Here is a 66,797-nt window from a genome sequence, read left to right on the forward strand (position 1 = left end):
AGTTTGTATTGTGTGTGAGAAGCCAGCACGTGGATATGTTCCATCCCCAGTTCATCAGACTTTACATAATGAAGTATTGATTTGCCAGGCGTTTGATGCTACACTATGTGCCCAAATGCTTGTGGCCACCCCTTTTAATCAGTGTATACAACTTTAAGGTGCTCTCATTGTTGGCACAGATATGCAAATGCACAAACAACTTTCACAGCTTGCCTAGTTTCTGTAGAAAAGAAATGCCAATAGAATAGGACTCTCTTGAGCAGACAAACATGAACCTGTTGACACCATGCCTAATTTCAAAAGTAGGCTATAGGGGTATAAAACCCCCCAGCATTGAGCTGTGGAGTGGTGGAACTAATGTTCTCTGTAATGAGGGTGGTCCATTGATGAGTTGGGGATGAGGTGGGGTGGTGATCATACAACACCCTGCCCTCACTAATGTTCTTGTTGCTGAATGCAATCAAATCATCACAGCAATGCCCCAAAATCTAGTACATAATCTAGTATAAGGTCTTTCCTGGAGAGATAGGATAAACTCTTAATAAACCCTTGATTTCAGAAATAATAAATGAGCAGGTGTCCAAATACTTTTATCCATGTAGTGTAACTGTAAATAATACTAGACTCCCATGAGAAGAACTTTTGAAATGTTTTAAATCTTTACTTAATGTATCATCAAGTTATTTTCACGTTTTTCGCTGAATGACATTATTTGAATATTTTAGTTATTTTTTATATTCCATCTGAATGTCTCAAATGGACCAATAGAAACGCTGCAAAATGACTTTGAATAAGTCACTGAAATTCAATGTTAAGAAGGTTTATTCCTGCTCTTGTATGGTATTGCAATAGCTATGGTAATGGTGTGCTATGGTTATCTGCTGAGTATCTGATAAGTAGTGTGTTCAAGTCGAGATACTCTGGAATCAGTTGCTAATGAGACAGCGAGCCTCCCTCTGTTTGATTAGATTGTAATGAGGGAGTGGTGGCAGAAAGAGGCAAATGGGGCCACTCTGCTGAAAAACGCTGGCCTGATATCACACACACTCTTTAAGTGTTTTCTAAAGACTAGGTTGAGAGCCAAAAGTGCAGTCAGTTCATACCCACCCCACCCCTTACACCCCCCACCTCAAAAAATCCTCTCAGTCCCAGTTAGCCAGCTGTTTATCAAAGCCAGATGTGTCAAGCAGGAAGCTGGAGGAAATCGAGCGTGACATTGCCCGCTCTCCTCTCGCAAGGCACCATGGAACAGTGGGGGAAGACACCCAACCCCCCCCCACCCCCCTCCACACACACACACACACACACACACACACACACACACACACACACTCTCCCCACACTCCCCACCTCTCTCTGTGAGTCCCAGACACCCTGGCCTGTCTCAGGCAGCTCTGTGACCCAGGGGGGTTGGCATAAAAGAGATTGATGTAGTATGGAACACTGTTAAAGTAACAAGAATAGCATCCATTCCCCACTCCATTCAGTCCATATGTGGAAATGGAGCTTCCAAAACAACCCATTCAGTGTGTTTGTTATGTCACAAAAAACAGCTATGTCCACCCGTTCAGCCATAGTAGTTTGGTCCCTTCTATTACTAAAACTACTATAGTGAAGTTATAGGGAGAGTTTTCAAACTGATTTTTTTCAGACAGTTAGATCAGACGTCATTTACTGGTTTCATTTGCATATGTCAGTGTTAAAAGCACAATAACAGAAACCACATCGGATCAAGGTTGGAAAAGTCCATAAGTATTTGTCCTTCAATAGGTTTTAATGGTCCTGTCTTTTCTATACTTTAATTTGAGACATTAATGAAGGGATCTCTTGATTGTACACTTTGAAAACAGTATGCCAACCTCCTTGAGGGTGTTCTTGTTTTTTTCTAATCAAGGAAGAAATTCTGCATCTCCTAGTCTCCCCTGGTTTTCCATGCTGAGCTCACCTGTGCATTTAATCTATAAACATAAAAATGTTAATATGGCTCCTATTATTTCTGCTCTCTCTGATAGGTTTCTTGGCCTCAATAATGGCCTCCTCGGACCTTATATTAAGAGTTCCTATTAACAGCTACCAAATTCAAATTCAACACAAACAAATTCAGCTCCACACCTTATAATCTCCTTAAATTGACAGGGAACAGGCCACACTTGGCCATGAAAATGCTTATAATTTAGTTTTCCAATTGAGTCCAATTGAAGTTGGAAGCTCAAAGTATACATCTTCACCTAAAATCCATTGAAGTGGTGTACAGAGGTGTACTTATGGAACAGAGTGCAAACCCACACACATATTATAAGTGGATGTAGAGTAGAGAGATAAAGTAAAGAAATAATAAGGATATGTGCCCACTTAGCTTAAAATGCTCTACACACTGGCACATTTCATTTACAAAACGGGTTCTTTGAAGAACCATCCAAGTTCTTTAGAGATACATTCAGAATGCAATGGTTAAAAAAAATCTCCAGATAAAGTGTTTCTTCTGTGGCATTGCTCCCAAGAAACCCTTTCCATCGTCGTTGTTTTTAAGAGTGTAGGGTAAAGTGTGATGGTGGACGGTTGTCCCCCAGCTGAACCGTAGCGCTTTCACGCTGGAGAGAAGAAATGGAGGTGTCGCATTTGCATTTAATCACAGAGAGGTCAGACGAATCATGCTCATAGGGACGCTGTCCAAATCTTTTCTTTTTTTTTTTTTTTTTCATTATTCCATCAGAACTGGAATGATTGCATGATGAGTGTGTGCAAACCTAATGAGTCAGACACACATCTATTAAATGAAGGCTTGAGATTGGCAGAGTGGAGCTGGAGTTCTGATTGAGATGTTGTGCCACTATGCTAATTCGGCAGATTAAATATTGGGGGGTGATCTCTTCCCTTTGTCAACTGCCTGGGTGTGTGAGTGTGTGTGTGTGTGTGTGTTCGTTCCCTGTCTGTATGAAAGGGCTTGAATACTTAATTTATGATGAAGCACCAAGTCATTCATATTTATGACAGCGGTGCCATGGTTTCAGGAAGAAGTGCTAAGTGCGCAGGTGCTTCAGATATAAACAGGGGGAAAGACTTTATGAGAAATGAAGATTGTCATTTTGCATGAAAGGTGCCAAAGGATGCATTTAGTGACTGCATTTGTTTGAAGTTGTTCTTAAGTGTGTAAATAGTGGGTGTGTGACCTTGGATGAGGATGAAAAACACTGATTTTCTTTGGAGGGCTCCTGGAAAAAACAATTCTGCTTTTATTGCATTTTATTGGTGGTTCACTGAATCTGCGTAAACTGCAAAAACATTTTGTTACAAAAAAGATGTATGTAGTCTTACCAGATAGTGCTGCTGTTCTCTTGTTCTGTACTCTCAGTGTGATGTGCTGTTAGCAAGCTGAAGAGATTGTAGTTGAATAGAAGAGGTGGTAAAAGGCTAGCGTGGAAACCCTGTTTGCCTCCCTGGCTTTTACTTCCATCCGTTCACTTCCACCAGAGTTTGAGCTGCCCTTCTGCTGACACTGGCGTAATGGCATGGGAAAAACTTGGTCACTAGGCCTGGGTTCACATAGCGACCCACATTCTGGTAGTGATATACTGCTCTCCGGTATCAACAACACCATTTTGTCCCATGGAGTTGTATAGTTTCACCAGCTTTGACTAGAATATTTGCTAGTGGGCTGGGTTTCTGTACATTTTGGTGGCATAAATATAAAGACTTTGGGTCTGTTTGACAGTTTTGGTTATGCTGGGTTTTCTTTTGAAAGAGACAGCAGTGTTTGTGGTTCACAGTATGTCACTTCCGCATACTAAACTCTCATTATTCAAGAAAAATACAGTTGCGCATTCTAGAGCCCTTTCATTTGAAATGTGATAATTGTGCCAGTTACAAATAATTAATTTAATTATTATTTCTTTACATAATGAAAAAAAATTACGTAGGTATACGCAGTGAAGAGCCTCACCTTAAACATCTTGGGTCATTTTAAAGCCGAAAACTACGGAAAACAGTATATACAACTGAATTAAAGGTGTGCTACAGGGGACGAGGACAAGCTGTTACGCCACACCTTACAGTCCAGGAGGAAGTAGGGCATTCAAATTGGCCTAAAATGCTCCTATTTAGCTGAACCTCTTTTTTTCTGTCCTCATCTGCAGAAGTGTGTCCCTGTCTGACGCAGAGCAGCACTGAAGAAGACATCTGACTTTAATCCCACCTTGTAGCTTTGGTTGTTACGCAGAAATGCAGGAGAGTGATGATGAGAGTAAAGAAAGAACATCCCTGTCAGGGCAGTTCAGGAGGGACGCAAGATGAATGCCTTTCTTAAAGGATTTGGGGTGGTTTTCAGGGCGGTTTTCAGGGCTGTTGCCTTTGACTCTTTTCCAGGTAATACTGGACACAAAAGCAGTGATAAATGAGCACCGCTGGCAGAAAGCCGTGATGGATGGGGGCCGTTATCATTTTAGAGATGTAGGCTTTGGCCAGTCCCACAATCCTACCAAACAAATCACATCCTATCATGACCCTGTGATCTTCACATGTTCACAAGAGAATTCACTGTGTGCAAAAGTATTCAGACACACCTTCTTAATTAGTGCCTTCAGCTATTTTAACATATGCTTGTTAAAGACCCAATCTTTTTACTGCACACATACAGCTTGTATGATCTTGTACAGCTTGTAGTAAAGCATTGTTTAAAGGATTAGACCCTCTGGAGCCACCATACATGAGCATACGGTCCAATTGTCCAATGCCAAGTGTTGACTAGAGGGGTATTATGGTAAAAGTGAAATTGGTATAGAATGTTTATCTTATATTGTTCCATACTACACAGATTAGTTTAGCTGAGAAAATGTATGTTCTTCATCAGACCTGTGACTCCACCCTCTTGCAAAATTCAATTTACACTTTATTAGCAAGACTAAACTGGATAGAGCCTCCCTTTGAACTCAAATGGCCTCAGTTCTTCATGGCATGGATTCCACAAAATGTTGTAAATGTTCCATTGAGATTCTTCTTCATGTTTACATGATTGTGTCACCCAGTTCTGCACATTTTTCAGATTTTCAAGCTGCAAATCGGATGGATGTGGTGCGTGTGTTGCGCAGCTCGAGGGGCCTGGGGTTTTGGGTTCTATCCTCGCTGTCGCTGAGGAGCCACCCAAAAACAAATGGTAGGTGACTTGACTGATTCCAGGCTCTGGACCTGCTGCGACCCTGCCGCTGTTTGTACATGTCAGAAACACTGACCAGATTTGAAGTTGCACTAAGTACAAAGTCCTGTTTCACCGATTTGTATAAGAATGGATTATAGAGAGTGAATTTTGTGCCATTCATTGCTGTGCTTAAGGTAAGTGGTTACCCAAGCTTATTTTACTACGCATCCCAAAGATGTGCTATTCGATTCAAATCCGGTGACTGAGAAGGTCACTGGAGAACGCTGAACGTAGTGCTTATTGCTTTGTGTGGTGCATTATTATACTAAAAGTAGCCGTTAGAAGATGAATCGTGAAGGTGAATCGTGGCCATGAAGGGATGCACATGGTCAGCAAAAGTACTCAGGCTGTTGGGGGAATTCAAGTGATGATTGATTGGTGTTAATGAGCCCAAAGTGTGCCATGACAACATTCTCCACACTATTACACCACCGGTTTGGCACGCACCAACAGTCATGCTATACTCCAGTTCATAGAGGTCACATTTTCTCCACGGCATGTTGTGTGCCAATTATTACTGGTGTTTCGGGGTTGTGATGGGAGGGGTCTTGGTTGTTGAATGCGCTTTAGAGAGACAAATGTGTTTACACTGCTGTATGTGGCTCAAATGCATATCACACCGCCTCCTGAAGTGGTTTGAGTGATCAGATTTTTATCACTTTTTGAGGGGCGTGTTCACACCTGCACTTTTTAGTACTCTGGACCAAAATGATAGCAAAGAGACCCTTAAAAAGATTTGGTCTCAGTTTGGTCCCAAACTAACTCTGGAGCGATTCTTTTGTGATAAGAACATGATGTGATATACTGCCCAGATAATTACTACAGCTATGAACAAATGTCATCTCTGCTGTTGTATAAAACATTTGCACTAGTTCAGAACACAGGACGTCCTGTATTTACTTTCTTGCTCCTGCTGGGTCGGGGTCTGACCAATAAGCAGAGAGAAAGCTGGTTTGTTGGTACGCAAGTTGGTGTGCTTGATTTTTTGCCTGTGCTAAAACAAACCAAACCAAACCAAGGGAAAATCCCTCAAGTTTACATACTGTTTAACTGTTTTGGACCAGAGTAAACCAACTATAGATGTGAAAACTATAGTTTAGGTGTAAAAGGAGTCTCTGTTAAATCTGGCAAGGAACCATATAAGAATTCTTCTTTGATTTGTTTTGGTTCTGTATAAAACTATTGTCCTTACTAAAAAAAACCCTGGAATAGGTGTTCTTTATTAATAGGTAATAAATTAGTAAAAGGTGCAAATCTTACTTTGTTATTATAAAATTATTATTCCTCGCTCTGGCACTTTATCTTTACCAAAACAGAGCCATTCATTGAAATCTTCAGGGAACAAATGGTGGTTCTTCTGTGGCATTGTTTCAAAGAACCCTTTTAGGCACCAGTAATTTTAAAGAGTATTTCCTTTTATCACTTTTTCATGCCAGGCTCATCTCCAAATCTTTTATTCCCTAAAAAGGGCGAATCGTCAATAATGAGTTTCCAATGCCAATTACAGATGCAGAGGAAATGCAGTGTCTCCTCCACCTTTTAATGAATCATCTGGAAGCAGTTGGAAATGCTTTAGACGAGTCTCAGCACTGTGGGGGGAAATATGAGCTTATCTCCTTTAATGAGACTATTAAAGTTTCAGAGTCAGATGTGATGTTTGTTTGGACACATACACACACGGCAGATTTGATGGCCATGCTTGGACGGGGATGCTTGTGGGCTGAGCGCTTGTTAATTGGTGTTTGGGAGGCGTCTGATTATCTGGCTTGGTGTTTTAATGGAGGCTCACTGGGGATTGAAGCAGCAGGGGAGGAAGAATACTGGCTGAGAGCCAGACGCTTTCGGTGCTGCGCCCCGAGCCGAGATTGCGGAATGTTGAGCGTGCTGACAAATCCCTCTGTCTTCTGACAAGGCAGCCATTCCTCCCTTTCTGTGTACTGTTATTATTATGCACACAAACAAGCAAACAGCATCCGTCTTCCTGCGTTTGTAAGCGTTCTCCCATCCCGACGTGCCATTAATTATGAAGCGCAGGGTGCGGTGACAGACTGAGAGCTGCAGATGGAGGCTGTTTTGTATGTTTTTAAGCGCTTAGACTCTGGGCTTGCTCTGTCTGATGGATGGACGCTGATAGAGGCTATCATGGCTCCACCAGATTGCCTTGCTCTACCACAGAGTGGAATGGAATGAAGTGGAGGAGAGGGATTCTTCATTTTATGTATATGACCTTAGATCGCACAGAGTCAGATAGGGCCAGAGAGTGAAGCAGAGAAGAGAGAGAGGGAGCAGTACTGCATGTTCTTTTAATGCAGATGACCTCGCCATAATGACGTGCTGCACCCAGCCTGCCTTATCAATTATCTAACTCACCAGTGGTTTAGCAGCAGCCAGTTTTAGCAGCCACATGAAATTCCAGCTAATGAATGCAAACCATCGGGGAGCTGCAGTCAGCTGATATGCAAACGGCATTGATCCGAACAAAGACGGCCACAGTCAATAAGCTGCAGAACTGTGTTGTGAAAAGTCCTGTGAAGAAACAAACATTGTTCTTTTTAAGAACAATGATTATGCACCAAGTTGCCAGTTTATTGGCTGTTTTATCAGAAACACCTGTCATATATGTGCACTTTGTAAATAAAAAATCGACTGTTGCTGATAGGTATTGCTCAGGCAGCTACCACACCCTTTCAGCCATCAATGGAAATGGACCACCATAGGACCACAAATGGTTCAAAATGGATGCCTAAATGGTTCTTTACATTGGTGGAAAAGCTTTTGAAGATATTTATGGTAACAAAATGGGACGGTGAACCATTCTCAGCCTGGCAGTGACACTGGTGCTCTCTAAAAGGGTTCTGCATTGGTTCTACATAGAATGTAAAGAGCAATTTAAGGGCTTAAATGGTTAAGGTTGCCTAATGAGGTTGTTCTGTTCTACAACTGAACTTTTTAAAAATGCTTCTCACCAAAAGGTTTTCCACTATTGTTACTGTTGAGTCAAATATCCCTTTGTCAGGTCTATAGAGAATCCTTTTCTTTTCCAAACACATTAAAAACTGTTAAAAGCACATATTGAAATTAGCTGTAAGTTCATAAGTTGACTCTTTAATAAACATTTGGGTAGAAAGCATTTTGTTTACCACAGGGTGCAGTAGCCGTGGTTTCTGTAGGCATCATTCATTTTTCTTGTAGAGATAAATAGCTTAGGCCTGGAATTACTTACATGAACATGTCAGCAACTTCAAAAAGACTTTGGAGGACACTACAGTCTCCTTTTTAAATCCTGACAACAAAACACACCCAGCCCTAGTCCTACTCCCCTTCCTTCATATTTTGGAGTTTTCCCTGAAACAAACACACCTGATCCAACTAATCATGGCCTAGTTTCCCAAAAATGTCTTAGTATTAAGATCATATTAACAGTGTGATGCTCGCTTTAACAATCCATTTAGAAATCCTCCTTGTTCTGGGATGTGTTAGGAAATCAAACTCTTATGCTTATTAAGATGCTCCTGCTCAGTGGAAGTGGGCGTGTTTGAGCAGGGTGTTCCAGGGCCTGGGTTGGGAACCTGTGTGTTAAGTGACTGGAAATTGATGACAGAGGTCTGCTCATTTATATGAATTAGTGCATTTGGAAAAGCTATGTTTCCTCAAAGCTTTGACAGAGGGTGTAATATCAAAACCTGTCTACGTCTATGTTGCCTTCTGGTGTAATGAGTCAACCAAATGGGAAATTCTGGACTGAAATAAAACCAGTGTTGTTACTGTAGTTGGCCAGCACTTGCCCAATCAAAGAGATTTTTCTGCTTTTGACGGCTGAACCCTCAGGAATCTGCACATAGTCAGATATTTCTGTTCCAGAGTTTGAAGATATTTTGCTTATTTTTGTTTCAAATGTTCTGAAGATAAAGTTTCAGAATAAGATCACAGAAATATATGTGTGATCTGTGTGATATTGCGTTTTTAGTCTGTATAATGCTGCATTTTTGGAAACCAAGAGAAAAGCTGTTCATTTGAGTTAATGCATATTGAAAAGCTTGCTGTCCCCAAGCTGTGGATGGACAGTGTAATGATTTGAAGAGAAACAGAAGAAAGCTTCTTTTTCCAGTAGAATGATCTCAAAGTGTTCTCGAAGTGTAAAATTAAACCATGCAATTAAGAGGCACATTCAGTTATCCACCTTCTCCACTAGTACTTCACAGCTAACAATAGTGGTCTTCAGTATCTCATTTCTGGCAGAGGTAAAGTAGAGCAGTGGAGGAAGGACAGAAGGAGCATTTGTCTGAAGATGTCTGCTTTGAGCGCAAGTCAGTGACCCTCAGCAAGCGCCTGAGAGTCAGACTCAGTCAAACGGCAGGCGTGCTGAGAGGAGAGGAAGTAAGACAGCTTTAATTCCTCCCCTCCCCATGCTGTTCTCTCACCAACACAGACACACAGCTGTTTCAGCAGCTGGAGAGAGAAAGTGAGGGAGCTGGATGTGGCGTCCATTCGCACAATGGACCTTTATATGTGTCAAAGTTGGATTTTTACTACAGCTCTAAGCCTGGAGGTGATGGAGGGGCCGACACAGGATGAAAGACACTATACAAACTATGGCCTGTATACTGATCCTACTTCAAATTAAAATATTACATTCTGCTGGGTTTTTGAAAACAGTTAGAATCAATACATTTACACAAATGACAGATAATTAAAAAATAAAGAACCTTTCAGTAAAAGTTTTTTATGTGTAGAAAACCATTTTGATGTTTATAGAAGCTCCACATAAGGGTGGGCAAAAATGATGATCAGAACTTAAAGAACACGGCACATTTCATTACAGAGTGTGTAATTAGTCCTGTTTAATTGGATGGAGTAGAAAAAGAACCGCAAAAACATCTCTGTACTTTTTTGAGAGTGTATTTTGGATAGCAGTTTTTAAAATCAGCAATTGTGTCAATTGTGTCTGCATGATAAAATACAATTAATATTGTTTATTGTGAAAATGTCTTAAAATATCGTGATATAACAGTTTTACCATATCGCCTAGACCTACCTCACACATAATGTAAGAATTTTAGACCAACTGGAAATTATCATCACTTTCAGACAAACATCTGAAATTGCAACTTTACAGGGGAATTAAAAACCTTATGTAAAGAAAACATACAGAAAAATGTCCACGATTGTTTAAAAAAATCAAAAACAATAAAAATGGAGATACTAGGTTTTGCATGACAGGGACTATATGCTAGTATTTTGTTGCTTCTTATTGTTATTGTGATATGTATTAAAACATATTGGTCAGTCGATAATGTGACGTCTACTTCATTGTTTTGTTTCTCTTTGATGTGCAAATAGTAATTGTGTGACTTTGAGTGGAGCTGTAAATGCTCAGTTAGAAGGATCATTTTATGTTTGTATGTTAATGTTTTTTTTTGTTTTTTTTTATCATTTTAGGCTTGTGCAAAAACAGCTAAGCTCTGTCTTTATTGGCTACTTTACATAGCCTAGCATAGCCGAGCTTTTTGTAATTTTTCTTACCGGCTAGTGTTGTTGCCCTTTATGGGACCTCTCAGTGTTTAGATGGCATGGTGTGCTGAAAGTTAGCTAAAGAGATTGTAGTAGGGTCTGGTAGGATTAGCACCTAGCCTAGCACCTGGCTAGCACCTGCTTACTGGCTGTTCCCCTATCCCCTGGATACCCCCAGCGCTGCTTTCTTTGGTCTGCCCTTTCCAGAGTGGTGAACGATATAGCATTTTTAGTCTTTGTTCCATATTCTCCCGAAGTAGCCTTTGCTTTTAGCCTTAAAAGTCTTTGACTAGTGGGCTGAGTGTATGTAAAAGTGGGTGTGTGATTATAAGGACTCAAGACTGTTATGTAACAGTTTGGGGGGTTTTAAAGTGGTTCGTTTTTCAACTCTGTTTTTCTCATGTGGGTTTTGCTTTTAAAAGAGGACACAATGGTGTTTGAGGTCCACAGAATGTGCCCAGATAAATACAGTTTTTCATTCTATGGCATTTTCTTTCTGTAGCATGACGTATTCCTAAGGGAGCCTCTATGAGCTAGCCGAGCATTTTCACTCAATTATAGGTGGAGGTGGTGGGAGGGGGAGGTGGAAAATGATGTAATTGGTTCATATGCAGCTTGTTCCAAAGTGCACACTGACAGTTTTCACTAAGTGTTGAAGTATGTGCCATTTTCAAAATGATGTATTCCACAGTTCACTACATTATTGACATTCTAGCACACAGTTTCTGAAATACTCTGGAAGACTCAACCATCACAAGACCATCAGCAATTACGTGACCCACAAAAATACAGTACTGCACACTTGCTGCCTTAACAGGTACCTACGCCAAACCACAAATCAAAAGTGTAGGCTTTGGAGCAGGTCTGTTACTTTTGCCTGTTTTCATCATTACATTTTGATGGAAGATTACAGAAAGCATTCTTATCATGGCCAAGGACATGAACTAACAAGGTCATCACCACAGCTGCTATATTGTGCAGCCTTAATCTGTACTATGATGTCGGTACAGATGTATCTGTGTGAAAGATTTTCTTCTAAATTACTTATTCAGAAGAGCTGATATGTCAAGGGACTCTAGCAGGTGGGGTAAGCCAAACAAAAGCAGGGCAGAGGGCAGACAGCAGGCATGAATAATACACTCCCACACACAACCTGGAAAAAAAAGCTAAAGTAAGCCTAAAGCACAGAGGAACAGAAGACGAAGGCCTATCAGAGGCCCAGTGAATAAGCATGTTTTCCCACCAGTTGCCCAAAAAACCAGACTGACTGTGTCGTTAAGCTTAGCTGCAGGCTCTATACCTCGTCTGGACGGATCGGATCGACAATAGCTGTAATGCCACAGGGCTCAGACTGCAAATGCATGATGTTAATTATCTTACATTGTTTTTCATGCATGCTATTTAGGAATGCAAATTCAGTGGTCTCACAATGAAATCTTCTAAAACACAACAAAAGATGTCAACATCTACAAAGAGTGCTCTTTGTTGTCTTCTGTTGTAATGAGTCGACAAAATAGGAAATTCTGGTCTGAAATGAAAGCAGTGTTGTTACTGTGGTCGGACAGCACTTGCCCAATCAAAGGGACGTTTTCTGCTTTTGACAGCTGAATCCTCAGGAATCTGCACATTTGGTTCCAGGGGTTGAGAATATTTTCCTTGCTGAAATATATTATTGTAACAGAATGTCCTCATGATAGTGACACAGAATGTGCTCAATATGGACACTGCCTTAAGTAGATATGTGTGTTTGGGAGAATTCACTTTCTAGTGAAAGCATCCATCATGTACAAATGATTTGTTTTTCAGCATCAGAAAAAAAGAGAAATAAAAAAAAGCCTCAACAACTAAATTCTATATTCTATATTTTATTCTAGGTCTTTCAGACGTTTCTACATTTTTGCAGATGTTTTTACATCTCCAAAGTTCAGCTTCAAAGTTGGAGCATTTTCTGCTTCTTACCATACAAGTCATTCTGAACCAGGGTTGGGAGGGTTGGAAAATACAGTAATTTCCAGTACAGATTACAGATTCAGACCTGTTCAAATTGTAATTGTCACATAAAGTACTTTATTAAAGTAATGAAATCTGACTTTCTCATTACTTTTGCATAAAAGAAAAATGTGAAGAAGTCAATGTCAGTGTCAAGTTTCCTTAGCTTACCTTTAAGGTTCTTTACACTCACAGCTTTTGTTTTACAAAAACCATAAGTTTTGATCAAAGATCCCTTTGTAGCACCTTTATTTATATATGGAGCATTACAAAGACTATATATATATATATATATATATATATATATATATATATATATATATATATATATATATTCTATTGGGAAAATGGCTAAAGTGTTTTGCTAGTGGAACAGTGATTGAGTGACAACGGACTGGACCATTCTCAGCTCTACATACAATCTCTGTCCAAGCTATTATATAAGAACATGTTCCAATAGGTCTGTTCATGAACCATGTCAGTGTTCAGTGTTTGTTTAACCCTAAAGGTTTACACAAAGCTCAGTCTATGCTTTCAAACATTTCTGGAGAACACAAGGTCATGTCTGACTGAGACCAGCTCGCTGAATCAGAATATCACTGGTTGTACTGGTTGCACAGTATGAGACTCCTGCCCCTCACTGAAATTAAGATTCAGAATAGCTCCTTTTAGCTGTCCCACCCCACAGAGATTCTGGTTGGTTCTACCTCTGATTTTGACTTCCGGTTTGTGCAGAATTTTTTGTTTGTTTGTTTGTTTTTTAATGAGAGTTTGAAATAGTAGAACCTGCATTCTGAATGGATTTGGTGGGCCGAATTAGACCCTTTGTTACACCACTGCTGTAATGTAATCTTTGCATGTAATCACCCTACCCTACATGAACCTGTAATCTAGTTACCTATTATTTCACTGTAACTAGAACAAATTACAGTTACTGTTTTGTATCCTGATTACATAGCGCCATTACATATACTCCCATACTCCCCAACCCTGTTCTACACATGTAGTGATGTTGATCTGCATTCTTGTTCTGAGAAAAACAGCATTATTCTCCTTTATTAAATGTTCTTCCATTTGGTCTGTTTACTTTTCCTAGTAAGGGCTTCTTGATCAGCTCCACATCCTCTCAGACAGCTTGTTTGAATCTGAAGCGAGAGTAGAGCTTGATTATCTCCTCTAAAGGTTTGAAGTGCTGTTAATCTGATGGGGCAGGTTTGCTGGTCTACCACGTCTTGCATGGTTGTTACACACTTTCTCTGTGTAATTATTTTTAAGCTCCAGGTTTAAAACTCCTACAAAATAGTAAATGGTTCAAAGTGTTTGAACAGTAAAGATAAAAGTTGCTGAAAAATGAAACCTGCACTCTTCAGTTTAATATTACTGACCAGTCAAGACATTTAGAAATGATAGTGTCATAAAAACAGTGGCATCATGGCACCATCTTGACTTTCGGGAGTACTTTTGGTGTTTTTGTGCTGTTTGAAGCTGCTTTTCACTGTGCTAATTTGCTGGGGTGTAAGCCACTATTACTTGCTTCATTAGCCTTGTAGCTCCAGTACAAGTAAACTAAGAAGCAACACAAATGCCATTTTGGCTGTTCAACTACCACAGTTTGTGGAACGTTGTGGGCAAACTGTGTTGTTCCTAACTATCCCTTTAAGAAAGGGTAAAACTGCCTGAGGAATGAACAGCAGGGTATTGTGCAGTCTGTTTTGGTGTGTGGGTGTGAGTGTGGTGTTGGCCTGAATGGAGCTGGTGTATGGACCTGTCCACTCTGCTTTAGATCTCTCCAGCAGATCTATATTCCCCTCTCACTTCTGCTTTCCTTTGGCTGACTGTCCAAAATAGATTTAATGTCTAATGTGCTGAACTCTCTAGGTACACTCGAAATGTTTTTCTCTCTCTCTCTCTCTCTCTCACTCGCTCTCTTTTTCCCCTTCCTCCTCCCCTCACCTCTCTGGGAGAACAATACTTTCTCCTTGTGCTATTTTGGGTGATTTGATTAATGGTTGAAAAACCATTACTGAGCGCAGAGTCTTAAAACTTTCATGCTATATGTATCCACTCTTGTCGTGCTCTCTAAACAATGGCAATCGAAAGCCTCCGTGTTTCATTGGGTTGCGAAAAAAATGATTTGAGCTCTGAAATTCTGAGTGCTGGTCCTGAATGGTGTGGTTTTACTCTCCATCCCTGTAAAGCGTTTACAGTCCTTGGAAATATGCGGGGCTTATTGGAGTGATGTTTTTATAACGCATTGGAAATGCTTTGGTGCTAGCAGTGTGACTTGCGGCGTGTCTGTTTCTCATTCGACTTTAAACGTGTATTGAATGCCTTATACCCTACAATGTTATTTGTGGTGGAGCAACTATCTATAGCGAATGTAATGATACATTTTTCATTATGAATGGCACTAGAACTATTTTCACTCTCGCTGCACATTAAGTTCCACCACTCATGAAAAGAGCTGGCTGTGTTTTAATAGCAGGCCAGCACTGCCATGCCGTCAGCCATCATCTAGCTTTGACTGGAGCTTCACAGTACCCAAACCATGTGAAATATATATGCGGGCATACATTATTTACACATGGCAGAGGAGTTGGAGAGAGAGAAAGAGAGAGCGAGAGGTTGATCTGCTTCATATTTTCACCTGATGGACAGTAGAAAGGCTTAGGAAGAGGCGAGTGTTGCCGAAGAGACCGAACACTAATCCCCAGCTTTAGCAAAGGCCCACATTAGCACTGCAGTGGGCAGAGCAAAGGGAGGCAGAAATGCCGCACAGTTTTCCTAACTCATAGCAGATCTTTAAACAGTTAAGGCCTAATGTAGGCCATCTTTTACCCTCAGTCGTTTTTAGAGGCCCGTCTCTGAGCCGACGCCAGTGCCCACCCATCATCGCACACATACACACACACTTTCCCTCTTTGCAGATGTTTGTTTGATCTGGCCCTGAAGAGTGGTGGAAAGTTGGAATTATTTTTGGAGCCGCGTTTGCCATTTAATTAAGGCGATTAAGGGATACTGGCAAAGCGAGGGAAAATGGTCATTGGAGTGATTTACGCCTTTGCGAGAGTGAGTGATGAAATGGTGAGAGAGGGACGTCACGCTGAATAAACCCGGCTCAGCGTTACTGAGAGAGTGATGAAAGTGCAGAGGCGGCTCCAGCTTCTCCAGAAGAATCGTCCGCCTGTGTAAAGTAACTCAATCAGTGCAAAGAGAAAAAGTTATAAATTCACATGACAGTAAAACAGGCTTTCAGCACAGAGTTCGGTGAAGCCGCTCAACAGCATGAAAAATTGTTTGATTTATGCTTTTGATGTAGAAAACCTTATTAAGATTTAATGCCTGAAGTGTAATGTTTTATTCTTCAGTCTGTCATGAGAAAGTAATTACGTGGGGCTGTGCGTGTATCTTGCTTCTTGCGTACAATTGTAGTGAATGACAAGTTAAAGACAATATAAATCATACATCAAAGCAATCCACTGGTTAGCTATTATTGTTTATACACTGTGATACAGTAATGCAGTTAAATGGAGCCTTTGTCAGGTTTTTGAACTGCAGTGACAAATTACTGTTTGCATATCATACGTGCCAATTTGTTTAGAAATCAAATGACACTTTCATTAAGTTCTGTGATAATAAATATATTGTAGAAAGGTTTGTTTGCTGTTGATCTTGCAGGCAGCTAAAGAGAAAAGCTAGTTTTAATTATACAGCTCCATTTACTCAAATTAACTTTTATTAATTCAATAGCAAAAAATTGTGCCTGGTGCCTTCTGCAGGGGGTATTCCTGCCATGCCTCCAATGATTATGAGTGGGCTCTGGACTGACGTGAGCCTGAACAAGAAATAGTGGATAAGACAATGGATGGATGGGTGGGTAATTTGCAGAGTGATAGGTAGTTTTAGGTAGGTAGACCAACGGCTGATTCAGCGGCTGTGTCACAGTAACAACCTAAACAATCGGTTCATTTGTCTGTTGTACTTAACAGCACATGGATGAGCCAATTAGAACAGGTAAGAATTATAATAAAAACTGTATTTTATTGATGTAGGCCTGCCTATAATCTAAGTTATATATAATCAAAGTTATTTGTATGGTGCTTTGTACAACTGATGATGTTGCAAAGGCTGGACAGGTATGCAGTCATTAGTTCTGATTGGCTATATGGTGTACAGAGAATGTGAACATAATCAGAGTGTAGCTATCTGAGAATAACAACCTAACTTAAAAGAGAGGGCCAGAAGGTAACGCAGACACAGGAGCAAACCTGAGTGATTGCATATAAGTGGCGGGGCGACAGTGACGGCATCTCCAATTCCCTGTCTCCTGGATCTGCAACCTTTATCTAAAGAGATCATTAATTACCAAAAGCTAAACTAAACAGATGGGTTTTCAGGTACAACTTGAAGATTGCAACTGTGTCTCAAATATTATCTGGAGGGATATTCCAGAGTGGGGGGGTTCATAAGAAAAGGCTCTTCCTTCTGCTGAAGCCTGCTGAATTGTGGGAACTAGTAAGAAGCCAGCACCCTGTAATCTAAGTAATTGTGATTATAGGAAATTAGGTCTCACAGGTATTCAGGAGCGAGCCTTTGTAGAGCTTTGTACGTCAGTAGAAGAATTTTAAAATCAATATGGAATTTAAGTATAATCCAGCGCAGTGCTGATAGAACTGGGCTGATATGAGCACATTTTCTGGTTTCAGTAAGGGTTCTGTAGCATTTTGAACTAGTTGTAGTGTACTTGGGTTCCTGCTGGAACATCCTGATAACAGTGCGTTGCAATAGTCTAGCCTTGAAGTAACAGAGGCAGGTGCTATATTCTGTGTGTCATGCAGGGATAAGGCATTTCTGAGCTTCTTATGAAGATGCAGGAAAACTGTGTTGATTAAACGATAGCTTGAAATCAATTGTGGTGCCTTAATATTTAGCTGCTAAACTATGAATAACCGTGAAATCAGTAAAATATAATGTTTTAACATTAATACACACAATTCTACTATTTATGTCCTCTGTTTTCAACCTGACACTTGTTCCTCACTCTTTCACTTCAGGTTTTTTTATTCTTTAGTAGCTGCTTGTACATGTGCTGGAGTCTTTTTTTTTTCATAGTATTTTTTAAGAATGACTCCACCCATCTCTAGTAACAAAGTAATTGTCCTTCATTTGACATGCCTGACCTCTATTCCAGATATAACAGCAAGCCCATCAGCGTTCAGCTCGTTTGAAGGCCCCAGAGGACACAGGGTCCCTTTATGAAAAGGCAGGCTATCACACGTCGGCAGTGCTGCCAGTGTGTTTTAATTACAAACAAATCACGAGCATGAATAACTCTGACAGAGGAACGGCAGCATACAGGCAACTAAGTCGTTGCCGTGACAACGGCATCCGCTGTGACCTTGCGTTGAGAGCGGGTGCTTTCTTGAGCAGAGCAGGAACATGAAACACTGAGGTGTCAGCGTTTAATGGTCTCTCCTGGCCCAGAACGGAGACTGCAACATCTCTGTGGAAGATCATTTCCTGCAGGGATTTAATTTCTGTCAATGAGACTGAAGATGAATTTCATTTAAATACTTTATAGTATAATTCTCAGGCAGGGGATTCATAAGCCTGCTCTGTTTATAGCCTACATAGTCCACAAAATCATGAAGCTTTCATTGCCTACAGAGGAAAACAGTACAGTTTTCAATATAGAAGAACATGCCACATTTTATATTTGAGAAATTTAAGATTGAAGTGGGGGTTTTCATAAACAGAGGTGCTAGAACTGAACTACTAACTCTAAAAAACTCTTAAAAAGAAAGTACAGTGTTTCATTCCCTTCAGTGATGCATATTTTTGTAGTGAATGATTTTAGATCTTTTTTTAACTCAATTAAAAATTAGATCTTATTAAACACAAACTTAATAAAAACAATGACAAATCATCCAGGAAGTCCAGAAGATTCCATGAAAACAATCGCAAGCCGTCATTGCAAGCCATTCTAGCCTTAGCTATGGTCAATGTTCACTTTTAGAAATGATCTGGGCAAAAGTGACATTTGTGTGAGGGCAGCAATGCAGAATCACTACTAGCCAGTCTACAGTGTAATCTTTTATCTTTTTTTTGCATCATATTATGTCATCATTTATCATTAATTAGGCTATATTTTATCAACATTTAAAAGTGCTAATGGCAGTGGGGCATTGTGAAGGTGTGCTGCTTGCTGTTGGCTATTACCAAATGATTCATTAATTCTGTCCTGTCCATTTGCTGAAGCTGAAGTATAAGTGGATGATCCAAAACAGAAAAGCAAATCCTCATCTGTACTGATTCTCTATGAAAACCAGCTATGAAAGCATAGGCAGAGCTACACTATAAACAGAGCTTAATTAATTGGCTTAATTTGAAATGATAATTAATGTTTTGTACTGTAAATTAATGTTTGTACTAGTCAAAGTCCTGATATAATGGAGCATCAGACTAGTAGTTCATGCTTGAGAAGCACCTACCTATCTAAATACCTATATCTGAATTAAAACAGTTCTGCAAAGAAGAGTGAGTTCATACTGCTCCACAACAATTAAAGACTGGTATGACAACAAAGCAAATTAAATCAAATCAAATGACACCTATTGTCATGTCACATTGCCATGGATAAGTAAGGTGAAAAATGTAGGTGCATTGTCCCTCACAGTTATCATACAGGAAATACAGACTATGCACTTACTATACATACACCACACACACACTGTTACACTGTTATATTGCACTATTGCTTAGTTAAAGTCAATATTGGTTGCAGTTCTTGCTGGGTCATGCAGAGTTACTCATATAGGGGGCAATTGCCTTTCATACAGATGATTTATATGTTGAATAACTTTCTTAAATTAAAATAAATACTTGAATTTGTGAACACTGAGCTTTTAATGAAGAATGTACATGTTCATTCTTTACACTGTCAGTTAAAATCTATATGTCTTGAATGCTGTGGTGATTACTTAAAGCAGTTATAAAGCACTTTATTTTAAGATGCACATTTTCACAAAAGCATTGTTTTATTTTTAAATAGGACTTAAAATAAGAAAAGAACATTTATTTAGAGTTTTTAATTAATAATTTGTCCAGTTCAGTGTGAAAACTGACAATAAACATTGCTGAGAATACATTGATTGTACTTTGATTGAATTGAATTAAATTTTATTTGACTTTCAGTTGTTTACTACATAAAATGTTGATAGAACTACTAGGCTACTTTAATATACAGGATATGCCACTGAAACATAATGCAAGTTGGCCTATTGGCCTTATTGATTTTTTATGAAATACCCCTGTTCTATGGCATTGCACAAAAAAACATTTGTAGCATTTTTGAGCTTGTGTTTGTGGAGTTTCTTGAAACTTGTTCTTCTTCAAACTCTTTCTCAGGCTGTGGACAGACACAGTTTAGGGGTGAAGTTGTTGTTTTCCACTTAAGGTGCAAAGCAGCCACCAGACATTGTCTCTCAAACAGACAGGTCACTTTTTTCCGAACCTTAATCCCACATGAATGGCAATGGGAGTAGATTCCGGCCCAGGAGACTGTACTGTTATGCTGTGGTAACTAAGTGACTACAGAGGTGAGACACAAAGGACTGGTCAGTCTTTGAGGAGTACCAGTCAGTGATTTGCTCTGGGGGTAAGCTGTGCTAATTCTTCTGAGGTTTCAGTGCTTGGTCCCAGAAACGAGAAGCAGGGTTTCACACCATTAAAGGGGCGGAGGAACAAAAGGTGTTAATGATGTGGAAAGTGAAAATGAGAGTGAAACGTGTTGCAGTGTGAATTATTTCTCAGACAGATGGTGTGAGAATGCCGTCATGTGAAACTGCTATATCTGTTCAATTGCTGTAAATGATACATAATAAGGCAGTAGATCCATGATGTGTCATTTAAGAGTAGTTAAATCTGTACATAGTCTGACCCTCCTCTTTTCTCTATCTTATCCCCCAGCTTTATTTTCATGTTAAAGTGGTCCACCCTTAACATAGCCTATAGAGTATAATGCCAAAAACACTACACCCACCCACGCAAACAATGACAGCAGCCTCAGTCTGTTTAAAGAAGCAATGAAGACGTTTTTAATGGCTTACTAAATCAGACAGGCTCCTGTGGTTTGTGTAAACCTTTCACCACTTGCCCATTTTCCCCTTCAGATCATATCGATGCTTTGATGAAATGCATTGACATTGGGCTAGACTTTACAGTGTGGCTGTTGCCAGGCAGATATTTGTGCAAGTGTGTATAGACACGTGTAATGTAATGTAATGAATTGGTGTATAGGTTTTTTGACCAAGGCTATAGAAGACACACATTTGGTTCTCTAAAGAGGACTGTTGTAGTTGAGATGTGTGAGTGTGAAGAACCTTTAAATAAGTAAACAAAAAAAAACCTTTTCCATCAAGTAGAAGATATTTAAAAACTTCTTCACACTGACACATCATTATTACAAACATGGTTCTTTATGGAACCAAAAGTGAGTGTTCTATATCATTGATCAAAGAATCATTGGAAGCAGTTTAGGGTTTGATTCCTCAGTCAGACAAAGATGCAGCAATACACAGATAAGTTCTTGGGCAAAACTCCTAACTCTACATTCTCTTTCCTGTGTAATGTAATTCAAATGTAAGTCACTCTGGATAAGCGTCAGCTAAATTCTGTAAATGTAATGCTTACTCATTGTTGGGATCTGGTACAGTTGATGGGTCGATGTGACCATATTCCACCTGCAAATTCATCAACTTTCATAGTTACTGTTGCTGGGTTTGACTAGTTTTATTGAACACGATCACAAACTCCATTTATTCAAATGGAGAATTGTAGCACATGTTATTGTCCAAATCTTATTCACACAAAACCACAACAATATGTTTTCAGAGTTTCTGTTTAAAATAAACTTTAAGTTTTAAACTGGAAAAAGAGTTTCCTGTTTAAAATGCTAGAACTGAACTGTGTTGCTGCAGTGTGGATTTTAAATAGCATACAGTAGATTTGCCATCATGCTATGATGCCATGATTTGCCAGCATGATAGTATGACAATAAATAGTTTGAGAGACCGGGCTTGTTATAATGTATAGTTTATTCATATTTTCAATAGTGTTAGTTTTTATTTTGGATTTTGTTTGATTTCATTTAGTTTTAACCTTTAAGCTTCACAGAAATGCTTGGAGTTTCAGAGACTATAAAGCACTAATTTTTAGTTTTTTATTTATTGTAGTGTAGTATATTTTTTTTTTTCGTTTGAGTTTTTTTTTAGGATTATGGTGATTTTTTTGGTCAGACACTGGGGTGACTTTTTTTTTTTATTTCTGCTCTAAATTAGTACAACAATACACTACACTCAATCAGGATGCTCAAAAACAATGCCAGTGGAATCCAGATTGTCTAGGTGTTTAAGATGTGGGCTCATAATACTTACGGAAGTGGACATTATAGTTTTGATATATTTTTTTAATTTTTTTTTTTTTTTACATTTTTCATTTACTAATATTATTATTAGTATTACCTTTAACCATCATTGTTACTTTCATTATTCATACTAGCATTCATACTACTATTGACTATATCAGTAAACCTGAGGGTAACAAGAGTGACATTACTGTTTGGAAGTAGGATGGATCCCCCCCTGGAAGGAGGTTAAGTTTTGTTGCAAAAAGCTCTATTCAAAAACAATTAATTTGATTTTTTATGTTTTTAAAGTTTTTAATGACATACAGAAGTACTTTTTTGTTGATGACATAACCCTGCACGGGGTCTAACAGTTTGAACTTAGTATTTAGTATTTAACACTAAACGTATGCCCAGGTATTTGTGATCAAAACGAGTCTGTTTGGTTCTGTGTTGGACTTGGAGTTTGCTATATGATGCTCACTTAGAAATCCTGAGCTGCATTGGGGTAGTAAACATGTTTCTGTTGTCTGTTTGCGTTTTGAATTAGGCTCTAGATGTGTGTACATGCGTGTGAGTGTGTGTTCTGATGAGTGCAGGCCTTGGGGACTGAATGTGTATGAAGAGGCTTTTGAGAGGGGGCTATGAGGCAGGAGCTAATTTGGCATTGTGCATGCCCACATTACTCAACCATTAATACTCTTAATGACCAACACCCTGACAGTAAGGAGGCACTCTAGGACCGCCCGACAAGCCCGACTAATGCTGTGTATGTGTGTGTGTGTGTTTGTGTGTAAAGGTCCAAAGGGGCCTCTTCTGCACTTTAGGCCTTGTGAGCTGAAGCATTGCCCCCTGCTTTTTTTCTGAAATTTCCATTAGGCAAAGCTCTCCGTCTTTGTTTCCTTTCATGTTATGTGAAGAGGCCTTTTGGTCCGATCACAGATGCTGGAAAGTGCCAGGACTCAGCTCATTGGATTTCATAAGTGTGTATTATGAAAATAGAGAATTTGTGTGGTAAGAGGCTGAACGAGTGCGCAAGTCGAACCCATTGGAATAACGTTAACAGTTAGACGAGGCTGTAACCACAAGCAGCTTAGCTTAGGAGTCCTTTCCGCACTGTATGTTCCTCTGTTGTGTACAGAGCTATTGTGTGCAGTACTACTGTGGATGTGGATTTACTTACTTGGGTCATATGACGTCAGTGTAATACTTTGCCTTATTTCCACGCGATCTCCTTTCCCTTTGATGTTGCTTAATACTGTACTACATTTCAGTTGCTTAATACTGTAATCCCTTTAACGTATTATTCTGTCTCACATTTATTTATTATAAAAACTATGTGAAAATGTGCTACACTTCATTGATCTTTATTATCATCATCGTCATCGTATCGAAACCTTATTCCTGCTTGATAATATTTGTACTAATTATTTATATTTATTTACACTATTTGACAAATGGACCAATAGAAAAGGCCTACATTTACTTTGAATAAAAACTGGGTAGAGCATATTGTACATTAATGCTAACCACATTTTCAACTTATTATAATTTCATGTTTTTGGCAACATAAGGTTTTTTCTAAGACCATAATAACATTCATTAATGCTAAAGCTGCTTTTTAAAAAGTGAAATTCTGTAAAAGGGCCAAACCTGTCCCTCATCCCACACTGCAATTACAGCAGTGCTGCAGTTTTTGCACACCAACACACAAGACACCAAACATGACCACCATGGTGAACCTGGTAACAGCCAGTGGGCATGCTGGTCTGATTTTCCAGCTCGAGCCACGAGAGAGTTGTTAATTAGCAGGGAGAACTGTGTCTGAATGCTTCTGACATGGAAGGCCTTCGCCCACACACTTTCTACAGCCTGGTAACCAGAGGAACAAAACGAATAAGTCTGCGAAAAGAGAAAGACTAGGCCAGTGCATCTGGGAGAATGTCATTTAATGCTTTCATGAAGGAGTATTAAAGCATTGATGAAAGTGTCGCCTTGACAGATGTTTTAAGGGCTCTCTTTTCAGGTCTTTCAAATGACACGTTGAATAGAACATACAGTTTTTCCGGTGCCAGCTATTTAAAATAATCAATACTTTAAATATCCAGAATGTAAATTTGACAGTATATGTTTACAAAACACAGATGTCCTGTTTATTATATTAGGGATTGTACCACAACATAACTCATAACATAACTCTGGACCTTATTCACCAGCCATTCTGAAGAAGAAATTTCTGCCTAATTTACCCATTTACTGACATTCACCAGTATTTTGTTCAGTATATGAGGCCAACACATTATTTTATCATAAGAGCACAGCTGTAAACATCTGATCTAAGAATCTGACATAGACTTTTCTCAAGAACACCTTTAAGACAATTCTGAAGATGGATGAGCCCCATTAGGTTTAAAATGCAGATAACTAAACTGGACTGTGTTGTTGCAGGTTTCGTTTTCATGCGCATGTTGGTTAATTTCTTTCTTGTACTTGGTTGTAATGACTTGTTTGGAGCAAGTTGCATCAGCTCACTAGAGAACTTGTTAAAGTCATGAGCACAGCTTTGGCCTTGTATTTGATTGTGGGTCCCCAGGCTGGTGGTGAGAGCGCACAGACTTGCCTTTCTCACAGTGTGTGGTGAAAAGAATGGCCGTGCCTTTCACATTACAATCACAAAGCTCAGATTGATTCAGCCTTGACACCCACTGTGTGCATCTCTGTATTGAACGCACAATGTGGGACTGAGTTCAATTCTGAACACAAAAGCCTATTCTTAAGCTTTAATGTAAAAACCCACCCAAAGTGATGATAAAGCCCAGCCTTGAACACTGAAATATATGATTTTTAAATTTTTGTACAACATGTTTTTTACAATTACTTGTAATAATAAACAATAATTTAGTGCTAGTTCATCTTGGCTCTTCTCGGTAGGCATGCCTAAATCAATATAGAACAGAGTGTGTGATTTATAAGCTTGATAACTACCTTTTTGTCTCAAGATGATAAAAATATGAATCTTGCGAACAATTGTTGTATGACAATCCTCTTGAGGGATGTATGATTGTATTCAAAATAGTACTCTGGAGAGTGGACATCTGGACATAAGCAGGTTTTCTGTTCTCTTGTTTTCTTGTTTAATGACCACTTAAAAATCATCTAACAATTCCTGTGTGATGGGCTGAGGGCATGAATAGTTTCACATTCCTGGTGGACTGTATTGTGAACCACTGCTGTGGACTCAGCCCACCTTCTTCATATGAATATTGGCAGGTAGTTGTTTTTAAGAATATAAATATAAAACGGAGTGATAATGCATTTCTAGAATATCGTCTGGAAAAGCAGAGGAGCAGTGATGCTTGGCCACTGTACTTGAAGCACAAGGGTTTCTTTTTACATGTTACCATAATAGAATTCTTTTCAAAAGGTTTTATGAAGAACCATTTTACCTTGATGTAACTTTTAGATGAAGTATACTTTAATGAGGCAAGGAGTTGTTACGGTTCTATATGGAATTTCTTTAAAAAAAAAAGAACACCTCACCAACTGTTGAGCACAGGGGAGGATCAGTCATGCTTTGGGCTTGCTTTGCAGCCAGTGGCACAAGGAGCAATTCACTGGTGGAGGGAGGATTTAATGTAATTTAATACTAGGGAATTCTAGAAGCAAACATTACACTTAGTAAAATAGCTGAAGATGAAAAGAGGATGGTTTCTACGACAAGATAAAAAAACCTAAACACACCTTAAAATCTCGATAGGCACAAGGTTCTGCCATGGCCTTTACAGTCCCATGACCTAAATATTATTAAGAATGTCTTCTTTAACAACATCTTCAGGTCATCTTTTCCTCACTTTTTTGTGTTCCTACATACACCAATCAGCCATTGCATTATTACCACCTGCCTTATATTGAATAGGTCCCCCTTGTGCTGCCACAACAGATATGGCCTATCAAGGCATGGACTTCACAAGACTGCTGAAGGTGTCCTGTGGTATCTAACACCAAAATGTCAGCAACAGTTTCTTTAAATTTTGTAAGTTGTGAGGTGCTTCAGTGAGCCCATGACATTTGCCATTTGCTGGTTCATCTGGTCCTTTCTTGGACCACTTTTTGGTAAGCACTGACCACTGCATACCAGGAACTCCCTACAAGACCTGCATGATGTTTTGAAGATGTTCTAACCCAGTCATTTAGCCCTTGTTAAAGTGGCTCAGATTCTTATGCATTTTCCCTGCTTAACACATCACCTTCAAGAACTGACTGCTCACCTGCTGCACAATATATCCACTCATTGATAGACTAGGATAATCACAGTTATGATCAGTGTATACTTGAACTATTATAGACTCACACATCTAAGTTCAGCTTCATTGGAAATGTTCTTGATCTATCTTAGGTACCTGGATACATCAGCTGATGACCTGCCAACTAGAAAGAATTGAAAAATCTCTTAATGTCCTGCAACAGCATTGCAGCGGTGGAGGTAGTGAGCCAGACTCCTAACAGAACTCTGTGACTGTAGTCTTCCAACCAAACAGTGCACCTATATCTGCATCTGAAAACAAACATCAGGTGAGTAAATGTCAATGTAATTATCAAATATTTGCTCAAACTACAAAGAACACTCGGCATAATGTTTGTTCTCACTTTGTCAGGGCGTCTTTTTAGCTAGCAGAAACATCTCAAATTCTTATGGATGCCTTCTCTGTTCTCATGTCCTTGAGGGTTTGTTTTCGCAGGCTAATTTCACAGAGTTTCGTCTCAGTCCATTCTTCACATTCATGATAGTGAGAAACACCCAGTGAATCAGATTGGTATGTGTTTGAAAAAGGGCTCTCCAGTGCATAACTACTTGCTGTCCTACATAACACAGCACAGTGCATGCTGATAGATCCATCTTTTACAATAACCTAATGGTAAAGAGTATCTTACATCTCATTGGTTAATGCACACCCTAAAAAGGGGCCTCTTCAAGGCTTATTCAGTGAGGACAATGGTTCTTTATACAACCATTACAACTCTAAAAACATTTAAAAGCTTAGAGGGCAGGTCTCTTCTCCTCTTGGTTCTATGATGCAGAAAATTGTGGTGGTGGTTCCTCAATGTACGACTTTGCTGTAACCAGGTGACCTTGCACAAAGAGCAAAGATATTCTGCTTGCGCATGATGTTTCTCCAAATGACCCTGAATACGGAATACGGTTGATCTAGCTGTGATGCTAGTGGTGTGTCAGTGGTGTTGGTGTGTGTACTGTTTATTAACTACTGTTATTTTTAGCCACAGTGTCGGTTGGGCATGTAAAACACCTCATGTTCTTGGCGTCACCTAGAAACCTGACACTGCTGCACTCCGATGCACATTGGGAACTTGTTCATAGATGGCCTTTATCCTGTTTGCCTCAGAGATTTGATTAGGACATTACCACAAGCTCCTCCTTTGATCCAATTATGCAGCGTGTTTACCTCAGGTCACTTCCTGTTCCGTGTGGCGTAGACCCTGCGGGCACACAGCAGTCGTGACTTGCACGAACTATTGCTGCCCTGAAGTGACTCTCCTACTGTCTATGTGTGTGTGCGTATGTCTGAAAAAGAGTGTGTTTTTGAGTGTGACCATAAGGCCAGGCTAATGTTTCATTCAGGGATGTTTGTGAAGGGTCACCAGCTGTTTTGCAAACATCTGTTCCTCATAGACGTAGCCGTGGATCCCATTTCCTAAATCCCTGTCATGTTTAGAGAGAGAGATTAGCTTTGTGCTCTCCTCATATTGCTCTCCTCCTCAGTGCTGCGTCTCCCCGCCTCAAATCAAACACAGTTGACAGAGCCATTTGCTGGGTTTGATGGACAGCGGCTTCAGAGGTGCGGTTACTTTTAATTAGCCGCCGAGCTGCAAGGCCTTGTGCAGAAATGAGCCCATCCATCAATGATGCAAAAGCAACTAAATTATTCTAATTCACATGCAGACACAAAGCCAGGGGCTGTTTCCAGGATAATCTGTATTTGCCTTTGTGAATGCCTGCTTTTCTCCAAATCAAGTGACTTTCTTATTCAGCATGAAATTGCAATTACTTTGAATATAAATTGGCCATTGATGATTTGTGATGAAATTTAAATTAAATTAAATTAATGGGAATTTATCCATGTATTTATTACAACAGCTGGGATTTTTTTTCTGAGCAGCTTATTAAAGTCAGATCAGCACATTTCTCCATTTATTAGAATGCATGTATTTTACAATTAAGGGTAAAGGTACAGTTAAAGTTGCATCTGTGTTGAAACAAATGATGGCATGACAATAGGCACTGTATATTTATATATATATGGTAAGTCCAATATTTTTAAGTGAAAAAAAAAATTTGTCCTCTGTATTTTATAATACAAACATGTTATCAACAATCTTAACAATCTTGACTTGTTACATAAACTCAGCCGACTAGCAAAAGCCCTGATTTTACCATCTGTTCTCTTCAATGTCTGTTTCCTCAAAAACAAACTCGACTACCTCAACTGACACCAAACTAGAGTTAAACACATATTAGAAGGTACAGGCTAATTGTGTCACTGGTAAGACTCCAGAAAGTCAAACCTGGGGAAGCAAGTGGAGGAAAGGCTAAAAGCTAACCAGCTACAGTCTCTTCAACCTCATCACACTGAGAGGACAAAACAAGAGGACAGCAACACATTCCGGTACAACTCGCGAATAACTAGTGCTTCTCTTTCAGTATTAAAACCAAAAAAAAAAATATTCTGAGGCAAAATAACAGGGCTTGTTAAGCAACATCTGAACATTTTTTACTTACTTACCATTTATACATAAAGTAACAACCTCAAATACTCTGCTAGTCACCTTTAAGCCAGGATAGTGTCATGTGCACAAACCTGTGAATGACAGACCCGTTTAATGCTTTAATTCTGCTTCAGAATGTTTCAACTCGCCGATTCCACAGATGGGAGTAGCTTGCTTGCTGTCTGCTTGGACTTGTCAGTTGCTTTGTCTAATTAGCTGTGTGAGATATGTGGCTCCAGCCTCTCACTCTTCCATGTGGTGGTGGTATTAGGGGCAGCTGTGTGCTTAATGTGCCATCGCAGGCCTAGAGAGTACACGCATATGTTTTTCAAATCCAGCCGTCAGACTGCATGATAAACATGCCTTTCACATGTCTACAGTTGCATACTGGCCTATGTGCCATGAACATTTCAGGAACAACTGCACATGACGTTTTTTTTGGTCCTGTGCCATGTGTTAATAAAACAAGATTGTACTTTAAGTCCTTCTGTGACATTTTTATTGGTTCGCAATGTCACGGAATTCTGAGATGGTATTAAAGACAACCAGCATTTCAAATTATGTTAAGGAATTTTTAATGGAAAAACAAGTTGTGGTTCAGGCAGTGATGATAGGACCGTACATACACACCGATCAGCCAATCAGCCGATCAGCTGATCAACACTTTAAAACCAGCTGCCTAATATTGTGCGGGTCATCCTCATGTTATCAAAACAGCTCTGATCCATCAAGACATGGACTCCACAAGGTGTCCTGTGGTCTCTGGCTCTAGTGAATAAATAATAATATAGAATATTATATAGAATATAATAAAAAAAAATTAGGTCTGTGTATATATGTACTGTTTGACCATTGCTTCACCATTTCCACACCTCTCTTTAAGGAATTCCAGTATTTATGCTTTCCATCCAACACCTAGTTTGTCTAATCAGTCCTTCAGTATGGAATCTAGGTAAGCTGCTGGTGGAACTAAACAAATCCCTACAAGTCGAGTTCACAGAGAATCAGCAAACAAACCTGTGATCTAATAACTGTATCTAACTGCATCTGTATCTATCCTACATATCTACATATCATAACTTTACTGACAAAACCCATTCTGACTACTGACTACAGTATGTATGTTTCTGAGTATTTATTATCATAGTATAAGTATGGGTAGGGACCAAATTAGGCCAGGGCTAGTCTCTCTTGTTTGGTTGCCAGTGAAATTTAGGATTAATTTTTAAATATTGGTTATTACTTATTGTGGGTTTCCATCAAAGCCCTAGTTTGCTGAAATTCTCTAATAAAGGCTTGTTCTTAGAACTGAAGTGAAAGGGAGACTGTGTTTTTGCTGTGTGCACCTAAATTATGGGACAGTCTTCCCCTCAATATCAGACTTTCTGAGTCTACACCTTCTTTACAGAAATGTTTAAACCAAGCGTGCACAACTGCAGTCTCGGAGGGCCGAAGTTTGGTAGTTGCCTTATTCAAACACACCTGATTCAACTCATCAATTAATTACCAGGCAAAGCGGGTGTGTTTGTGTACAGCAAGTCTTGGTAGATTACCAATCTTGCAGGACACTGGCCCTCCAGGACTGGCTTAAAGATGCTATATTTATTATTTTATTGTGATACACTTTGTAGCTCTGCTTTAGTCCCATATAAATGAACATACTTTATTACTTGTATGCGTACATATAATATAATATATAATGTACATATAATATATATATGTGTGTGTGTGATATAGACTAAATTACATTCTATATTGCATTATATAAAAAGAAGAGAAAATTGTATACACACACCTACATTCTTCAGTCATTTAGACTGTACCTGCTGTTGATCCACAGGCTTATGTAGAACAGTAGAGGGCAGTCACTCCCCCTCCTGTCTTGATTTACAGTCACCCTTATTTGCAGGCATGTCTAAAACCCAGGGTTTTTTTTAGGATCAGCAGTGACACTCCCTCTCACAGCATTGTGCACATACAATAACCAGGACACACTCCATTAATTATTCTGTGCAGAGTGATAAATAAGCAACATCAGGGCATCATTTTCCTGCCAGGGTGCTGGATGGACATGTAAAACTGTGCTTCGTCTCCTTTTAACGTTTTAACTCTGTTTCTAATCTGTAAGTAGCTGTGATGGTTAGGAGTAAAGAGTCAATCTGACTTTTCCATGCCCCTCTCTCTCTCCCTCTCTCTCTCTCCCTCTCTCTCTCTTCCTCTCTTTGCGAGCTCAGAATGAAGATGCGGTGGGCGTGTCTTTAATCCGGCGGGCACTAGGGCTCTGGGCGGCTCCGTGTGAGCGCTTTAACGCTCCAGCACTGCAGCTTCAGTTTAGAGCAACAGCAGCAGGACAGAGCAGCAAACCTGCAGCTCCGCACAGCCCACCAGCCCCTCTCTCTGCTACACTACTTCTCCATCACCTCTTCTCTCACTGCAGACTGGATATTGTCTTCTTCTTCGTGTTGGTTACTCCAGCAGGACACTCTTACAGAGCTTACCTGTAGGGATCGCTTTCTCGACACTTTGACAACTTTACCGAAGTTCTTTCGGAGTTGTTTTCTCTCCTGTGTGGATTTTTGGAGCTACTTGAGCGCGCGTGACTGATTCCCCTGTGCGTGGACTGGACCATGTGAGTGGTGTTGGTGGTCTTGGTGCAGTTTGAGGCTCCGTTAGAGGGGGCGGTTGTGATGAAAGCGCCGCTGGCCGAGATGCTCGCGGCGCTGCGGGAACCCAGAGAGCGCGCGGACAGAGAGCGTGCGGAGGGCCGTGAGGAGTGGGAGCGCACGCGGACGCGGGAGCGCCTGGAGGCTGCGCTCGCCGGGCTCGGGGAGCTCGAGTACCTGAGACACAGACAGGAGGGGCTCGTGCGCGGCGCGCTCACAGACCGCGAGGAGAGAGGCAGCGCGAGCGCGAGTGCGAACGCGAGCGGGGAGGAGGAGAGCTACCTGAACAAGGAGGAGAAACTTCTCGAGGAGAACATTTTATTACTGAGGAAGCAGCTGGTGCGTACACTAAAGAGAGAGAGTGTGTGTGTGAGTGTGTTTTGCGAGTGTTTGTGTATCTGTGAATGTGTGCTTGTTCTCTCTCTCTCTCTCTCTCTCTCTCTCTATTATTTTCACCTCTCTCTCCCAATTCTATGCAGTTCAACCCCTCTCTCTCTCTCTCTCTCTCTCCCTCTCACTCCAAGAGAGATGGGTTATGGCCCCTGTGTGTTTCTTAGAATTGTGTTGTTCCGTTAATCCTCATTTACTGGGCCGCAGCGAGCTTGTGTTCTGTACCACATAATAACACACACACACACACACACACACACACAGAGAGAGAGAGAGGCACGCACGCCTCTGGACTTCATTCATTCACTCACTGCAGTTCAGCACCAAATTAGGACAAAAAATACTGTCTGTGGCGAGAAGCTGGACATAACTGCAGCTACACAACAAAGCCCAGTCTGCCAACGCGTACCTGACAGAAACCACCTATAAATCACACCACGTTCACTGATCCTTACTTTACATGAAAGGGCTGATCTGCAGAGTGGGTTTAATACTAACTGCTCAGTAATGAGCGGCTGGAGGAGGTGGATTAATGAAGTGGTGAGAGAGAAGAGGCTGCAGAGAAGGAAGCGGAGCTGGCTGTTTAATGCGATCATTAGAAGGACAGGATGGCGCTGTAGCCACTACTTAATGTTATTTAAATTCAACTTCCTGAATGTGAAACGTACGGATTCGTTCTCCAGGGGGGTCGAGCCGCCTGGAGCAGATTTGTGATGACTTACAATAGACTAAGAGAGACGACTTTTCCAAGAGCAGCTCCCATTCCCAGTCAGGTTCCAGTGAACAGTCAGCTCTGACTCATCTTGATTCAGTGTCCAAATAATAATGGAAGAATGATTTTACAGAGACAGAGACTTAGTCTTATCACAGTTGTCGGGGTGTGCAGATGGAAGGTTGGAGAGCTTCAGTTTTCCATGCATGTCTTATTGTGAGGAATATTAATGAGTCATACTCGGTGCTGGGGCAGTTTGGACCCTCTGCTCACATAGTAACCCAGACTGCTCCTGTGCTAGAAAAAGCTAGAGTATTTTTCCCCATAGCCAACAAAGCAGTAAGTACACATTGTGGAACCCTCCACCTATGCAAAGAACAAACATGTTATTCCTAATCTATGGCTCAGGCTATCAGCATTGCCTGGGGTTAATTTAGTGCTGTTTTAAAATAACCGTTGGCCCGCTCTGCAAATGGACTCTGTGTAAAAATGGTCTCCACAGCCCGACGTGCTGAGAGCCAGAGCCCATAAATCACAGAGCGCCTGCCTGTCAGGGCTACATGCTTTTTATTGCCTGCCAGTCTACAGCAGAGGAAGCTCCTCCATTCTGCTGCTCCATATAGCACTGGAATCTCCACTGCCCCTGTCAGCAAACAGCAGTTCAAATGTGCAGTAGATAATGCACCACTGATTATGGCCCATTTGAAGTTATGCATGTCTGCTTTTGAGGGGCCACCCTTCCCTTGGCCTGCCGTTTCACCACACTTAATTCGGAATGCAGCACATGATCCGGGTGTTGTCAGATGCGTCCCATTCCACATAAGTGGCGAGCTTTAAGCCGAACGGGCCTCCCCCCCCCAGCAGTCGTGACTCTAATTTAGTCTATTACACTTGTCTGATCCGTACCTCCAGGCCGCCAGCGCTCAGACAACTGTGGGAAGTAGATTTAAATTGCAGTGGGCCCTGATTACCTGAAAGAACTCAGACAAAAACCTTCTTAATCAATAGCCTGAATACCAGAGCACCAAAAACAATAGCCAGTTATCCCCTACACATTGTCTGCTTTAAGACTTCACTGCTGTGCAGCACTGTTGATTTTCCCCCAGCCATAGCAGCAGAGATGTGGTTCTGACCTCAGTGCTTTGTTCTTCTCTTGTAGAACTGCCTGCGGAGGCGAGATGCCGGTTTGATCAGTCAGCTCCAAGAGCTGGACAGACAGATCAGTGACCTGCGACTGGACACAGAGACTTCACATGACCACGTGGAAACCGACAGCCGGCCAAGCTCAGGTTGGTGTTGACCGGGGAATGGTGGCGGGCTCGGGCTTAGGCAGCTTTGAAGGCTTTGGAAATAGTTCATGTATAAAAGATTGAGTTAGAGCAAGAATGAGCTCTATGAGCTCAAGGGTGGCTAAGTAAATTTCTCACAGAAGCATTTTGTAGTACAGGAAGGATAAAGTATGTATCATTACACAACATATAGTGTCCTGATCAAATCAGTGGACTGTGATTGTCTTGATTCTCATTCCATTAATATGGCCTTAATCAAGTTATATAATTAATTATGAACCAGCTTTGTGAACCCAAATGCCAGTTGTAACATGTGTGCCTGCCAGACCTAAGCTCAGTTGGAGACTGCTTAGCCGCTCTGTTTAAGCACTAATTTGGTAATATGAACAATCTGCACCCTGTGCTAGCCGCCTACCCAGCTGAGTTAGTTTACATTCCAAATACGAGAGGTCATTTTAGTGCTGGGGCTGACTACACTTTTGTTGCATGCTGTGTGTATAAAGCAGAAATTGATTGCACATGGGTATGCATGCTCCTCAGTGAATGTCACCATTGTAAAAAATATTTTTCTCTTAACTGCTCCTAATAGGTAGGGAGATTACCTATGTCTTTAGGTCACAGTTAGCCGCTTTATATTGAAAAGTAGCTTTCAGCTTTTATGTAAGCTGCCTTCAGGAGAGCAGAGGTCAAAATGGCGGCCTCTGAATTTATGTCAAGTAAAGAGTTCATTCCTTACATGGCTTCAATTTTTAAAACAACATGCCAATTTTCTTCATTCTCCCTCTGCTTGTAGGCTTTTACGATTTAAGTGATGGCGCTTCGGGATCTCTCTCCAATTCCTCCAACTCTGTCTTCAGTGAGTGTTTGTCCAGCTGTCGTTCCAGCACCTGCCTGTGCGCCCCCCTCGACACCTCACTCTGTGCCTCAGAGGGACGGCCTAAGTCTGCAGGTGAGAGCCCACTTTAGTCTCGGGGGGTATTATGGTATTTGGACAGAACTTCACAGTCCACATGTGTTGCGTGATATTAATTAGTCGAAACAATGCACTGTTTACTAGCTGTGTACACATACGGCACTATTACTTTAACATGTAGCCTTGTTTGTGCCGTGAGACGTGGCATAAAGAGGAAGCATTTGTTGGAGCAACAGACCATCCACTATTACTTGTCTTGTGTTGTTATCATTAGCCAGAGTTCTTTTAAACAATTAAATGTGGTACAATGCAAACAGAGAAGGCCAGGGTAAGAGAAAACTCAAACACTGAGACAGAAACAGTTTCACAGCTCTGCAAATGCCCCCCCTTGCCACACCTCTGATAAACCAAGAAGACAAAAGGCTCATTTGCACGTCAAAGCTAATCAACCACCCACTTAGCTCAGCACTTTGGCTTAGGGTTCCTAATGCTCCCATAGAAACAGCCATAGAAACAAAAGTTTTTGTTTTTTTTACAGTGTAGACGCTTGAGGTGGTTTTGGGGTGGAAGATTTACCAGACCTCTACATTTGCAATGCTGTGTGTTCACAGATATAGCACTGTTTTCCAGTTCAATATGCCAACAGTTTCTATTCTACTCTGCAGATGAACTGGGTGTTTGTGCCGAGTGTGAAGAGCAGTGTGAAGACTCCAGTTCAGGAACTGTCCGCAGATCCATGTCTGCTCCCTACTCTCCTTCTCCAGATGGACCCTGTGATAGCCTTTCTAAGTATCACTGTGACCTCATAGCTAAGAATGGTAATGATGTGTACCGCTACCCCAGCCCGCTCCATGCAGTGGCTGTCCAGAGTCCCATCTTCTTCCAGTCTATGGCGAGCCATCTTAAAGAGGAGGGTGCACTGTCCAAGTCTGGAGACGTCCCGGGTGACAGTCAAAAACCTGAGCAATCTCTCGGACCCCAGAATACCTCTTGGTCTGCCTCTCAAACACCGCTCAACAAAAAACTGGACAGTTATATCTTTGGACTTCTTCAGAGGAGAGCACAGCCGATGAGGACCAATAAACCCCGAACAAGCATAAACACAGACCCTTCCAAGAGTGTCTTACGGCAGGCTAGTCTCTGTGTGCGACCCTCTGCTGCAGGACAGAGCCAGCCATGGACTTCTGAACTCAAGCCTAACTGGCAGACCAGTTTGCAGGCAGCAGCAACCTCTAGCACTGACCCCAGCACAGTGTCACCTCAAAGACAGTGGTCTGTGGAGTCCAAGGGAGAACTCATAGAGAACGGAGTGTCCTATTCTCAAAGCCAAGCTTCTAATGGATACTTAATCAACAGTGACATTAACACTAATAGTCTCTTAAAGAAGAGAGGGTCTGGGGCCAATAAAATCCAGTCATTAACTGTTGTTTCTAAGGATTGCCAGGAATTGGGCAGCCCTAATGCAGTCTCTTCCCCTAAACTTAACAAGCATTCTTATTACCCTGCAGTGGAGGACAGTAAATCAGCCCAGACGCTGAAAGCAGGCACTCCTAAGAGGAACCCTAAGGTCCAGGCACCAGCAGCCAGTTCTGCTAAAGTAGAGCGGCCTGCCCCAGAGCTCATAAGTCTTGGATCTTCTTCTCAGAGTCAGGATGAGGGTGGACAAATGGTTAGTGCTCAGTACATCCCTGCTGAGGAGCAGAATGTCAAACTTCGGAAGGGTGGCACCAAGAACATCAAGATTGTCAAGGTCAAGAACACCAAATCTAAGACCCATGTTGCCGAACCTGTTACAGAAGCAGGTCGGGACAGGCATCATCGCACAGCATCCAGGAGATCTCGACCGGTGGATGACATGGGTCATTCTCACAAAGCTTCCAAGAGGACCTCTTGTAAAGCTAAAAGGATCCCAGCCGCAATCCCCGAAGGACGTATCCTGGAAAAGAACAGCTCTTCCACAGGCAGGTCATCTTCTCAAAGACACCATGGCCACCACAGACATCATGAAGCAGTCCTGGCCAAACCCAAGTACAAGCGCAATGACTACCACCGTAGGCTACGGGGCATCCCAGAGGTACCTTATGACGAGGCCCTTAGGAGAGCACACCGCAGGCACAAAAGAGAGATCCTGGGCCACATATCAGCCATGTATCTCCCTTCAAACGCACATTTTACCAGCCCGTATGCCTATGTGGGCAGTGACTCTGAGTATTCTGCTGAGTGTGCTTCTCTTTTCCACTCCACCATCCTGGACACTAGTGAAGATGAGCGCAGTAACTACACTACCAATTGTTTTGGGGACAGTGAGTCGAGTGCTAGCGAGGCAGACTTTGTGGCAGAGAGCAGCACTAGCAGTGATTCAGAGGGCAGCGCTGGGGTCAATTGGCCCCAGTTTAGTCAGGCCTCTGCAGGGTCCACCCTGACCCGTGAAATGACCTCGGCACAGGCCAAGGCCTTCGTCAAAATCAAAGCCTCCCACAACTTAAAGAAGAAGATCCTACGCTTCCGATCAGGCTCTTTAAAACTCATGACCACAGTGTGAGAGACTCAAGGGACTGCGGGTCGATTGGGATGCAGCCAATCAAATTGGCTGCTCTCAGTACTCACCCAATTAAGTGCCTAAGCAGAGTTCAGCCAATCTGCTCAAAGCCCGTCTGAGTCACATTGAGGAGATCTTTCACTAGGAGTGCATTGTTTAGTGAACTCACTCCCCTGCACTTTCAGAGTCCCTTAAAACAAATGTTAAAAAATTGAGAAGCGTCCGAGTAGCCCCATTGTGTCATTTTCTGTAGCCATATTTATTAAAAACTCATTTTTATTCTGTGATGCATCTACATAGCAAGTGCTGTGTAAATGCTATCAATTGTCATGGTTTAATTTTCTAAATAAAATATTTAAAACTTAATATATTTGGTTAGTCATACGTGGAATAGAATAGAAAGTATGATCCAACTGATTCAGTTGTTGCTAAAGAGAAAAAGATGATGTGAGTGATAGACAGAGTCTATCTGCAAATTATACCATGGTATGTGGGCGAGTTCATCTGCTGATGACATAGGGCTTTTGTTATATGCACAGAAAATATGCATGAGCAACTGCGTTATTATTTACCTTGTGGTTGATGCCTATTAGTTGTAAATTGCAATTTTTGTAAATAGAATGTCAATGTTCATTTTTGGTGTCTTACCTTTTTATGCTTTATTAAATGTTGCCTTTAAAATTCAAACTCAGTTTGTTGTTTTGTAAATATCAAGCTATAAATGTGTGCTTATCTGAATAGTCTATGGACTAAAAGTCAGGGCTCACTGCTCTGCACATTTTATGTTTCCCCTGCTTTGACACACCCACTTAAACGCAGTAAGGACTTGTTAATGAGTTAATTAGTTGGGTCTGGTGTGCTCAGAGCTGGGAAAGCACTAAAATGTGCTGGACAACAGGCCTGCAGGCCCAGGGTTAGGGGCCACTGCATTAGTGATTTCGACTGATTTTCTGACCTGGAACCAAGGCTTGGTCATAGATGCTTATTTCACATCCTTCTCAAACCCCCAGCAGCAGTTGGTCATTGCCAACATGTCTATGACCCACACTGCCTTTTAGACTACTATAGTCAGCTCAGGTAAATGTGAAAACACATCTAAACAGCTTATGTGGAATGATTTATTATAGAGATATCATCTTAAGTTTCTTTACAGTGCTGGTAAGAATAACCCAGGTTTGAGAGATCAACACAAATACTGCCATGTTACTTACTATCCAAAACCACTACAGAATATACCTATGCATTTAGAGTTTTATATCATAAGCATAAAAATTTTAAGAAAGTTATCCTAGAAGTAATATATGTAAAATGTATGCAGGCAATCAGGACTAAACTGGGAAGGGAAGTTAAACTGTGAGTGGTAATGTTATGTATTAATCTTAAAGGAGATCTTAAAAGTATGTTTATTTTGGGGACTATTTGGCCTTACAACTATTGTAAAACAATGTCATGAGCATAAAGCAGCATATTCATAAACATTTTGTATGATACCTTTCTGTGACGTAGCTTTCAGAGGCACTAAACGTTCCTTTGACCACCACTCTGAATAATTCTGACTACTGGTCTTCAGAATAGATTGCTTTTTACAACCCCTCTGCGATACAGAAATAAAAAAAAAACAGTGACATTTCCCTTTAACCGATTCAGATAACACTGAATCGCAGAGCATTTACTCACAGTATGTTCATGCAACAGTGGGAACTCCTGCCTTACACACTTCTTGGTTTTCCCTGCTGTTTCAGTTCAGCACGTATTCATCCTTTGAGCTGCAAGTGTTTTAAACTAAATAGAATACTCCTCTGCAGTCTAGCAGACCTCTTGGACTGAAACTGAAAACCACCCTGTTAGTACATTGCTAAGTATGGGCCTTGCGGCAGGCACTGACATGTAAACGTGTTGTGCACATGAGCGTTGTCCTTACATGAGTTTCTGACCTTTCTCTTATTGGCTCAGTTCTGTAGCGGTCATACTGGATGAGGAATTTTCCTGCTCTGTTCTGACTGGAGCAGGGATGGTCTGGAAAGCATCTGGCTTTTAAAAGAGGAGAGTGCCTGTTTGGATTACTGCAGCTGGGCGAAAAGAGAAGGGTGGAATTCACTCCTCTCAGACACTCAGTGAGTTTACGGGTTTTTATCCCACCCAGGCACAAAGCATTTCATCCCCAGTAACGTCTTCTGTGCAGACCACAAAATGTCCATTGTCAGAAACTGACCAATGATGAGCTCCATTCAAGAAACCAGCAACAGCCTGGAGACCAGCATGATGGCCTAATTAAACCTGATCACAATATGGACAGAATTACTGGGACACCTGCTCATTGCTGTTTCTTCTGAAATCAAAGGTATTAAAACAGTTTTTCCTTCTACCTGTAGACTAACTGTCTCTACTGTATGTACATGGAAGGCTGATATTAGAGCATGACTGTGAGAATTTGATTGCATTTAGCAACAAAAGCGTTGGTAAGGTCAGAATGTTGGATGATCACTAATCCACCTCACCCCCAACTTATTTCAAAAGCGTTGGATGTAGGACCATCATTAGAGAGCACAGTTCCACTGCTCCACAGCTCAATGCGTGAATGAGTCAGTGTTCAATGCAATTAGTTATTTAATGCATACGAGTTATAACGTGAGTGTTAATTCAAGTTATTCTTTTGAATTAAACTGAGGGTTGAGGCTCTTCAGTGTAAAAGAGCGGTCTGAGTGTTATGCAATTACAAATACACCACATTTCACCATGTTCTTTGTAAAGAGTTCACGAAGAGTTCAGATGTCAACATAAATGCAGACTCAAAGTACTTTTCATTTTTGTGGCTTTACCATAATTGCTCTCCCATTACATGTTTGTAAATCTACAAGCACAACACTGCTGAGTAGGAAAAGTACAATCCGCCAGTCTCTGAGTGGGAAGCGCTGGGGGAGGGCTTAGTTTCACACTAATGACATATATACTGATAATTAGACATCACAGTAATAACCCATGTCCTTCAGTCAGCAGTAACAAAATCTAAGACAATTCAGTGCATTTTCGTTCACTGTACATCATACATGCTGTGTGCGGTGTCCTTTCTAGAGGCAAAGCTTTTCTAAGAGTAAGAGATATTTCTTTACCTTGCTTTAAAGACGACAACAAGCTAACACATGTAACAACCGGGGCGCTGCTAGGGATTTTTCACTGGGCCCTACAACTCTGCCAAAATGATCAATTAAGACATTTATTAGGGTTTACAGGCCCTTAGAATCGTCATAACATCCTCCCAGCACCCCCACCTTTATATGACACCCCTGTTGACAACTACAGACATTTAAGATCCCTTCTGACATGTCCATGTGGGGCCTGTATGGGTAGCCCAACTAAGAACCAGAAGGTCTTGTCCTCAGTTTCCATGTTGGCCCCACATATGGATGCCCACCAGGATCAGTGATGGGACCAGGAGGAGTTAACCATGGATCCCATATGGGTTGCACACAGCATTCAGTGCCTAGATAGGACCCATGTGTTATTAAAGTGGGCTGGAATGACGTGGACAATTTGGGATGCCCAATTGGGTCCCATTAAAAACGCATGTGCTAATCCACTCAGAGCCCATGCCCACCTTGACCGCTCCACCCATGTGAGCCCTGGGTAACCTACAATGGTAGGCTTGCCTAGAGAATCTTTTACTGCACACATCTGCTCTCTTAAAAATAAAGGTGCTTCAAATGGTTCATTGAGCAATGCCATAGAAAAATTTTTGGTTCTGTAAAGAACCATGTTTATAATAGAGATGTGTGAGTGTGAAGAACCTTTTAAAGGCCTTAAAAACCATCACTTGATGTAAAGCTTTTTTTTTTTTTTTTACCAATTTAAAGGTTCTTCCCTCTCACATATCTTTTATTATAAACATGGTTCTTTATGGACCCAAAAGTGGTTCTTCCAAGACATCCATGACTGTAACCTTTTGAACCACTTGAACAAACTAGACTCATATAATCATTTGTATTTTTTTCAGGTTTCTCCTGTTTGGTCAACACTTCACTGCCTATCTTTAATCTTACTCATTTTCAGATGTCAGGAACCCTTTAAGAAGTCAGGGCCCAACTGAGTGATGATTTCTGAAGGGGCTCATGTTGGAAGACCCCATGGCTCTGAGTACTAGCTGTCTGCCCAGAGTTATGACTTACACTTGTGTTGAGTGCTGGAGTAGTTGACATGTAGTCCAAGGTCAGGGCACCCTGATGAACGGGCTGGTGGAGGGGTATAGACAGTAGGTTATGAGAGGCATGCGGTCTGGGTTGATTTAGCCATGCTCCTGAGCTGCTCTCCAGGGCACAGTGTCTATGAGAAATGACACCCAAATCCTCCTTTGAACCAACTTGCCCATCCAGGTCACCATGAGGCCAAGTTAGTAAACTTAATACCTGGACAACTGGTGGGTAACCCTCATATCCACTTTAATGCTTGCCGCACCAATCAGTATTATCCCTCTTCTCTCTCCCTCTCCCTCTCTCTCTCTCTCTCTCTCTCTCTCTCTCTCTCTCTCTCTCTCCCCCCTTCTCTCTCTCTCTTTCTCTCTCTCCCTCTCTCTCTCTCTCTCTCTCTCTCTATCACATGTTCGTCTTAGAGAGCATCATTCAAAAGTGGTTTGATGTGAGCTTCTGAGAGATGTTTATAAGAGGGTTATCTAGTGAGGTTTATCATTGCAAGTAAGGCTTTTCAACTATCAATCATATTTTTGGTGCTTATTTTTCCCTGATGTTCACTAATGCCATATATGTTTTTTCTGATCCCAAAACAGCTGCAATTAATTTGTACGTGGATTTTTTTCTTCTTCTTTATCCCTTCTGCTTAGCTGCTGTTAAGCAGCTCTTTGTTATGGTGCCTTTAAAACTAGAATACGTCAATAACGTTTTTTTCTGATTGGCAGTCCTGTATTGAGCTTGATTTAAAATGCGCTCCAGGCTGAAATAGGTAGATTTGTGACATCACAAAAACAAGCAGTGTTATGAAATAACAAACATGTTAGGAGGAGAAACATGCCTAAAGCCCCTCCTCCCAATGTAATGTCCTATAAATACCATTTCTATTTTGTTCACGTGTCTATAACAAGTCTTTACAACCCTCCACCACGCCGTCACCTCCCTAGCTCCACTCCAGGGAGGGACTAGCTTCTTACCACAAGCAGAAGCCACCTGAACTCTAGCCCAAATTTCTCCCATGTCAGTCTCCTCACAAATCATCATATGCTGATGGCACGGTCCACACCAGCAAATACATTTTAAATGAGCTGGTTTTGAAGCTCTAAAAGTGTTTGCGTTCTACATCAAGCTCTTTCATTTCATTAAAAAAAAGGGATACACAGTTTCCCTTTTAGGTGTGGGCCCACACACAGCCCTTGTATTGATTAGAGTCAATATAAGGGCCACAAGCATTGCTAGCAGAAACTGAACAGGCACAGAAACAGATAGTAGAATTTGCAGAGGTAAATTTAATACCTGGCACTTTGTGGAGTGTGTATTTAACCGAGGCATATATTTGACTTTGTCTCTTTGTCTTGGCTTCGTCAGTATCAGTCAAGAGAAGCAGCATGAAAATAAAAGAGGGATCCGTTTGTTCACTGTCAACTTGTGCCGTCACAAAACTATTTGTTCAAAGCTAAATCTTTCATCAGAGCCCTTTCAGTGTGTCCCGTATCATCGATAATGAACCTGGGCAGACAATAGCACAAACATTCACTGTACACACATTTACTTTTACTGTTAAAGTGCAGGCAAGTACTGACAAGGCCATAAAATAAGGCCAGCAAAATGGAGTTGATCCTGTGAATTCCTTCTTATTTACTGCAGTATTGTTGTATTTATTACAGCAGTTAAAGAACAATCTTTCCATGTATTAATGCATGGCCTTATATGACCATGCATGTACAGAATTTAGATGGATTCTGTACTGGTGGCAATGTTAGCTTTCCTCGCTCCACACTGAGCAGCACAGTTGCCAAATGATATTCTGATTGCTAGAATTTATCATAAATAAATATGAATGAGCAACAAATGACTGTTTACTCAAATGTTGATGCCCAATAGCTGATATGGCAATTTCCATACACAGAATGGCAGTGTTTGTTCATTTCTAATGTGTTACCTTATTATGCTTAAAATGTTGCCTTGCAGACTAAACCTCTCTTCATTGTAAATAATTCCATGAAGTAAAATACTGTTTATGTTTCATTTGCATGAATGCAATAAGTGATGAATCAGTGGATTTAGATATTGTTTTAAAATAAATTTGCAGCTTGTAGCTTCCCCCCAGCACTAGACACAGACCTGATACGTCTCCTTCAATTTATGCGAAGCCAGCCAATGCCTCTTTTCAAACTGCTGCTCAATATCAGGCAGGTGGTACTAATGACCGATCAGTGTATATTTCCATCTCTACCTTCTGTTTCCTGTAATTAGGTTTTCTTGCCTGAGCTCCTCACCTTCTTTCTGTTCCTCAACCTAATATCTTACTTACAGTACCATCTCTATTCATCAAAGGGGGTCTTGACCTTCTATCTTAAATCAAAGGTTTTCAGAGTTTTCTCCCCTCCTACAGTTATACAGTCTCTTCTGATAAAATGCCAGATTAGTCTACATTATGTTTATGACACCCTCAACTCACCCCATTAGATACAGGTGCTATGAATTCTGTTTAAAAATGACAGCATAGCAGGGTTGCCAACTTTGGTGAGGTGATGAAAATGAGACTTTCAGTTCTCCGCAGCCAGACTGCTGTGAACGCAAAGAACTTGTCATTTTGTAGCTGTGGTCCAGTAAGCTTACACAGTTACTCACACAGGAGAGAGAACTCACACAGTGTCTTCTCCATATTCTTTATTCTTACAATCAGATTTTTTCCAATAACCTTCTTCACCCGCAGTGCTAATGAAGCCAGTTTTCCCCTAATTTTAGAAATTCCCTTTCACTCACTATAGCTTCCCTCTATCACACAATGCTACCAGGGTTGATGCTTCCACTGACCCACATAAAGTGAACCAACTACTAATGTAATGGTATTGGAGCAGCTAAACACTTACCTGCCAATTTATATATGTGAGCTAACAGACACCTGTGCCGGCTACCGCCTAACATCATGCTGGGTGATGGCGGGAGACGAAGGGCCAACTGTGTAAAGCAAGGCCAACTGTGATATCTTCACATACAGAATGGCTGAAGAAAGTTTGGAAAGGCTTAGAGAACTTTGGTCTTGAGATTTCTTTGTGCAGCATGAGAGCTTGAGAAAAAAACAAGAGCATGAAAGTTGGCAACCCTGATTAATAGTAAAGAAAATTGCCTAAAACTAAACTAACTTGATATTTGATAGTATGAACGCTCCAACATCAGTCTATATATCTTAAAGGGTTAATCTAGCCAGGCGAATCACTCCCATCAGAGGCTTTTGAGGTTCATTTCAGGTTCAGCTGTTTGGTGACGATAGCTGTTTGGTACTCTGATTGCTACAGTTCATCACAACCAAATGTTGTCTGCAGAATCAGTTTAAAGAGAGCTACACACTCTCCATGGTTTTGAAGTGCCATGTCCCAATGAGGCTGTGTCTCCACTCGAACATGCGCTTGACTTCAGCTCATCTCTGCTGTCTCGCTGGGGCTGCCCTTTAGAGCCGAGGCTGCTGGAGCTCATCTTCCCTTTCTCTCTAATTATAGCCCTTTGTTTGCTCAGCACCGCTTAAGAGCCGTGTTCAGGACATAACGACTCTGTTCAGAAGAACAACTCCCATTCTGAAAGCGCGTGTGTGTGTATATGTTTGTGTGCAAGAGAGAGGGAGATGGAGAGAGAGAGATGTGTTGGTGGGCTTCCGGCTCCCATCTCCCTCCAGCAGTCTGTGTTCCTCCATTGATCTTCAAACAAGTCACCAGGAGTCATAAAGTTAATGAGAGGAAATGGAGTAAAGATATGGAGGAATTGAGTGTGTAAATCAAAAGGGGCTGGACCCAGACAGTCGTCCTGGACCATAATGTCTATGGATGTGTGTCTGCTTCCCTGATGAATCACATCTGGACACTGATAAAAGAGTTAAAGGTGATGCAACAGATCCCATCTGGGTTGAGGACCAGTCAGTTCATTAGAACTTAGACGTTGCACAGCTAATTTGCATGTCCATGTCATACACAATGCACTAAGATGGGCCAATGAGCTAGCCTTTGGTTTAGTGGTTTAAAGAAATAGCCATTTTAATTTATCAATAATTTTATAATAATATCAATTTCTTATACGGTGAGTCATAGAACCGGTCTGTTTCCTTTAAAGCAGACCACAGCTCTATCCTATCACTGTATAAGAACAAATATATTCTGCATGTATATTCTTGTTATGTGCTCACCATTCTGTGGCATGAAACAAAACAGTGAAAATGCATCCCTATCAATGCAATAAAAAAACATTGAAAAACCAGTGACAAACTGTCATAGCATTCCATGAGCTGATTATATACATTGTATCTAGATAGCAGCGTGTGCTGCAGTGAGTGACTGCCATGAAACAAAAGATTGAAGCACCATGAAACGATAACCGATTACTTCCAATCAAAGCAAGACGAAGAAGCAGACGTGAAGCTGCTTGATGCCTGGCCTCACCTGCAAAACAGCAGCAGACTGTGTAAGTGATGCAGTCTCTGAACAGGAGGCAGCACCGTTATTATTCTGTGTCCTCGGGCTCATGGCTGCTAGCCTCCTCCGAGATCAATAAAAAGCCCATAATTCCCACCTATCTAGAATACTGGCACCCAGTAGTTAGTCTGCTGCGTCCAACAGCAGTGCCCCGACCCGACAGGCCATAACTCTAACAAATGGATAAATGCATCTCTATTTAAATGAGCTCTCCGGCTGACCTCTGCGAGAGCGCAGCAGGACTGCAGGCCGAGAGGAGCTTGTTTGGAGCTGTGGGAGGGAGGGAGGCAGGGCAGGTGATTATTGTGAAACGCATTGTCTCCTTAATAGACTTTTTTTCCCCCTTTAGCTTTCATCAGCACACTGGCCCTACTGCGGTCGACCGGGGAGGGGTCGTCTGCACCCTGGAGGGGGTAGAGAGAGGCCTCAGAGAGGTCACTAGAGCCCAGGGGGGGAGGGGAGGAGATCGCAAGGGAGGAGAGAGAGGCTGGTGGTCTCTACAGGACCCTTCATTTCATTTACATGTAATCAGAGCTATAGAAAACAAGCTTGAGGGAGTCAAGGGATGCTTTTGAGAAGAGGTGGTGTTTGATGTTGGCTTTAAGTGGGTGCGGGGGGCTGGGCAGTTTCCAGCTCACTTAATTAGGAGATTATAATGAATGTGAGAGGAAAAGTTTGACATATGGGACGAGCAGAAATGCAACAGGTAGTTACACTTTAATTATTAATTTGAGGAGTAAAAACATCTACAATTTAGGATATATACAGTATCTAATGTTGTAATTATTATAAATTATAAAAATGTATTTTACTGTGAATATTTTCAGCATTTTTTAAAAGCAATATTGTGAATATTGTGTTTTGTTTTGAACGATTTTGCAAAAAGGAAAGAAGCCCCCAACAAAAGGTTTGCGCAGCCCAAGAGAGTTAGAGAGCTCTGACCTTAATTAGCTTGTTAAGGCAAAGTCTCGTTTATAGCTATTGTTAGTAATGGCCAGGTGATGCAAACCTCCAAGCTCCTCAAGCCTTGACCCAACAATAAGCAGCCATGGGCTCCTCTAAGCAGCTGCCTAGCGCTGTGATAATTAAAATCACTGATAGCCAGAAGGCAGGAGAAGAAGATAACTATAAGAAGATAGCAAAGCGTTTTCAGATAGCTGTGTTCTCAGTTCATTATGCAATTAAGAAATAGCAGTAAGCAGGAACAGTGGAGCTCAAGCTGAAGTCTGGAAGACAGTGAAACCTTTCAAAGATTTCTGCTTGTAGGATTTCAAGAAAGGCAAATCAACGCCCTGTTTTGCTACAAAGGGCTTTCAGTAAGATAGAGCTAACACTGGAGTGGTGGCGCAGTTTTCTACTGTGCAGTAACACCTGCACAAATATGATCGTAATGGAAGTATCATGAGAAAGAAACCTTACCTGTGTCGTAACCACAAATTTTGGCATCAGACATTTTCAATGAAACATCTAAATCAGTCTGATGACTTGCTCATTTTGGGGAACACTGGCCGCAATGAGCAAGGTATATTGGGAGAAAAACAGGGTATAAAGATGATAATGAGATGATAAGAACACCTCTCCGACTGTTAAGCATGAGGGTGGATCAATTATGCATTAGGCTTGTGTTGCAGCCAGTAGCACAGGTAACATTTCACTGGTAGAGGGAAGAATGGATTCAATGAAATGCCAGAAAATTCTTGAAGCAAACACCAATCACCAATTCTGTAAAAAGCTGAAGATGAAGATGGCTTCTACAGCAGGATAATGATCCTAAACATGCCTCAAAATTCACAATGGACAACATCAAGGGGTGCAAGCTGAAGGTTTTTGCCATGGTCCTCACAGTGCCCTGACCTTAACATCCTCAAAGATCTGTGGATAGACCTTGATTAAGCACTGCATGCAAAATGACTCAGGAATTCCACAGAACTAGAAGCCTTTTGTGAGGAAGAATGGGTGAAAATCATCCAAACAAGAACTGAAAGACTCTTAGCTGACTACAAAAAGTGTTTACAAGCTGTGATACTTGCCACAGGGGGTGTTACTAAGTACTGATCATGTGGTGTGCCCAAACTTTTGCCTCGGGCCCTTTACCTTTTTTCCTTGTTATTTTTGAAACTGTAAAAGATAGAAATGAAAAAGTACCGTTGTTTAAGCAATTAACAAAATGTTTTTACCTTTTATGTGCTTTCTGGAACTCAAGATTTTACTCACCTGGACAACATTATCTGCGAAAATGCAAGAGTACATATTTGGTAAGTAACCATATAAAACCATCATAAGTAGACATGTAGGAGAGAAATGAAATGAAATACTCTCATAATGTGATTTTACATGTGTTCTCTGCATTTGAGATGCTGTATCTTAGAAGACATATTTTCAGTGTACTAATATTGGGGAAATTCAAGGTTACAGCACTACCAGACAGAGACAGTCTGGAAGCACATACCTATACAATTACCAGCTGAAATAAATGAGAGAGTGATTCAAAAACAGATTGCAAAATCACAACATTGTTATGCCCGCCGTGTGGCATGTTCCTTGCATAACTGTCTCTTGGTATCTGGCGTAACTTGCCCTAAGGAGCGCCTTGATAAAAGCACCTCAGCGCCATTCAAAAGCATTGATGACTTATCTGATAAAGACTAAAGACAGTCATTAGGCTGGGAGCCTGATCTCCAGACTGCTCTCAGTGCCGGAAAAAAAGCTTTTTTAAGGCTCCTTGACTTAATGAAAAGGTAATTGTTATGACTCATAAAGTCTTAGAGCACTGGTTCTGGGAAAGGTGTAGCTAGTGGAGCTGTAATGTAACCTACTTACACCCATCTATTGTTTATTTACCAACGATAAACAGTGTTAAATTTTTAAACAAAATCAGCCTAATTTCAGTCAAAACTAGAGTTGGTGATATAATTTATGGGGCATGAAATGAGTTGCGTGAGACCGAAGCCAAACAGAGCTAAACAAACACCGTGGAGATGCAGGGGAGGAGTGAACAGGTTTGCTGAGAGCTGTCACCTGTGCACATCTTAATAAAAAAGCACACTACAGACACAACATTCTCACATCCAGCCATCAATGTGAGAACATTTTCCAAGTCTATCAGAGAAATTATAGATAGTTTAATAACAAGCAACACACAGAGAGGTGTTTATTTTAGAGCCTAGTAGTCAAACCTGACATTCAGTGCGTTTCTGAGTAAATAGCAATAGGTCAGGTGAGAGAGAGTAAGTGGGTATATAGGGTATGTTTGCTTTAGGAGGAACACAAACATCACTGTCTGGCAAGATGATTCCCTTTCTCTCTATTTCTTTTAGCATTAAATACACACTAATAAAATATACTACACTCAAGGTTTGGATGTAGCAGAATAGATTTATAGTCTTGGTATTTGGATGATGCTCTTATTTAGAGTGACTTCCCCAAGGAAGAGATTACAACACTGCCTGCCAGTGAGCTCCCACACCATGTGGGAGACTGGGGTTTGATTCCCAGTCTGGGTGACTATGCTGCGCTACACTAACAAGAGTCCTTGGGCAAGACTCTGAACGCTTTACTAGCCCACCTCTGTAATACGAGTAATCTTGTAAGTCGCTCTGGATAAGAGCATCAGCTAAATGCCGTTAGTGTAAATGATATATTTTACTCACAAAGCTCTGTTCCCTGCATCTTACCAGGATATATTCTGAATATATTCGGAATGTTATGTTTCTGTATTGTTTGTGAACACGTTACTGAGTACATTCAGAACCGTGTAATCAGTATTTAGCTGTCGTTACTTTCATTTGGCAGTAACTGTGTTGATGTACTATAGTTTATTCATGTGGGAATGATGTATGTGCTTTACTCAAGTAAGTCAATGCATTCATTTTTTTTGTGTGCAAATGCCGCAGATAAATTGAACCTTGTCTTCAGTCTTCTCCTCTGTCTGCAGTTGTGCTGCTCATTATGTTAATGAGACAGTTCAGGATGATGACTAATGATCCTACAGTCCAGCCCATAAACACACCCCACCCCCTGCCCTCCTTTCCGCTCCACGCTAAATAGACTACAGAGGAAGTTGTTTCTGCTGTTCTGTAATGAGAATTAATGACTGTTGTTTTTTTCTTTCATATAAGAGCCACTGTGGTTTTTGAATGCACTTTTTGTTTTCAGGAAATAATTACACAAGTCTTTTTCTTTTAAATTTTACTTCTTTGAAATCATAAATAAAGAGCAGAGCTCTGGCTTTGATTTGCTTTGTTTAGATTGTTGTAATGCATTCTGTTTCTACATCGGCCAGTTGCTCACCTCGCCTTCATCATTGTGTAGGAAAAGTGGACAGGTGCTTTGCACGTTATGAGGTGACCATGCCTTCAGCAAATGATATATGGGAAAAGACTGTATAAAAGGGGTGAAGACTGAGAACTTCATGCTGGAGGTAGAGCAGCTTCTGCTTTGTGAGAAGTGGAGCTAGGAATGAGAGATTTGGCTAAAGCTGAACGAGATTGTGTGGTGGTAGGTTGCGAAAACATTGTTGTGAGCATGTGGATAATCGTCAGATTGGGAAAAACATAAGCTTTAGGCATGTTCCTCCAGACAGAATTCATTTTCATAATTCCACTTTTGGTATGGCCTCCAGTAAAGAGACAATGGGTAACATTCCAAATAAACAAAGACAACAAGGAGCACATGTAGGCCATGAATGTGCGAGAGGTGTTCCATACACACTTTGCATTCTTCTAACATAAGCAGATATTTTTTGTGGTCACTGAAGTTAAAAAAAACAAAAACACAGAAAGCCATGAGGAATTGGTTTGGGCATTCACCTAGCCGCCGGGTGGCATTATACCTAGGGGTAATGAGCAGTCATATCTTCTGTTGCACGGCAACCAGTGCCAGCCAGTGAGAGCCTCCCAGGAGCTGGCTCCCCTACACAAGCATCAGTGCAGAATGTGGCCACATATGGAAAATTCCATCTGTCTGAATTATTTGCAGAGCTTTTCAATAAGCACCATTGGAGTGCTGCAAAGAAGCCTGTGGAAGCGTTGCATTTGCTGTAGGTGCATTCTGCCATGGCAGCAGTGAAAATTGAAGCTTTTAAAAGCATGCTGAAAGAAATAAAGCCCTCAAGTGCTGCTGATTTATGAGAGTAATGTACTGGTCTAACACAAACAGGAGAGAACAGGGCGTTTCTTAAAATCACTGCTTGATAATTAGTATGATTATAATTCTGAACATTTCCAGAAGGTGTTCTTGCCATCAGCAGTTCCTTTAACAGTACTCTTGCAAACTCTCTTGCTAATTCCCTCACCCTGTGCTGGAGAGTACCTGCGGGGTTGGGAAGTAAAATAGGCCAGCCTGTTTAGTTCAGTGTTCTGGAAGTTCCCCAAAACACAGTCATGTGGAGACTTTGGGCCGAGGCTTTCCGGCTCTTACCTCCTGCAGCTCCACTCTCCCCCACTCTCGGGCATTGGCCCAATACAGCTCTCATGCAAAGTCAGCGAGCCACACGCTGCGAAAAAGACAAACGGCTGAACGTCTTCAGTGTCTGAGCCTGTCTTAAAGTAAAGATTCCTAAATAGTTCTTTGTCTTGGACATGCTGGTGTGTAAGCTCATGTGGAGGTTCTTTAACGAATAAAAAGGTTCTAAAGTTTTACATATCTAATTTACAAAACTTTAAAACTTAAAGAATCGTCAACTGAAAGGATCTTTTGGGGACCAAAATGATATGGCTCTAAAGAAGAACCCTTTTTTTTGCCTGTTCTTGGTTGTTATGGGTTTTATTTTAGCTTTTTAGCTCACTGACTCTCCAGAGCACACCTTAGGCTTCTGGACTGTCTGAAACAGATGAGTTCAAACATAACTGCGGGCTAAAACTTGCACATGTACTGACTGTCTGTTCTATCTCATCTTATTTCATGACATTTTCCATCATTTATAAAGCTGATTAGTTGCTAGCAGCTAATGCAGCACAAAGTTAAGGACATGAAAGCAATGTGAATGACAGTGCAAGAAGGCTCTTCAAACAAAAGTGTGATGACTCATTATTGCTGAGAATCAAAGTCACTGAGGTAGTAATGACGCAGTCTCTTCTCCGAATAAGGCATCAGTGCTGTCGATCCAAAGAGATTTGTGTAGCATGAATCATGACCACAGTGAAGTACATTTATAATGCTTCATCTTTCATTCCAGACTCTTTGTTTAGAGAAGCTTTCAAACACTGCAATTATGAAGAGACATTTCCGCTAAATGCTTCTCAAAAGCGATACTATGGTCTTACCCCAAGATAAGTTTGGTATTGTTATTTTTGCACCGAAGCTACGAGGTTAATGTAGCTAAACAAAAAAATGGGATAGTTTAATGCTTGGAACTTATGCTGGTGTGGTGCTGGTCTAGCTGGTTCACCTGCATGGTCATACTAGTTAGTCATTTACAGGACTTGGCTGATGCTACTATCCAGAGCAACCTACATTTGAATCATGTTACCCAGGTAGACAAAGGTAGTGTTAGGAGTCTTACTGGTGCGTTTGTCTGGCCAGGGAATGAAACCGTAGTCCACCATGGATATAGATGCAGTGTTACCTATTACACTACGCTAACCTATAAAACAGCTTCCAAAACAAATGCTTTTTTTTCTGGTGGTCTGTGTTGGTTTTTCTGTCAGGTTTATCAAAATGGACAAAAATACATAATTCTTGAATCCTGACATAGCAGTTAACATACAGTGCCACAAAAAAGTGTTTGCGCTTGTTTACACCCAGCTTTCCTGCAGTCAACATGATTCGATCACAGCAATCCAGTTTGAGATAATGATGTGTAATGTTTTGGACATGTAGTTAGCACTATTGAAGGCTATGAGCTTCCATTAGTTATTAGCAACATTAGCTTCATAGCTCCAGTGTGAAACTGCCTGATGCATAGGGAAATTGTATAGATTTGATGGAGATTTCACCAAACAATTTCTTTGGCTTCAAATCTGAGACCATATAGATGTTTTTGAGATGCTTTTTTGGCCATGAAGAGCATAGGCGGTACTGTCGCTAAGGCATCATTCCCCTGAGTTGGATGTCAATAGCTGTTCTCTTCATGCCGCAGACTCATTGCTCCTTGTCCTGAAATAGGTGACTCCTGCACTAGCAATCACTTATTTGAATGTTTTCACTGAAAAGCCACCATGATTACATGCCCTTCATTGGTCATTCAGACTGTGTCCAAACCGCTGTAAAAGCACCCGATCAAGCGTCTGTCTGCCATTGTGCTGAGGCAAGGACATGATTGCTGTATGTGTGTACCCAGGCAGGCGCTCAAGGTTTTCCTGCAGCTCTCTGAAAATGAAAGGAATCATTTTATGAGCCCTTGTCACTCGGCAGAACACAAAGCAGTAGTGTGCAGGCTGAGTTTATTCAAACAGCGGGACATTTCAGCGGCCTCAAGGGCAAGAGCTTTGGAGGGGAGCGAGAGCTCTCAATTCAGCCCATTCAAACAACTTTTTTCTGTCAAGGTAAAAGGAGAGCGAAAATATTGATTGCACAAACACAGAGGAATGAATTTTGTGGTTATTTTTTTTTCTTGGTGTGATGGAAGAGGTGTTGGGTGAAGACTGAAAACATTTACTGCTTTTGATGTCTCCTGTGTATCTGTTATTCACTCCTGCCTCCTCACTGCTTTTAACAGTTGCTCTATTTTTTATGAGTTTCTGAAATCTGAAAAGGCAGTTTTGCTTTTGAAAGAAATATGGACAGAATATAAACAGAGTGTAAATTCAGTTCTGTTGTTTTTGAATGATGGATTTAGACGATTATAAGGGCACCGCCTTATTCTGATGATCCAGTGTAGATGCTTTGTGGATATGCACTTTTAACCACCACCAGGAAAAAGCAGTTCAGCTCAGTGTAACTTTACCATAACCTTTACTATAAACACTTTCAGCCTTTCAGCGTGACCTTAAGCAGGAATCCCATCAATTTTTCAAGATTTCTGCAGTGGTGATGATAGGATCCAGACATTCGAAGTGTTTAATGTTTCTACAAACTACAACTCTACAACGTCTACAAAATGTTTACACAAAATAGTTTTCTGATGCCTGAGACTATGTTTTACACTAATATTGCAATATGGATTTGGCCTAAAACATTGCAAAATTGTCCACCCAAAAAAACCCTTTTTAATGATATAGCCCTTGCAACCTTTGGGGACAGTTTCTGAACAGTTAACCTCCAATAACTCCATATCCTACCTCTGTAATTTTGTTTACAACTCACAACTGAATTGTGCAGACATTTTGAAACACTGGGTAAATTATTTGTAAAACTTAAACCTTGTATGACCCTAATCCTAATACAGTTCATATTCAACTAAGTTTCACAAGCATTTGCAGGTAAGCTACACACTTAAAAATAAAGGGTTCTTTGAGCAATGCCATTGAAGAACCATTTTCGCTCCATAAGAAATAATTTTTGTTGAAGCGATATATGTGAATTTAATGGTTCTTCACACTCATGTCTCTTTTACAGAAATGGTTCTTTATGAAACTAAAAATGGTTCTTTACACACATATCGCTTCAACAAAAATGGTTTACATAAAGTGTCTGAAAAATAAATTGAATTGCTGAATTGAATCCTCAGCATTGTTTTACGTACTGAATCATGTACTTTTCTGTGCAATAAATCATTAATTTAATTAATGAATTATTCAGACATTCATGTCTTCCTCTGTTTTACTATGTTTTTTTTTTTGCTGTGTTACAGTAAACCAGTCAGCAGGGTAGATGAGCTGTTGCGTGAAGAATGGAGGGTGAAAAAAAGAGTGAGTAGATGAAGACTTGAGGAAGCCTCTGCTGAGATGTATGGTGGGTGAACTCTGTTGATCTGTGCTTTGATTTGAGAGTCTAGCTGTGGGAAAGGAGAAAAGAGGGAGTTGTTTTCTGTAAAACTTGAACCCCACAGCACTCGCAGATGTGTGAACTGACACTGCATTTGAATTAACCAACTGCATGTGGTTCAGGTTTATTCACTACTCTCTATACCGGTAATTGCATATTGGCTTTAGGATTGGCTGTAGTGAATCGATGGGAAAGGGATTAGTTCAAACCGTGTCCACTCGTGTGACAGTGGTTAATGCGAGACGTTGGGCCGTGTTGTAATGAGAGGGCAGCGTTGTGGGTTAAAGTGAGCGCAAAGTCAGAAAGCAGAGATACAGAGACTTTGATGTGGCCTGTAAAGATTTTGGCCACTCTTGAGAGAAGCAGCAGCTGAAATTCTGGGCAGCCCACACTTTTACAGTTTTACTACAATTGGAAAGCTACGGGAGATCTGAAGAAATAAACGTCTGGAATAATCTTTTAAGCCTGGCGCTAGCTTCATTTTCCCTTGTAGTCATGGAAAATCCCTTTTATTTTGGACCTGACTATAGTAGTTTGTTTAACACAACGTTTGTAGAGCTCTGAGCATGAAAGAAAATCTACACAAAACACCAATGGAAAAAAAAGTAATACTGGACTTTTGTGGATGTAATACCACAGCATTTGAACTCTGTGACCTTCATGTTGTATCTGTTTCTGTCTCAAATGATTAATGTAACCTTTTCTACAGCATGTTCTTGCCCTTGAGTTGAACAATAAGACCAATGAGAAGGACTCCATGACCTGGACAAACATGACATGGCTTCACCAGCATGCTTGGATTTCCTGTTGTTGTGACCAGTTGAAATTACACTTGCTCATCATTTGGCATGTGCTGAGCTTGAGAAGAAACCTCCCTGAACTCCAGGGCGGCTAGCACAAATACATTTCTGAGAACTGTATGACAGCATCACATGAAGGATCATGCAAGATTCTTCACAATGTCAAACTTGTCAAATATCAAACGTTCTTTAAATGATACAGATGATTTCACTACTTTCTGTTCTGTTCATCTGCCGAGCACAGTCAGCCTCATGATATCATGATAAAAAAATGTAGTAAAAGTAGTCATGTCTGGTCAATGGTATGAGTCTCACTGAGCCGTAGCCCTTTTTCATAATCTTAATGTTGGAACTTGGGAAGCTCAAGCTTCTCACCAGAGAACTCATTCAATTATAGGATTAAGTGCGTAATATTGGATGGTAGTGCTTTTATTGAAACATCCTCAGAAATGAAACCCTGCTGAAATCTTAACTCCATATCCACTTCACTCCCAAGCTCCATGAGCAACTGGATTTGAAACTCATATCACTCTCGGGCATCAGGCTTAAGTTTGGCCTCATGACTGAGGAGAGATTTTCACATTGACAGAATTCCATTTTTCAACGCTCCGTGGAACAGTTCACAGCAAATCCCTTCTTTCTTTTTTTTTTTTTACTGCTGTGGGTCCTGGCTGGCTCAGCGCCTCTGGGCCTCTGGGTAGGAGGAGATAAAGCTTCATTAGTGTGGTCAGGAAGCCTCGCTGGTGGAGACTCTGCAGTTTCTCCATGCTAATCCCCAAGGTTATCAGTTCACCTGGGCTGCAATCTGAACCATCTGAGAGCGGCTCACTCTATCTCTTCCCTCAGCAGGTGGTGACTCAGCTTTTCTTACTGGCTACATTCCAAGATTAAATGGCGGACAGTATATTGCGTAGCATCTTGACCCTGGCTAGCTCTGGCTAGCTACCATAGATGCGTGTTATGAACAACAATAGAAGGGTGACAATACTAGATTTAGGGCATGATTTTTGACAGGGCTTGACGTATAAGATTTCCAACAAGCGAAAACAAAGAGAGGAGCACACACCCTCTCCTTTCAAAATGATCTCCTAGGGGCTGATTCTGGGGTCACAGAGAGGGCAGGGGGTAACTGACACATTTGAGTGTTTCGTTCGCTGCTCTTGTATGACTGGCATTTTAGACTAATGGCATTGATTTAGATTTATGGCTCCACTGATTTAGATTTATGGCATTTTTATGGGCTGAGGTAATGCTTGCATTTTTAAATGTTTTAAAGGGCGAGAGATCATTGTATCCCTTCTTTTACTAATGTTTGCTGTAATCTGGGGCTGCAGCATCAAACTGAAGGTTAAACAATGTTTGCATTGGTGCTGTGCTAATAGATCCAAAGGAGTGTCAGTCAACTGGGTTGATTGAACAGGGATTTGCATTTGCATACAGCACTATTAACCTTTAGCTTCTTTAAAGGGTCTGATTACAGGCTGTGATTAGTATATACATGAGAAGTTAAAAGACATCAGATTTGCCTGGATACAAATTGTTCTGGCCAGCATTCGTATTGCAAAGCAATACAGTCTTTTCATTCATTATTTGTCAGCATGTCTTTAAAAACTGAAGAATGCTGTGCTTGTGTAAGCATTTAACCCCTTCAGACTGGTGCTTGGATGAACCACCTTTTAATGCAATAACAGATTTAAGTCTGTTGGTGTTTGTTGGAGTGCTTCTCCAAAATACTTCTTGGAAAATTTGCCTCAGATTGCTCAGATTGGTTGGATGTTTGTGAAAATTGTACATATTGGATATTGGAGATTTTGACTTTGAGACACAAAGTAAGAGGTTTAGATTTTCAAAATCTATCTATGTTAATATACTATATAGAAATAAGATGATTTTTGAGATTCAGCCTGAAACATGCATGCAATGTGAGATCAGTGTTTTCATAAAGCTCATAAAGCTCTGTCTACATGACAAACCCTGAAAACAGCCTTCACAAACCTGAACCCAACTGTAGAGGGTTTTTTAAAAGCTTCATTTTATTAACAAAAATCATGTCCCATTTTCATGTAAATGGGAGACCACAACTTAAAACAAAAATCTCTGATGTGTGGATGGGGCCTGATTTGGCCATTGAAGACATGCACCACTGTTATTGTTTAAATACTCTTGTATTGCTTTGTCTTGTGCTCAGGGTCCTGCTGAGCTGGAGGTGAAATTTCTTCCAAGCTTAGATTGATTAGGTTGTCTTGCATAATTTTGCACCTATCCATCCTAGTGCACCATTCCAGCTAATAGAAACAACAACATGGTGCTCTTTCCCATATACTTCACTACTTGGATAATGTTTGTTGGGCAGTGTTAGGATTTCCCAACACATATTTTAAATTTTGGCAAAAAAAAGATAAATTTTTTATCTTCTATATTTTCCTTTTTGTTAGGGTGGTGTGTTCAGTACAGTTTAAATCCTATGACTGCTCTGTCTCTGATTTCTCCAATGTTAATTTTCTTCCATTTCCCCTATGAGGGTACTAAATTGGAAGGCGATGGTAGATAAGACTGGAGTATGCGGTCCCTACTGGCCTTCCTCAATGCTGTAGCCCAGATGGTAATGCAGCCCTACCTGTCTGCACAAGCTCTCTCGCAGGAGCAGGGGACAGAGCTAGGCCCAGGCCAATTTACTCCCATCTCACTAGGTTGCCAGCTCTGCCAACGAAACACACCCTCAAACTTTCATCTTCCCTCGCCTGGAAGTTAATTAAGGAAGTGTGTATTTGGCTGCCAGGGGCAAGCCGAAACACGCCCCTGATGCACGATAGGGATATCAGTTGTATTTGGCAGCAAATGAAAAAACGATAAAAACGTGAGTCACCAACATTGTCTCTTCAAGCTGTTTATAGCGTGCCATGAGCTGATGAAATGATTCAGTGGCCATAACCGCAAATAATCAATCAGCGATGTGATGGTCTGCTACCTCGGTGGTGCAGGACGAGAAGGAATGGGTGGGGGAAGTGTGGAGAGACTTCTTCAGCCTATTTTCTAACATTCTGTATTTTAGCAGAGACCTTGCCTGACTGCCTGAATGTCAAGGTTATCTCTTATTGAAGGAAAGGGATTGAGAGGCTCCATATTTCATCACTTTGCCTGGATGATCCAGTGTGTATCTATGACAGAGAGCCTCTGCCAGTTGTAGTTAAGGCAAGGTGACCTAGTATGTTATTATCTCATCACCTGAAAGAAAAAAAGAAGACTAGTCATCCATGCTTTCTGTGGTTTCCTAGGAAACAAATCGATCAGCGGGAATACTGAAAATTATAGTGCGGATGGGCCAGGGGGGATGGGTGTATATCCCGCTTAAAATATTACCATTAAGGCTAATGAGGATGTAACGGTTCAGAAAGTACACAAAGCCACGGGTCAGCACAAGCAGAGCTAGGTTTTTTTCAGTCTCTTTGTTCAAGTGCTGACGGCACTGCTTTCTGGAGAGGCTGGTGAGTAGATGGAGAGGAGGGTGGGGGTGTTGGTCAGTGATTTGGCTGGGAGGGGATCCGGCCCTTAATACCCAATGCCCAATGCGAAAAGCAAACCACTTCCACGCTGTCATGGCTCGCTGCAAGTTGAGCCCGACTTCTCCATGGCCCGAACAGACTAAACAGTCTTCAATAAAGGCTATTAGTCTAATTCAAGTGATTTAGCATTGCTCTCCCCCACTTCTGGGATTTGGAAAAGGCTCAGGGAGTGCAAGCATGGTGTGTTATTAGCAGCTAATCCCTCAAATCTCCAATCCCTCTGGTTTGGTGAGCTCCTCTACCCTTTGCCTGTGAGATTGAGCAGGGCTGTGTATTTTCCAGGACCTCACAATGAAAATGAATCTCAGACTTGGCGGCTAGGCCCAGGCTAAGTCAGCATGTCTCTCTCTCTCCCTCTGACTTCATCTTCTTGTCTGTGGCGAAGGCGTTCAAACCAAAGCCTTACACAAGCCTAATGATTAATGGTAATATCAAGTGTGCCCAATAGCCTTAAAATACTCGCCAAGATATGCAGCCTTGTAAATCATCCTAAAAAAGGAGCTCGGGCATTAGCCGTAGAGGGGAGGCCAGACAGGATCTGTACAGTGGCTCTGCAGCCGCAGACAAGGAGGGAGTGGATGAGGAAAGCAGAGAGCGAACGACGGCAAGCGATAGCGTGCAGAGCCACAAGCAAGAGATGAAGATGGTGATTGCTGGAGGAAAAGGAAGTAAGGAAGACAGACACAAAGCCATATGTGTGTGTTAATCCTGTCTTAGGTCACCTTCTCCGTCTGCCTGTCCAGTTCTTCTCTCCGCTTTCCAGACAAGTCCAAAGAACAGCAGAACAGTCCCTGCAGATCAGAACCAACTGTTCATCAACCATGCTGATTAGACAGGCTGGCTCTTAATAAACCATCCTCTGGTTTAAATGACAGGTTTAATCTCGTAAAGCCTGCTGGCTGCCCACGGGAGAAACATGGCTTGATGGGACAGAAGCGATACAGTCCTGAGTTATTAAGATACCTCTGGCCTAATTTAGTTTCAGTGTGAAGATTAAGTGTGTTGCTGCCCTGATAGCAGATTAAGCTGTGTGGGGTCTTGCTCATAATTAGTTTTGGCATAATTTTCAGCCCATGTGTGCTCATTGTAATTGGCCGTCTTGCAGCACCGTGCGGCGAATAAAAAGACATAAACGTATTTGCATAAATGACGGATGTGTTAATCAAATTTGGAGATACATGTAGATACAGCAGTCAACAGCCATGAACAATATCAACATGGGAGGTGTTATTGATTTTATAGGGCTAATATAGGATATCAGTCCACGCTCAGTGAGGCCTTATCTCAGTTGGATGTCCAATGTTTAATTCATGTGGTAAATTCTGGAGGAGTCATAACTCTTCATTAAAGCACCACAGACAGTCGGGTCAGTGAGGAACTCAACAAGAAACCGTCCACTGGACAGATGGTGCCATCACCTCGACGCTCGCTCCTTGGCTTCTGTTAAAAGAAATAAAAAAAGAGGAAAAACAAACCTCCAGCTTGAGACACCGAGCAAATGAAGCTGCTCTGCCATAATATTTGTTTTGACACCCGTAGCTTCCTGAACTCTTTGTGGGAGAAAAGGTTGGAGGTGCTGAATTCAGAGAGGAGGAGAGGACACATAAAAGACCACTGGCTGTTTATTTGTTGTCTGATGTGACCGTGGGGTGAGAAAAGCTGTGCCTGGCCTGCTGTTCAGCACCACACAGCCAAAGGGAAGTGGGCTTTTATTGGTGACCTCCTCCACCCCCCTGTCCCCACCCCCACTTACTGACAAGGGTGTCCCCACTTCAGGGATACCCCTGTACTGATTAACGTCAGAGCATGAAGGCTGGATTAGAGCTACAAATAAGTAGGCCTGCGAAGGGGGTGGAGGCATGATCAAGTTACAGCATGATTTGTGGATTGGAGCATATCAAAGAAGATCCGCCTGTGCTGAGTTGGAGGTCACGCTCATCAATCAGAGATCAGTTAATAATCAGTCAGTTATGCTTATTGAAGGGCCTAAACCCTCTTTCATTCAAACAAAACTAGAAATAAAATTTTTATACATTTTAAAACATGCCACTCTACAGTCCATGCATGGAAACCATGGGGCTTGTTTTGGTAGTTTTGGCAGTTATTATATGTACATGTGTACATGCATCTGCCTATGCAGTGTACAGCGATTTATCCCTGCCTAATCACACTGAACTTATTAGTACTGTCTTAGCCCAGACGACTTTTTGAAGGAAGCACAATGCAAGGCAGACAATCAGAACAGAGCTCATTTACATATATCGGGTCTCAAAGGAGAAGACTGCTTTGAAAAAAAATAATAAGGACAGGTTTTTTTTGGACTTCGGTGAACAAAACAAAAAACAAGAAAAATGGATGATATGGGCTCTGTAACAGTGAAGAGAATCAGAGTCTGTGGGGGGTCACGGTGGGCTGCTGTGGTAGAACATGTTTCACTTCAGGCATAACTAATGCTGCACAGAAAACCAGATGCAGGCTATTTTTTCAGAGACTTTTAATTGCCGACTGCAGCTAGCAGGAGTGTAATGACACATCAGTCAATGTCACTGGCTGGCAGCAACCGCACTGCATGATGTAATAGAGGGGTTAATGAGAGGTGAATACTGTCAATCACTGAGTGTCAGGATTATGTTATGTAGCCCTGAATGTAAAACATACAGCATATGCAATTATGACAAAAATTACAATCAAACAAGGTGTGTTTCACCCTATGCAGACCAATTGCACGCATTGATTGTCCAAGCTTGGATAATTGCAGGAAAGTCTCTGTGGAGTAATTCAGGTTTGTAAATCATGTGACACTGCTTGTGAATTCATTACAGTCCAAATTAAGGAAGCGATATTTATGAAGCAGAGAGTAATCCACTGAACCATCTTTGTGCTTACTGGAATGTACGGCGCAAATAAGACCGTAACCATGGTTTCTGTCACCGAGGCTCAATATTCTAGCGGTGCCATAGCGACGGAGGGTCTGCAGGCTGAGACCAGCACGGGCTCCGCACAGTGGAAGGTGTGGAGAGTATCTATACACAACCTGTCACTCACCGTGGCACAGTGCCGCTCCCACTCGGAGGCAGCAGCCTTTCCCCCCAACATGTTTCTTATTATCGCCAGCAGTGGAGTGTTGCTGTTTGCCAGGGCCTGTCTGAGCTTTCATCAGAAACAGCCTGAAAACAGACAACAGTGTTCCCTAGCGCACAGCCGTGGGGAGGGGAAGGGGGGAGGAATGAGCTGTTAATGTAAAAATGAAATAAACAGTTGGTCATGCTGTATCCACTGCGTAAGAACTGTTTGACATTCTGAACTGTAATATCCTGTGTTCTGTAGGACAGATGTGGTAAGACTGATTTGTCTTGTTCTCTGCAAAGATCTGTGATGAATTGGGATTAATATGGTACAAATAACCTGCTTTGGGTCTCCTTTTGATTTTCTTTGTTTGCTTATTGAGTAACTCAGAGATCTGGTGTGTGTGTGTGTGTGTGTGTTCTATGTGAGTGTGTGCATGTGTGATGGGTGTAGGGGTGTGCTCTGACTTTGTAGGACAACCAACGGGGGTGCTTTTTACGAACACGTTTGGATATACAGGTCCGGCTGCTTTTTGCAGCATGTACTGGGAAAGTGAGCAGTATTTTATGGAGTGGTCTGTCTTTGAATATTAATAGTGACAAAGGTGGAGCTTCCCAGTAGTCATTAAAGTTTTGTTGGATTCTGTTAAATAGCTTTTAGCTTAGCCTAGCATTGTTTTTAGACCTGTAACAAGAATTTATTTTTGTTTAGTAATTAATCCTGTCTTACCATAAAGAGTCAGTGTTGCTGTCTTCTCTGGGTGGTCTTTGTGTCAGGTTAGTGTGTGGTTAGCTAGCTAAAGAGATTGTACTAGGGTCTGGTAGGGCTAGCTTTTAGCCTAGCACCCACTCACTTGGCTTACAGCTCAGCTCCCAGTTGGTCTAGCATTTGTTGTTAACCTTTTTAAAGTTCTTGTGTTTAACCTCAAGAGGCTGGGTGTATATAAACTGTATGAGTGTAAACAAAATAAGTCAGAATTGGTCAGTTTTTAAAAGAAGACACAACAGTCTTTGATGATCAGAGTATGTCACTTCCATGTACCAAACTCTCATTATTCAACTATGCCAAGGTTAATATTTTTGACATACCAAGAGGTTTAAATAGCATTACCATACTGTTGGCTTTAGATTCCAAGTTAACTGACATTTATCAATATGTGATATTTTCATGACACTTTTGTGAGCAATAAGGTATCTAGAGTAGACTGTATGATCTAATTATAGTATGATATAATTATAATACTTTAAATAAAATACTACAGTTAACTTCTGATATTCTGCATATTTGTAGTATAGTATAGTATACTGTAATTATGAACTGCAGTATCAGTACTATAAAAAAACACTGAACATACTGCTGCAAATGTATTACTGCAGTTTCATTGGTACATTGGGCTGGGCTAGCAGATTAGAGCATAGGTCATTCTTATTATTAATACTTCACTCAACTATAAAACAAAAATGGCTTTGATTTTGTCTTGTATTGTTACTATTGTACGTATGTTTCTTTATAGGACCCTTTAAAATGGTTCTATATAGCAGCAAAAGGGTTCCACCATTGTGTGAGTTAAAGATCCCTATTATTTGGAGTGTAGGGTAAAGAGTGTGCAATTGCAACTGGACTGTTTTGTCAGGTAGTGCAGCTGCTGTTGGTAGGTGTGTGTGTGTGTGCACGTTCTTATCCCCAAACTAGCCCTAATGCCCACTAAAGTTTCCCTCAAGCATCCTCACTATTAGTGACAAGACATCTCACTGCGCTAGGCTTTGATCGGCCAGTGCACGGCTCGAGAAGCAAACGCTTTAATTAGCGCTTTATTGACTAATGCTTTCTGCAGGCCTTGTCTCACTTGCTATAGCGGGTGCTGGTCTATTCTTTATGGATTAACCTCTCTTTCTGTGCACTTTAACTGGGCATTGTCCTGTGGTAATGTGAACAGTTCTTGCAAGAGGCTCTGACACAAAGACCCCCTCAGTGCACGGGGCAAACCTCAAAGGGCCGTTATCCCTCCATCCCCGGCTCTTCAAAGCCTCCTTCATCATTCTGTATCAATGTGTGCTCTCTCTCCCTCTCTCTCTCTTTCTCTCTCTCTGCTCCTAATCTAGAGGCAGGAGCCCACCAGGGTCCACCTCCTCCCCCACTGACCACACTCTTCCACTACAGTGTCCCCCAGGAGCAGGGACCCCCATAAGTAAAACCTGGACAACTGATAATGACTTTGCAGCTTTGGGGGAAGGAGGTTTAAGAGTATGAGTGTGAGTATGAGTGTGAGTGAGTGTGTGTATACATACACACATGTTTGTTATTGCACATTTTCAGCACACACATGAGAAAGTCAGTGGTAACCTACAATGCCAGTGACCTCACAGTCATTTCTAAACTGTACTATTAAAAATGAAACAGAAACATTGAGGGAATTACGTCTGGTTTGTGGTCAAAGTTAAAATTACATTAGGCTTATAAAATGCTTATTACATATAGGTAATGAATGCTTAAATGGTTCTACTAGGATCAAATAGCTAACGTGTTATATTAAGAGTATAGAGGCTGAATAGTGTTAAAATCCCAAGTTAGTGGTTTCCTAGATGCTACCACCCTTCACCCACTGTCACAGTCATATCAGAATAATATGACCACCCTTGGTTTGGAGTGAACTCGGTCCAGGACTTCACAGACAGGGTTTGCTGCATGTATAAATAAGCAGAGTGCAAAACGATCATCATGGGCAAAGGACACAATTTGACTGATGTCCAAAAGGGCATGATAATGATAATAGGGTACCAGGGCGAAGGGTGGTATCATCTCAGAAACTGCTACCTAAGCTAAGAATGTTGCTGAGCCACTGTAGTGAAGGTGTACAGAGAATTGACTGATTGCACACTGAGTGTCTCCCAACGGCATAACAGTAAAGCCCCCATTGATGCCAGAGGGAAATGATGACTCCTGCAAGTGGTACAGAGCAATCGACATATCACTGTGGACCAGTTAACCTATATGATAAGCACCTTCTTTCACCTAATACAGTCAACGCTACGACGTCTCGCTAGTGTCATCTGAGCCAAGGGTGGCTATTCACACTATTATGTAGGTGGTCATAATATTCTGAGATGACTGTGTATATATAAATATATAGTCATCTCAGAATATCATGACCACCTGCCTAATAGTGTAGTATATATAGGGATCATATGCAAGTATACATCCTGACATGTGCATGTGTGAATGTGTGTGCTGTGTGTGCTGTGTGTGAGAGGACATACCCCCCATCAAGCTAAAGCCTTTTAAGATCAGCACCCTTCCTTTAAAAACGAACACCTCTTAATGTGCAATCTGGCAACCCTTTCATCTGAGAGTGTCTCTAATGATGCCCAGTAATGAGCAGACCTTTGCCATGCTAATGAGTGTCCAATTGTTGCTCTCACACCAGTGTTCGATTAGGCCGGGGGCCTTGCCATGTTCTTCTTCTGCAGCCCACTGATGGATCATAGTAATGGACATGTTAGGGAGCTGTTTGCAGTGTGTTATTGCTCCTGCTCATCCTGAGGATTTAGGTGTTTTTTTCCCATGTAGAGCCATTATTGACAAAGTCTAGCGTACCCAGTGTTTCCTGAGCGTATGTATGTTTTTTATCTGACATTCCTGTCAGGTCATGGGGGCTGGGCTGGGCTGCTGCCAGTTCAAATCAATATGATATTGATATTTTTTTCTTCTGAAGACGAGGCCTGTAGAAAAAAAGCAGAGTGAGGAGAAAATAGCTCATTAGATTTCACTTTCTCACTCAACAGCTCCAGCTATTTATATGTTGTAGCTACCTCGTTGTTTTAATGACCTCTTTGGCTCGACAAGCCTATTTTTGGCAGTCTGAGAGCACATGTGTCTGTGCTGAATAGGAACTCCAGTGCCCCTCTCTCCGTGGTTACATCCCCTGAAGCACATTCTTAAGTTGCTGGAATACCAGTGTATCTAAAAATGCGCTAAGTCAATAGTGCCTGTGAAGAGGAGCTGAGGAGGACAGTGAGAGATTTACACAGCTGGCCTGTGGGCGCAAACGCACCGGCCTTTTTAAAATGGGTCCGGGTCCAGCTCCAACTCTCTCTCTCTCTCTCTCTCTCTCTCTGGATCACAGTGTTGGAGCACGTGTAGCCCCCTGAGCAGAACAAGCTTCTGGAATGTTCCCCAAGGCTGACTCCCCCCCACCCCCGTAAATCAACATGCTCATTGTCTGAAAAAGTAGTATTTTTTTGTGTTCTTTTCCAAGTAAAAGTAAAATTCTCTTTTACATCATGCAGTTTATATACATGCATACAGGCCTTTGAGGTGCATGTATACACTGCAAGCATTTGAGTACACTTGCAAAAATAAAGATGTCAAAAAAAAGTTCAGAACAAAGTGAAACCCAAAAAGAGTTCCCAAAAGAACCTTTTAAAAACATATTTAAAAATTCCCAATAAACTCTCCATGGACCTAAACAAACTCGTA

General features: G+C 41.2%; 1 protein-coding gene across 1 annotated transcript; it reads left to right on the forward strand.

Annotated features, from left to right (window-relative positions):
• Positions 1 to 5,080: 5,080 nt before the first annotated feature.
• dact1 (dishevelled-binding antagonist of beta-catenin 1) lies at positions 5,081 to 38,070 on the forward strand. Its single transcript, XM_072689369.1, has 6 exons — positions 5,081 to 5,149; positions 26,491 to 26,666; positions 31,112 to 31,879; positions 33,802 to 33,931; positions 34,725 to 34,880; positions 35,510 to 38,070. The coding sequence occupies exons 3-6, from the start codon at positions 31,565 to 31,567 to the stop codon at positions 37,384 to 37,386; spliced, it is 2,478 nt and encodes an 825-aa protein (XP_072545470.1). The 5' UTR covers positions 5,081 to 5,149; positions 26,491 to 26,666; positions 31,112 to 31,564; the 3' UTR covers positions 37,387 to 38,070.
• Positions 38,071 to 66,797: the final 28,727 nt, after the last annotated feature.

Source organism: Salminus brasiliensis, chromosome 10 (assembly GCF_030463535.1).
Source record: "Salminus brasiliensis chromosome 10, fSalBra1.hap2, whole genome shotgun sequence".
Lineage (NCBI taxonomy): Eukaryota > Metazoa > Chordata > Actinopteri > Characiformes > Bryconidae > Salminus > Salminus brasiliensis.

Excerpts from the sequence above, each read along its gene's own strand:
- dact1 (XM_072689369.1), top strand. The coding sequence starts at position 31,565 with ATGAAAGCGCCGCTGGCCGAGATGCTCGCGGCGCTGCGGGAACCCAGA. Across the intron at positions 31,880-33,801 it reads TATTACTGAGGAAGCAGCTG|AACTGCCTGCGGAGGCGAGA; the intron begins GTGCGTACACTA and ends CTTCTCTTGTAG. Across the intron at positions 33,932-34,724 it reads CGACAGCCGGCCAAGCTCAG|GCTTTTACGATTTAAGTGAT; the intron begins GTTGGTGTTGAC and ends CTCTGCTTGTAG.